General features: G+C 50.4%; 1 protein-coding gene across 1 annotated transcript; it reads right to left on the reverse strand.

Moving 5' to 3' along the window:
• Positions 1-22,181: 22,181 nt before the first annotated feature.
• Positions 22,182-54,458, reverse strand: LOC144120279 (solute carrier family 22 member 7-like). The gene is made up of 2 exons (XM_077652675.1): positions 54,105-54,458; positions 22,182-23,750 (listed from the first exon to the last, which is right to left on the reverse strand). Exons 1-2 carry the CDS (start codon positions 54,456-54,458, stop codon positions 22,182-22,184), a joined length of 1,923 nt encoding a protein of 640 aa, XP_077508801.1.
• Between the last annotated feature and the right edge of the window lie 17,631 nt (positions 54,459-72,089).

The following is a 72,089-nucleotide window of genomic DNA, read 5'->3' on the forward strand; positions in this document are numbered from 1 at the left end:
GGTATTCAGAAAGGGACCTACTTGATTACTTGAAACCACAAGGGGCTCTGCACGTGAAACGACTCATGCGTCGTGTGGAGTCTCGAGAACAAGAATCGGCTGCGAAAACTGCCAAATTTATAGTGCTGACATTCGCTCCCAACTCAGAGTACCCTTAAAAAATTGATCTGGGATTCACAAAACACGCCATTGCCGATGTCACTGAAGCTCCTCCACGGTGCTTTAGATGCCAACGGTTTGGGCATATGGCCAAAGTTTGTACAAAGGATCGGCGCTGTTAGCAGGGTGGTGGCGACCACGACATTAAAGCCTGCAAGGTCGATTTTGCTTGTGCCAATTCCGGTGGTGATCATCCAGCGAGTTTCGGAGGCTGCCCCTTCCGGGCGAGCGCTCTGCACCATCGAACATCCTTTATTGCTGGCCCCAAAACCCAACCGACTGAGACGCCTGTGCCAGGATTATACGAGTTCCCAGTGTTGGAGTCTGACATCTTTGCGTTACCCAACAATGTCACTTAGAGACCTGAGTTCAGCAAGACTCCAAGGTCCATTGCGTGCGAGTCGGTTCTTCGACCTCCAGCAAAAAAGTGTCCATGTTCGTGAGCGACCGGATCACAGGCAGATGCGACGGCAAAGGGCACACTAATATGCACAAGTGACAAGAAAACCCGCTACTTCGGCCAGGAGTGTGTACCCGTCGGCATCTTTTGTCGATGTTTTAAGTGAGTGCTCTGAGCAAAATAAAGAGCTCCAAAATCAAGGTGTGTCGGACCTTCTTCACCTTTTCTTCGTGGCCCTGCGTTCATATGTTCCAGCGATGCCGCCTGGTAACCTGAAGCTCACGTGCTGTCTGGTCTTTACCTGTGCCTAGGACCATAGTACTTTGAAAATGAGGTGAACACTTGCGAGAACTGCAGTGTTGAACTGAGCGCTCGTCCTCACTGTTCTGTAAATATAGTTGGTGTTCCCCGAGTCGATCGTTCAGGCATCTGCCTGTTTGGCCTACATAGGCTTTTCCGCAAGAATGCGGTATCTCGTATACCACTCCTGCTTGGCAACGCACGCATGGCGCGGCATGGTTTTTTCCGCAACCTTTTTTTGCGGGTTCCTTGCCGGGGATATGAGGGCACCGCTTAGAGAGTTTTTCCGGAGCGGAAAAAACGAGAGGCACCCCAAACCTGCCCGCCACATTCTTCAGGTTGTGCGAACTTTTATGCAGGTAAGGGACAACATCCAGACGCACGCTCTTTTCACCTTCCCTCGTCTTCAGGCTATTCGTGTGCTTCTTCACTTTTTTAAGGAGGGTCTCGGCAGCCGCCGTCACGACCGACTGAGGGTACCCGGACGCTACTAATCTTTCCAGTTCATGAAGGGCCTTTTGCTTTGGTAACTCGCAAGTGAATGTCAGTCCCTGCCCATGCATTTAAAATCGTGTAAAATGTTAATAACAGTAGCGCAGTAGCGTAAAGGGCTCTGCTTGTCCAAAATGATCAAAAACTCTTCTACGTATCGGTACACTTTCACGACTTCGTCCGGGCCAGAAACGGAAGATAAAATCTGGTCAATGATAGCTAAAGATATATCGGTTAAAATGAGCGCAACGTATAACGCAATGCAAATTCTTTTGGTCTGCAAGTAGTGCTTGTCATTAAAAACAATAAAAGAACTTTGGAGATAAAACTCTAAAAGCTTCGAAAAATTGTCAACAGACATGCCCGCTGAATTCTGAAAAGGGACAACACCACTCATGTCAATGCAGTGCTTCAGTGCTGTTAACAGCTCTTGGTGAGGTATTGAATAATACAGATCTTCTATATCCACAGAAAACGCGTAGCTGATGCTCGCTTTAGTATTTAGAAACGATTATTTCCTTAGAATTTTTAATAACGAAAGGGTCATCTATTGTCAATTCTTTTAGCGGTTTTTGAAGGTGCTGGTTCACCAGCAACAGCAAGTCCCCTTTTCACTGACTATGGTGTGGGAAGGAACTTCAGGCTTGTGCGTCTTGGCACTAAAAAACACTTTAAACGCACTGACTTTACAGTTGGATGTCTTGGTACTCAACAAATCTTTTCCGACATCCTTGCAGAAGTTGTCAACTTTTTTATTTGCGATAGAAGGGCGGCCTTTTTTAGCGGTGAAGTTCTTTTGCACTGCCTGATGTGCTTTCCTGTTAAACCTGCCCTTCGGAAGAACCAAAAATGCTCCTTCTTTGTCGGCCTTTACAAGTGATAAATAATTCTCTATAAAGTGTGCCACGACCTTCTGCAAAGACGTTGCACATTGCTTATTTTTATAGACAATAGAGCTTTCTTCAGACAATCCGCCCCTTCAAGCAGGCATCTCTCACGCGGTTCTGTCGGTGCTTTCTTTGCTATACGGCGATTCAGTGCAGCCAGGTCTTGAATAGGTACTGGTGGTGCTAGTCCGTACTTGGGTCCCTAGTTGAGCAGTCCGCTTATGTCCTGGGGCAGGTCAACACCTCCCAGTACTTTCAAGCTTCCGCTAGCTGGAATTTTTCTTGTCTTCTTCAGACCTTGGAGAGCTTGTCTTAAGTAATACGCCCACCACATCTCAGTTAGTTGACCCGTGAGACGTCTGATGTAGCGTAGCTTGGTTTCAGCCAGCCACTGCGGATACTGGGTGTAGCACATAACTGACAGCCAGTTCTGGTAAATGCGCACTTGATGCCATAGCTCGGATCGCAGAATTTTGCCAACGCACTTCACATGTCCCCACGAAGGGGAAATAGAACCAAAAATAGCGCACACTTCCTCGGGAATCCGGCCTTTCCTCAGACAGACAGCGCTGTACCTTCATCGGGAAATTGTGTAGGCAATGGTGACGATTAAAGCATTGACAGAAGGAAATTATTGGTTAACATAGACAGAAGGGCCCAGTGTAGAAGAAATATGCTTCAGTAAAACGAGCTCTTGGGCGAGTTAGTTCCTTGTATTAGCATAGTAGCAGCGCAAAAACACACAGACAAAAGAAGAACTAGACACCGAGAGACACGCACCGGAGAGACGGTAGCTTGGCGATGCATTTTCCAGCGGCTCTGCAAGAGATATGAGTCGAAGGTCTGCTTGGCATTTAATACTTAGTTCTTTAAGCCTTAATGTTCGAAGGCAAAGGAAACGGTCGAAACCTTTCTGGTCTTTTCCGACCCTCGACTGTAAAGTCACAATTCCGCATGTGCGCGCAAAGCGCAGCTCTCCTTTGGTAGCAGCGCGTTCGCTCGTACTTGAACATTTGGAAACAGAGTATGCCCGCCATATTCAAATTTTCACGGATGGTTCGGTGGACAAGGTCAAACAAGCTAGCGCAGCGGCTTTTTACATTCATTCTTTGGACTGTAAGTAGTCTGTACAATTTACTGCTGTCGTATCCAAAACAACGGCCGAAAGTTTTGCTATTGAGGCGGCTTTAGGGAAGTTAGGGTCTTGTCCGGCTCAACCTGTTGTCATCATGATTCAAAATCTGCTCTTAGAGGTTAGAGCGCGGATTCCCTACTGGTGCCTTGTCTATAAGCTCGCTACGCTTGGTGCGGAATGTGCACAGCCACAGCAGAGGGTTTACTCTATATTTCCAATGGGTGCCTTCTCACATAGGAGTCAGAGGCAATGAGGTGGCAGGCAGTCTCGCCCATATAAATCTGTCAAGGAATGCATCAAAAAAAGTACCTCAATATAGAAAAAGTCGTCAAAAAATGGTGCTGAATCATTTTAGTACCCTGTGGAGTGCACCCCACAAGCCATGTGTGACCAAGGGACTGAGAAGATCCCAGTCCACTCTACTACATCGAATTCCCACGGCCTCTGCTCGCACTCCTGCCTGGATGCATAACACTGGCATGGCATCGTCTACCCAAGTGGAAACCAGACATGCAGAAAGGAGGCTGCACGCCTTCCTTTAACATTTCTGCAGTACACTGATCTTGTTTCTAAATGGTGCCAGCAGGAATGGACTATGGTCTACTGTGATTGAATGTATGCGCCTATGGTGTCTTCTTCAATGGACTATGTTATACTGTGAGTGAATGTGTGTATGAATTGTGGCACTGCAATGGACTATGTTCTACTCCTACTGAATATGTGCATAGATGGTGACTTCAGGAGTGGACTGTGTTCTGCTGTGAGTTAATGTGTGCATAGATGGTGACTGCGGGAGTATTATATGTACTATTATAAGTGACTGTGCGCATAGCGGGGTAGATCCGACAGGCTCGGGGACATTATTAACATAGAAGTGACGCTACGGTGGATAAATTGCCGGCAAATAAGCAAGGCTAATTCCACCTGTAGCATTCAACACCTCAACTCATCTCAACTCCTCTGGCTATTTTCATTAAAGTGTAACGCAGCAATGTACGACCTGTAAGAAGTACCAATTTAGCAACAGCAGCGACAGTTGATCACGCCAGTCTGGCAACTGCTCGAGGCTTATAATTTTCACATTACCTGACAGCCATGACACCATAAGGCAATGCTGTGCACTTTGGTGGAAAATGAATGAGACAGGCATGAAATGTCGCCACATTGTAGGTTTGTGCGTTCCCCGACAGCTGCTTCATGTCCTTCAGGAGACTTGGACAAGTGAAAATTCCTGATATCTGGTCATGTGCATCTTTGCCTAAAATAATGACGTAGCCATACTGCATAATGCTATTCATCACTAATAGTGCAGCAGTAATATCTGGTCATTTAATTTTACATCTGCCATGCTCAAACACTTCCCCACATAACGCTGGTTGTCAACATCCTGTTACCTCTGCATGAATTGCTTAATTGCCTATGAACACAACTGACTAAATAAGTTGGTACAAGTTAAGGTGCACATTAGACAAAGCATTATGCACACAGGTGGTGATCAGTTTCGAAATACAGAATATTTTTGGTCATAATTCCTCGCATGTTTTCACTAACATTATATCCAACACTGTACTCCATTTCATACATCGGGTGCAACCCCGTCAAAGCTAGTACTCCCAGTTCGAAAAAGAAAAACAAGAAGGAAAGGCAGCGCGATAAAGACTTTTTCTGTGGGTACACTTATTTATGCGGCCTACATCGGCAATCAAAAAGTACTACGTTCCTTGTGGTGAGCGAAAAATAATAAATACTTTGCCTGCAGGCTTATTGCATGATACATTTGTCAAGAACTTGATTAAATGCGCTGTTATGGCTGACAGCACACGGTCACTTTCTCATGCTTCAAACCACTTCGCCTCAAAGCATGCACAGAATAATAGGAGTAGCAGTAAATGGTTTATTAAAATAAAAATAAAAATAATAATAATAATTGGTTTTGGGGAAAGGAAATGAAGCAGTATCTGTCTCATATATCTTTGGACACCTGAACCGCACCGTAAGGGAAGGGATAAAGGAGGGAGTGAAAGAAGAAAGAAGAATAAAAAGGAAGGAAACGTTTTTGCTAACCCCGGCACCTGCCATCGATACTGAAGCACCTGAGCTGGGGCAGCGGAAATAAAGGACAGCAGGCTGAATGGACAAATGAAATGCAAGAGGTGAGGGGAGAGGAAGAACAGATCGGAGAGAGGTAATATGCGTTCTTTATTTTTTCATGCGGGCTACTTCCTTGCCTTTCACAGTGTTGTACCTGATGTATGAAACAGTACAGTCACAAAATGCAAGCATAATCTCGAAAGGTAGACTATGAATTGTAAAATGACACAACCAGGTCATGCATTCTATAAAAAGACACATTTGAACTACAATGGAGTCTACAAGCACTTGTCCTAACCCTGTCATTACTCTGAAGACAATGAAACACTTTGTTTAGATTACCTGAAATAGCAGTTGCAGTACATGAAGTTGCTTACCTTTATTTATCCACTTCTTCCGCAGATGACTTGGCTGCTCACATGAGGAAAAAATGTCTGAGTGGCCTTTGTTGATGCAAACTATCAAGTTTGCATCATCGTGGCTAGACTGTGCATATTAGTATAAATGGGAAGCAATCGATTTCGCCCATAGTTCATTCACTCTGTAGTCCTTTCGTTTAGCTGCTGCCAGAAGCCTCTTTTTTATGCCTGCAAATTTACAATATTATAAAAACTGATTATTCGCCCTCTCATTTAGAAGCAAAATTAGATGCACAAAAAATTTTCTTTTTAAATTTCTGCAGAGGTTGAAATGCCTATGCATGACCAAGACTGGCCACTCTGATTAATATAATTTTAGCCTTGATTTGTGTCAACACAGGCATGACTCAGGCAGGCGCTAAGGATATCTCTATTCAATTACTACTCACAATAAAAATGAATTACCTGGCTCTTTATGGTCATGTTGACGTTAGCGCAACAACAAAAGACTCAGTTATAGCTTAGAAATTTGGATTTAAAAATTTCACCACCAGTCAATTCAAACTGACGACGCCCTTACCAAAAAGGAATGGTTGCGACCTTTTGAAGTAAATGGCAGTGTATCCTAACCTCTGGGATTTGTGCCTAAATATCGGTGTCGACATCTATATTGTTTATTTTTTCAAACTCATAAAATTTCATTTTTGGTTAGATTGGTCTCTTTGCGATTAGAATGCAGACGTGTATCGGTACAGGCTAGCTAATATTTGCCCTCGTGACTACTGCTAGGAATATGCATGCTCATCTCTTTCTCAGCTGTCGTGGCACATACCATCCAACCATCCAAATGGACATAATGTGATACCCAACCAACTTCTTGTGGAGCTCACTCCTTGCGCTTTTTAAGCATGACAATTTGTTTGCTGTTTTTCTTTCAGCCTCCGAACCTGTTATCAATGTTGACAGCTTTGCACATTTTCCTCGGAAATTACCCTCAGTTGACACAAAGCAGCTAACAGGTCACCAATTTTAAGCACTACATCTGCAAGTGGAAACAACGGCAGAAATAAATCATTACCTTTTACGATGTGCCAGACATCAAACCTATGTTTAATGTCACCATGTTTCGTGGCTGCGGTGACAGTTGTCTTCATAGTGACCCCGTGTGTTACGCGGTGCGCAGGCCTCTCATCCTCCCTTCGAGTTTCATATGCGCGCTGCCGCCAACCTCATTTGACTGGATCATGGAAAAGAGCAAAATGGAGCAAACTTATGTTAGCTGCTGAAAATGTTTATGGCATTATTGACAGCAGAAGAGCACATACACGCACAAGTGCATTAATTTCTAAATTCTATATGCAACAAAAAATAAGCCACTATGAGAAAATAGGAAAAAAAGTGTTCAAAATAATGTCACCTGCAGCTAGTCTCAATTGGCTGGTAGTTAGCACACACCGGCAAGCTAGGACATCACTGGCAGTTTAGCTTGTCTACTGGTTGGTTAATGCGGTTTAACGTCCTAAAGCGACTCAGGCTATGAGGGACGCCGTAGTGAAGGGCTACGGAAATTTCGACCACCTGGGGTTCTTTAATGGGCGCTGACAGTACACGAGCCTCTTGAATTTTGCTTCCATCGAAATTCGGCCGCCGCTGCCGGGATTGAACCAGCGTCTTTCAGGTCAGCAGCCGAGCGCCATAACCACTGAACCACCGCGGCGGCCGTTTAGCTTGTTTAATAGTCTGGTTGCCTGATTATGTATTTTTTGTAGTAGGGGATGCAAGGCTGCATGTCAGCAGAGGAGTAAGTCTTACCTGAACAAGCTCAAAATGCAGAATCTTGTTTCGAGCAATGTCAAACATGGCGTAAGAGCCATATTTTGCAGAAAACACAGGCGAGTCTGCCTGGCCATCCCCAGCAACACTGATAGGCTGCTCCGCTACATCTTTCAGCAGTTCTTTCTGGCTCTCGTTCCACACCCCGAAAAATAATAGTAAAGCTGAATCACATTACTCTGGCTGTGCACTCGGCATTTCTCAATACCAAGCGAATGTTTCATGACTGTCCAGAAATAACCTAAAAGTGGGAGAGAACAGCTTTGCCAAATGTGTACTGATATCAGTCCCAGTAAGATCAATGCTGCACAGAACCTGCCGCAGTGCTGCTGCTCTCCAGTAGTTGTGGTTGCTTATACAGTCACGTACCGGTGAGAATATAACGACTTCCAGCCATAAAGCATCTTTGTGGTAACAGTGTACTAAGAGATGAAAAGCTTGCATGATGTGAACTCTTTGTGAAACACTACAAAACTGGTAACGGGACCATTATTTAAATAGTACTTACTTTAATGACAGATGGCAGCAAGAAGTTGCTCTGATAGCGAAAATATGTCCTTTCGCAAATTGTAGCCACACTTATTCCTGAGAACATGCGAGGTCTCTTTGGTAGGCTGAGGCCTGTGAAGAGTAAGCTCGCAGCCAACACAATGTTGCCAGCTGAATGAGCTCCAATGGTCGGCTGGCTCTGCCAGCAAAAGGAGTGAGCATCGCTGAAGGTCGTTGTAATTACAAGAACCGAGCCAGAATCTCCGAATTTTGTTTTTGTCTTTCGGAGGCAAATAGAGCACCGCTGGAACAGCTCAATTAGTCTATCTTCGAAAACAATGAATTTTCTCGGGTCCTGTGTACTGGATAGGTCAACACTCGCGGAAGAAAGATGCATGTATACTCTAGCATCAGCTTCTAATAACAGGGAGTTTACCATAGGATTATTATTCTCTAAATAAACATAACTGCCAAGGCAAGATCACAGCTTCAGGGGACCTGTACATCCTATCAGTGCATTGTGGTTAACACAAGTGCTAATCAGAGCAACAAAAAAATCTGTCCTGTGCCACAACGCGTACCTTGCAATGAAAGAGTGTAAGGTGGCCAGAGGTGTCCAGAACACAGTGGAGAAGGAGATATGAAAGCAAATGAGTGCAGTCTGTGGTGTAAATGTGAGCAGTAGGGCTGCTCTCAAGAAGTTACGGCCTCTGCTGCAAATCAGCCAAAACATACAATTCGTCACGTGCTCTTATGTTGTACATGAGTAAGTTATGGACGGCTCATAGGTACGGTCCGCATCTTCAATGATGCACTCAACATCTGAAAAACTTTTGTTTTCTTTTGGCGTTGAGTGCCACACGAAGTTTTCATCCGTCTTCACCTTCAGTTTGGATGGAGCTGTTCCTCTTGTCACAAAATGTTCCAACTGTCTGGGTGCCTGAAATAAAAATGTTGAACGTTATTAACATCTACTTGGGCCACGACTTGATGCAAATATTTGCCTCTCATGCTGGCCCATTTTCCCAGAAACACAATTGGTCTGACAACTCACAATGACAGCAACACCTTGGCAGGTTCTCGTAAACATACAACATTCCTAAAGGCCTTGCTAATGCAACTATCACCAGAATAAATGCAGCATATACCCTCAAATATATTCATATTTCAAACTTCTCCCCTACATCATGTTTTTACTATAAGAAATTAATCCAATGATATCACTGTTAACAAATTAAATTCAGACGCCTCCTGAAATGAGAGGCTTTTTCATAAACTGATTCCATAACACTTGCTTAAGCTTACTGCTTTTGGTGCTGTCTGGGCATCAGTGCTGCGGCAGGATGCTCTCAATGGGACTTGAAAAAATTTAGTGCACTGCTGTACCGCTGACCTACCAGTGTCGCAGGACTCCGATACTGGCAAGCTGTGTTGCACATTACTGGAACACTCAGCCATGCCCGACTCCTCTGGAAGTGTTCCTGCACTGCTTTTGTCTGAAAATTCCACAATGCCACTTTCAGCTGGTTGTGAAGAGCTGCTAGATTCCTCTTCTTGAGCGTCAACTGTGCTGGAATCTCGCAGCAGAGCCACAGTAATTTGTGAAGGAAATGAACGTTGAAGTTTGAGCCTGTGAGCACAAGATTTATGTAGTCACAAATCACGCTCTCCCCAGATATGTAAATTATAACACAGGGCTTCCGTGCATTCATATAAACCCCTGTCATTGTTAATGCTAGCAAACGAGGCATATTGGCTTCAGCAACCTCGAAGTGATGCATATTGCGCACAGCAAGTAAATATGAAAACTTACAAGCCGCTGTTGCAAAACGTCTACATAATACTGACCTCGCTCTGGGCGCTCAAAAAGGCCAGGCTCTCCCGATCGTATCGTGACTATGTACTTGCTAGCGAGCGCTGGCTGCGCGGAAAATCCAACTGTCCCGACCCAGTCGCTGAGTGTATACTTTTTGTACCCCAGTTAGCTCTAAGATTCTACCAGAGCAGCAGCAACTAAAGAAAAATTATATACAAGCGACGGGCTGGCCATATATCGATACGATTTTTATCAGCTGCGGGACAAAAAAAACAGTTTCTCTCGCATAAGCAGCCTGCTCTCCTGTCGCCATCTAACTAAACCCGTTTCACGTTGACAAGGATAGAGCCAAACAAACACAATTACTTGATTCGTGCTGCACGAGTCTTCGATCGTCTTAAAAAGATCCGGCACGAATCACAAGAATGAGCGTGCGCTAAACCCTTTTGCGCGCGCGTCAAGAATCATGCCACCGTTCCCTCGATTTTCAGTTTTAAAAGACGAGGAAATCTTCCCAGAGCCATGTATAACCCGCACATAGCAGGCAAGAAAATGTACTGCACTTTCCTCTTTTCTCGGACGTTTCTAGAAGGCGTCGCGCCGTTTCACTTGAAGTATCGGCCGATGAGCAAACGCTGTTGGAGTCGCGTCTGCACGCAGTCGCCGCTTTTTCTGGATGCCAAACTGACTCATAAGGATTACTTCGGCATCATAACAGTCAGCCGTGAAGTGCTTCGAACACAACAGCGACCCGTTCGACGCAGCCCAGTCTTTCCGGCCCACACACTGTTCCCACGCTTTCCTTTTCAACGGCTCCCTCTGGAATCTGAAGAAGGACACAGCGCTGGCCGCACTTCTCTCGCTCCGGCATCCAAAAGCGATGCACGGTTGGTGTGGTGGCAATCTGCACGTCGCAGTGCTCGAAGGCTTCCTTTTATGCGTTGCATATTGCAATCACTCAGTTCAGCCCTTGGGTGCGGCCGGGCAGCCACCAAACCACGTGACGTGATGTCACGACAGCCGGAGGAAAAGCTGGGCCCTAACTCGCGCGGTCGCGCGCGGCCGCAGCCACCACCTGACTCCCGCTCCTCCCGCTAGGGGCGCTGCGCCAGCGCGTGACGTCACGGAGAAAAAGCTGGGCCCCAACTGGCGCGGTCGCGCGCGGCCACAGCCACCACCTGACTCCCGCTCCTCCCGTTAGGGGCGCTGCGCTATGACTGACGTCACGGCATATGTATAAAAGAGCTGCGCTCCTTCGCCGGGACAGTCTTATACCCCTGTCACACGGGCATTTCGAGGGCCCTCGAACCGATAGTCTATCGACTCAAAGGCGATCGAGCGCTGCTACATGGGCAGTTTCAATGGCGATCGAGTCAATAGCCTATCGAGTCAACGGAGCAGCACGGAACTCCATCGAGATATGGAACGCATTCTTGGCTTAACCAAGCTATGCCTGGCCATTTTTTATTCACTCGACAGAGAAACAGGCTTACTCCATGGAGCAACCGCGCACTCTGCCCTTGTGACGTCACGAGATCAGCGCTCACGGTGTTGCTCGAGCAAAAGCTGCTTGCTTTCCTATTTAAGCAATTTCATTTACTAAATATGTACTGCGTGAAATGCGCTCAGATTTTGTACAGCTGCTGCGGAATGCACAAGCAACAACATTCCATTAACAGTGTGGGCCTGAAAATTTGCTGTGGTGGCCTTTTTAACCATGCTTACGTGTGAGAAGGCATAAGCCTGCCCGCTCAGTTTGCCAACACAGTCGCCGCCATGCTCTGAGTCGTGATGTAACCCTCTGCCCCCGCAGCAGTCAATTATACCTCTGGACACGGCTCTATGTAGTGCCGTGGACGCAGGGGCTACTCGAAGCCGGCTTTTGTTGGGTAGCGTGTCCGAGCCTTCGGGCTGGGGAAAGATGGATCTTTGGGAATTTTGGGGAAAAGAAAACAAGCGGGTTTATTGGTGCTTTGAAGAAACCTATTTACATTATAAAGAAAAGCAAACAGTCAAAATTCAAGAGCTCATGCATTGAGCGACTGGATGAGGCTTGTCGCCAGGGCTCAGAGCGTCCTTTCTCACTCAGCACGCTCCTTAAATCCCCTAAGGTCCCGCCGCTTCATTAGGCGGTGGCCAATCCAACAAGAGGCACATTTCTCTAAGATGGGAAAAGTTGCACAGCACGTAGCAAGCGGAGTCACCCGTGGGAATGCGCGAGGGGAAAAATCCGCTGCTATTACCTACAGAGGTGCAACCGCTGGGCAAGTGATTCCCTGTCTCCGAAAAGCACAGGTGATGCATGCGGCCCCGCTGGCCTCAACTGCGGCGAGCTCTCTGTTATGAGGCCGGCTCCTGTCGGACACGGCTAATTACTTGAAGGCGCCGTTCCCCTATTCCCCCGTCGTCTGTTCATCGTCAGTCGCTGCCCCGGGTATCCCTCTTGCTGAGAACCAGTCAAAGGGAAGGCCATCTCCACCGAGCCAAGCGAGAGAAAAACTCCGCAGGTACTTTCCCATCCAGGCACCCTTTTTTGTGAGCTCATCGGATGGTCAAGCGTTGTATCGCCAGCAAGGTCATAACAGCTTCCTCCCCTGCCAGACGAGGCTCGGTAGGTAGCAGTCGCCGCTGCTGCATGAAGCGACGATTTAGTTTCTTGCAGAAGAACCAACACTTCTCCGTCACTCGTAACATTGTCTTCTTGGACGCTGACCAAATGTTCCTAGGCATCTCTGAAACTTCAACCGCATGCCCAAGCAAGCACTCAACTTCTCTCCAAGAATACAGTTCAAAAGAGGGATTCCTACAAAAACCACACTGAAAACTCTCAGGACCCACACGTGCTGAGAAGACCAAACATGCTACTACGAACTTTCACACATATAAACTCACGAAACAGAAAAACTTAAGTAGAAATTATGGGTACCTGAAGAGCACCCCGGACTGCTTAGAAAGAACGGCTAAGTGCGTCCGCGTTTCCATTCAATTTGCTGTTCTTGTACTTTATGTCAAAATGATACTACTGTAGAGTCAAGCTCAACCTCAGAAGGCGATTGCTCTTTGATGTCTTGGTTTGCAGCCAGGAAATGGAGAATGGTGCGTCTCTACGACAAATTTGCCCCCCCCCCCCCGAAATTGAATTCTAGTTTCCGGATCGCCCAAACAATGCAAGCGCACTCTTTTTCCGACGCGCAGTACGCAATCTCTCAAGAACTCATTTTTCGGCTCAGGCTGAGCACAGTATGTTCGTTACCGTCGCCATACCTCTTGCAGAGAACGGCACCTAGCTCTCGATCACTAGAATCACATTGGACCGTGAATTCTTGGTCGTAATCCGGAGCTCGCAAAACCGGACGGCTAATCAGTACCGCCTTCAGGTTTAAGAAGGCTTGCTTTTTCTCTCCCAGACAAGATTTGCAGGCCCTGTACTGCGGAAAGCATCGGTCAGGGGCTTCGGTCAAAGCTGAATAATTACGGATATAGTGATTGTGATATCCTTTGAGCCCTAAGAATGCCCGAATGTCCGTTTTTGTTCTATGCCGCGGGTAGTCTGCTACCGACGATATCTTAAACTCACTGAGTTTCCTGGAACCCTGGCCTACGTTGTGACCCAAATAGCCCAGCTTGACGCAAACGGCTTAGCACTGCTCTCAGATGCAATAAATGGTCCTTCCATGAATCTGAGAAGACAGCAATTTCGACCAAGTAGGGCACCGCAGTAGCTTCACAGCCCTGTTGAACTCATTAGACGGCCAAAACAAAAGGGAGCATTTTTGAGCCCGGAGATCATCATTGTTGGTTGATAGCTTCCCGCTGGAGTACGTATCTGCTTGCACACTCAGTTACCGGCACCTGCCATTGCCCTCGAGTAAAATATAGCGTAGTTACATAGCTTGTTCGACTGGCCTGTTCCACGCTCCCCTCGATATTGGGTATTGGGTACACTTTATCCTTGATGGCAGCACTAAACTTCCGGTAATATACTACAGGCCTTGGGTCTTTACCCCGAGCTTCCACCAAGATCATAGACGAAGCGTATTCACTGTCGGAGTGCTTGATTACTCCTAATTCCAGCATGCGTTTTACCTCCCTATCAAGGATATCTCTCGGCCTTGGAGAGAGTCGATAGCGCCTTCACCGCACTGGCTCCTCGGAAGTTAGCTCAATGTCATGATCGATCAAATCAGTTTTGCCCGGCCTGTCTCGAATCAGTCATCAAACTGCTATCAGTTCGCCGAGATCAGACAACTGAGATTTCTTTAGTTCTATCCGTTCTGTCGTCGTGAGGAGTTCCTGCGCACTGCTTTCCTCTCCGCTCAGACAGATAAGGTTATCTTCCATCTCCTCAGGAAGGCCAAGCGTTAGATTTACCGTGGCTTCTATCTGCCCGTAAGGCTTCATTATGTTGCAATGGTAAATGCGCGCTTCTTTACGCCTTCCCGGGGTGTTAGTGGTGTTAGAGAGCTTGGCAGTTACTTCAGCCAGCCCTTCCCACTTTACTCCGAGCCTGTTCAGCCTTGAAACTATCAGCAACATTACCTTGTCACCGATACGAAACATCCGTTGGCGGGCTGTCCGATCATAGTAGACCTTAGAACGAGCCTGGGCTGACTTCATGCTGGCCTCCACGTGTTCTTTAGTGTTATGTAGACGATCCATCGCTGTGAACACGAACTCTACTACCGTCGTGTTCTCTCCGCGCCCGTCCCAGGCTTCACGTACCATTCGCAGAGTTGAGCGCTGCGACCTTCCGTACACGAACTCGGCGGGGATAAATCCAGTGGATTCATGCGGCACTGACCGCAAAGCGAAAAGTGCCGCAGGTAGGCATGCGTCCCAGTCGCCCTTGCTTTCATAGCACAGTCCCCTAAGTACGCGCTTTAGAAGAGAATGTCACCTTCCTTTCTATGCTGTTGCTCTGCGAATGGTGGATAGTGCCGCACCGCTCTAGAAATCAGGTGGTGAGGGCACTAGTGAGCACACTACCTTGATCGCTTTGGATCTCGGAAGGGAATCCTTCTCGGGCAAAGACTGATAAAAGTGAATTCACAACACTCTTTGACGTCACCTAGCGCAGTGCGACATCCTCTGGAAACTTCGTGGCAGGGCATAACCTGGTGAGGATATAACGACACCGTGAATCTGTCACGGGAAGTGGCCCAACTACATCTATCATCAACCGGTGAAACAGCTCAGTAATGATCGGTATAAAAAACCATCGGTGCTTCCCACTTATCACGCGCCTTATCGGCCCGCTGCCATGTGTCGCACGACCTTACAAAACTCTCCATGTCCTTAAAACACTCAGGCCAATAGTACTCTTGCAAAAGCCTCTGCTTTGTTTTCCTGATTCTCAGGTGGCATGACCTTGAATTGCCATCGGAAAGTCGCAGTGAGTCTTGTCGTTATTTCTGGGGAACAACTAGCTGGTCTCGCTTCACTCCGCGTTTATCCTTGTATATGCGATAAAGCACACCGCCTCTCAAATGGAAAGCAATATCCTCTTTTTCTACCTAGCTCGTTTTGTGGAGCATTCTGATCTCCTGTATGATCGGGTCATGCGCTTGTTCCATAGCTAGCTCTTTTCGGTTCGCACTTAGCAGCGTCGTGAACTTGCTTGACACTGGCGGCAAAAAGCCACTCTCTGGGATTTAATCGTTCCTCGGTACGTCATGCTTACTCCCAGCCTGAGCTGTCTCGGGTGCCTCGCTAGCGCAATTTTCTGACCTAACCTTGTTCATCCATTTCTGCCCTAAGTTTAACTTGTTTCCTCTGCCGTGTACTTCTCAGGAGTAAGCTGTGTTGCACGTTCTCGCGCCTTCGAACGTGTTACGGCCTGCACAACTCGGTCTCCAAAAATGACCCCCTTCTCTTGTAATAACATATCCGATTTGTTCGAGAACAAATACAGAGAGCATTTAGGTAGCTTTCCTGAAAGTGCGGCTTTGGGTTTAAGTGTACCGAAAGGGCCCTCAATTACCACTGTCTCAATCACACGCTTTGTTTCTCCACTACCTGTCGGATCCATGCACATTGGCCTGTGTAATCGGATGTTGACACATACGAAAGATGGACAACATCCATCGTAGCGGCTGAGTCGCGCAGCATTTTGCATGATTTCCCGTTCACTACCAGGTCATGCATGTAATGTTCCAACAGCTTCATGTTTTCATCGCAGTGACTGACATACGAGAACGCAGCATTTTCTTTTTGGCAGTTCACTGCTACGTGACCCGTCTTATTGCATCTGTAGCAAGTGAGCGGCATCCTGGTCTCAAACGCGACTTTTTCTTTTTGCGCTTAAAGGAACCCAGAAAGGGGATCTCAATAAAGGTGCGATATGTCTGGGATGTCAAAAGACGACGGTTCATAATTATCCCCCAGCAAGAATTCTTTTAATGCATTTGTGTAAGCTGAGTTATATGCAGACAAAATTTGAACTTCCGCGTCTTCGCGCTTTTCCCTCTCCACTCGCACGACAAAACAGCGGCGTTCCTCTGCCGGCCCCACTCACTCCACCTCTCCCCTACATCTGCTGGTTGCGGAGCGCGCGGAGTGGCCGCGGCCGCGGTAGCGCGTGTCGTCTGAAAGAATTTGGCGCTGTGAACCAATGATTGCCCCCGGTTGCTGACGTCATTTGCAAGACGTGACGTCGTCTGCCAGGTTTTCGCGCAAAAGCCCGGCACCGCGAGTCGCCGCGAGATGCGAAAGCGGGAATATTTAAAATTTATTGTAAATTTCCCGCTCGCATTTGAGGTCTGGTGCGCGGCAGGAACGCTCGCTGGCCTATACTCTACATAGTGCAAACATTTTAAAGCCAAGCTCGAGCTCCCCTTTCTGCGGCCCCTTAATTTGGCCGCTTTTGCATCCTTTTCATTGTCATCCTTTCTTTTTGGTTTATTGGAAGAAACCTCTCTTCTTTCTCGACTGTAGAGCTCCCACAGTGCATCTCATGACGGTAATTCCCACTCCTACCGAAATTACGGGGACTATCAACTCTAGCATCGTTAAACCGCCTCCGCGAAGTGTACTCCTCAACGAGTTCAGCAGCTTTTGTCGCAGACGTTACGTTGTCCCGGTCCTGTAGCCAATTTCTTTCCTCTTCAGCGAGACAGTTGTAAAAATGCTCCAACAAAGAGAGAAAGGGAGAGGTGGTAGAGGAAAGGCCGGGAGGTTAACCAGTAAAATGTTCCAGTTGGCTACCCTGCAGTGGGGGAGAGGGATGAGGGGGGCGTAAGAGTATAACAAGTAGAGAAATGCGGTCCGTAGCAAGCACGACAGGCAATGACACAAGCACAGTAAGTCACAGGCCGCCGCACCTGTAGACTGCATACCTGGAGGGCTGCCGACTTCGGCGACCTGAGTGGAACAGATCGAGGGCCCTTCATCACAAGGCAGCGCAGCCGTTTCAGTGTCAGGAGAGGCTGCTTGCCGTTGAGGCTGATAATGTTGATGACAGCGTAAGCATCGGGCTTCTTCTCGGAAAGATGAGGCTGGAGGATGCGTTGTTCCAGCTATTGGACAGCTGCAAGCACTGGATTCAACAAATCCAGCATCTGCAGAGCATTCTGCGCAGCTGGCACGTGCATGCTGGAAAGCAGCACACGCATGACATTCACGATTGGGTTTAGCATTGCAATCACTTGCTCGTCTGCGACCTGGGCCGGTTTCTGACTACTACCCGACCAGCAGTAGGCTCAACAAACTGGGTGCGCATTGCTGAGGTGGGTGCTGGGTGCGTCGGGAGCGATGGCCAAGTCACTTGCCGATCCCGGTCTTGGACCGGAGTTGTGACTTCCGCTTGATTAGCAACGGGCTTGGGACTCTGAGTACGCAATACCTGCTTGGTCATTGCGCGTGTGTGTAGCTCAGGCTGGGATGGCCCAGGCCCGTCTGCGACAACCGTCTGTGCCTTGCCAGTCACATGGCTCCCGTTCCTTAAAGTGGTATGCGGAGGGGGAGGACAAGTTGCGGAAAGTCTTGAACGATCCTTTCCAATGCTCGCTACACTTTCAGAAGGTCTGTGACGGGGGCGACGACGTCGTCGCACCTTAGCGGCAGCTTCTCTGTGTGTGGAATTGTCTCTTGTCATTTGGTTGAATATCGCCCTCTCCCTTTTCAGGCGAGGACAATCTTTTGTGGCAGCGTCTTGAGGGCCGCGACAATCGGCACACGTAAGAGCTGTTGCCCGGCAAGAATCGCCGTTTTGTGGCTGAGTACACCGTATGCACACGATGGGGAAATTGCGCATACTCTTCACGTGTCCTATCTTCATGCATTTCCGGCACTGGAGAGGCTTCGGGACGAAAGGCCTAACTGCATGCCGAAAGTGCCCAACCTTCATATACGTTTGAATGCAGTCCCCTTGGAAGGTCAACTTGATGCACTTTGTCCTTCCAAGACGCTGAGCTTGCAGTATGGCTACACCGTCGGTAGCTGGTTGAATCAAAATGGGCAGATCAGAGTCACGGATGGCTTCGTCGACGTCGTAAATGACGCCTGCCATAGTGCCACTGCCTAGAAGGACATGGCAACGAGCAGCAAGGCGGAAATTTGGGCGAGTTGGTAAGTGTTCATTTTCGCTCTCAGCGCAACACGAACGGGACACAAGACAACAAGTGTTCAGCGCCTGTTTGTGCTAGTCCTTCGTCTTGTGTCAGCGCCTGTTTGTGCTAGTCCTTGTGTCAGCGCCTGTTTGTGCTAGTCTTTCGTCTTGTACAGCGCCTGTTTGTGCTAGTCCTTCGTCTTGTGTCCCGTTCGTGTTGCGCTGAGAGCGAAAATGGGAACGAGCGCTTATGCCGCCGAGCATTCTGATGTTGCTCGAACTCTCAAGCGCGTTCCGGTTTATGACATCAATGGCGACGACATCCCTAAAACGATTCACCCTCACATCTTTAATTGCTCCCGGGACGCGGGCCTCCAGTAACGCACACCTGGCTTGCCTATTGATGTGGTTGAGATTGTCGATGGGAGTCTCTGGCACAAATAAGACAGTATGCGCCGATGATCCTGGCTCCGTAATGATCGTGGACGTACTCGACGGCGACGAGTCCTCACCTTTGTGCAGTCTCCGCTTGGCCTTCTTGTTTACGACTCTGATGAAGCCGCCGTCAGCCGAAGTGTCATCACTGGTTTGCCGAGTACACCACGGTAGCCTGGCTGCTTGTGTCATTCGGGAGACCAAGATGTTTCCTCTGGGCGGCAGCGGCTGACCGACCGGACTGGAGTTCAACAGCGTCCACTTCCATCACCGTCACCAAAAACGAAACAGTGGTTTCATTATAATGTCGTAAATCATGAAAAAAACTGAAGAGGCGAAGGGACTGCGCTCTGGTGTAGAGCCACTTCATCGTCTGCCTGCTCCAGCATAATTCTCTCAACTGCAGCGTCCCAGTCACTGTAGGACTCGGTGCTCCTTAACCACTCGACCAAGTTAACTTTTAACTTGTACGAGAAATCGGGATAGCTCTCTTCCCTCGACTTAGCTCCAAAAATCTTTGCCTGAACGATTCGGCGGTAAGTCTGTACTTTCGTAGTAGGCAAGCCTTGACCTTCTCGTAGTTGTCCGCGTACTCCTGGCTGAGCCGCGTGACAACCTCCGCGGCCTCGCAGAGCAGAACCGTCAGTAGCCCATGAGACGAAGTGTCTCGGCTGAAAGACTGTTTCTCGCGTTAGTTCAAAATTTACAAGATACAGACCGATATCTCCTAATAACCACATATGGCAGAATGTACCTAGACATCTTGAGCTTTGCCTCCTTGTTGAGAAGAGGTACCACTTGCTGGGGGAAATTGACCGACCACTTGCTCATCTCCATTTCTAACTTACAGAGCTCTATCTCCCGCTCCAGTTTTCTTTTTGCTTCATTCTCACTTTCACGCTCACACCTCTTTTCCTCTTTTTCCCGCTCTTTCTGCTGTCTGAGCTGTTCTTCCTTTTTTGTTCTATGAGGCTCCATGCTTCACTGAAATCATCTGCCCTCAAATCAGTGATTGCCTGAATGATCAAGGGTTTTCGTGCCAAAACCGTTGTACCAGTCCCCAACAGGTCCGGCTTCTGCAGGCCCATAATAGTTCCGAGTCTAGGTTGTTCACAAACCAACTTTGCGGTAAATGCCAAACCTCGAGGATTTAAGCACAGACCTCGACTAATACAAAAATCTAAGCCCTCTTTTAGAATCTCCTCACATATGGTGGGCATTGCCAAGGTCTCCGCTAAGTTTAAAGAATTCCTGGATATGCGCTTCATGGAATCGCCCACGTATTCATGTCGGGTGAATTCCGCCATTTTTTTGCGATAGCGCAATCTAACGTGGCAGCCTTATTGAACATGCCCCTCGGTTACTCACGGCATTATTCACGCACGCCTTTCACTTACCTTTGCGTGAATGGAATCTCCGGCGGTCTATGAATTATTTTTGTGGTCATTTCCTTTCTGGAGGTAAATAGTAATAGAGCAGCATACGACAACCCTGTGATGAAACCTAGCGCTGCTCTCATCAGTCTACCAGTGTAAGGCCATTTAGATTCACGACGAGACAGATGAATATGCTCGCGTTGCATATTGGATAGGCCGTTACCTCAAAATGCGAGAATATTGAGCAATCAAACATAATTGTATGATGTCATCATAGATGCACTGTCAACGTGTCAGCGCTTCGTGTACCGGCAACTGATCATTAATAGCATTAGGTCAAAATCAAATATGCAACTTGCTGCAACTCAACAAAGATTTGATTAAGGTTAAAGATAATATCACATGTATACCCTTCACTTGCTTTTCAAAATTGCTCTACACACTTGGTGGTAAACAAATGCGCGAATTACTGCCAGGGCGAGGCGCAAACCCGGCAAAAACTCAGAGATGAGATGGGGAACGATGGCAACAACGTTACCGCGTTCTGCCCTCTTTAGAGCATTTAAAAAAGAAAGTATTTGATGCAACCTTGCCCACTCAAAACTCTCACGCACCCTTTTTGTTTTAGGAAGCCCGGCCAAAGATTTTTATATAATGTCGGTAGGAAGAAAAGAACTTTGCCTCACTGTGCCACCCATGTTCCGACTGCGCTCTTGACGGATCGTCGTAAAAACAAATCTTCAATCAATGACTTCGTTGCGTCGCCAGTCATGCCTCAAGAACACAATCACCTTCGGATGAATTATAGCTATCGTATTTTGTAATGGCAGGTGTCTTACATTTAGCGACCGATCGAGACTTCCTTGGCGCCGGAAAGTGCGTCAGATACTTCCTGTGGAAGCACCGCACTGGTGATTAGTTCCTCATGGTGGTTTATGTGGTACGCAGTTCCGGTGCCCTTATTCGCAACTTGGCGGATCCGAGTGTCAGTCGACCGCTACAACATTCCGCCCTTTTTTCCTCCCCGCGTTCCAATGTTACGACTTTCCCCTATACGACGTATCAAACAATATGTGAGTAAATACAGTAACTCTGAGCAAGTGCTTACAAGAAAATTGTGTGCAGCGCATAGTGATCTGGTCTCCAATCTACAGTTTTCGTATCCCATATAGATCATTCTACAACAGCTAGCCCGGACACATCAATGGCAGTGACACTATTGTGCTTAGCAGAGAGGCTACGGTAAAAGCAACCTGCTCTTGCAAGCAGGTTACAAAAGGATGCTCGAGCATGCGTCATCTCTGAGAACAGAGCAAACCTTTATTATTACAGCCACGCCACCACATCGGTAAGCGTAACCACCACTGACTGAGTGGAGTGTATTTTTAACTAAAATAATGTCGAGCAAAAGTGACATTTTAGTGACTGCTACTAGAAATGATTCATAATTACGGAACAATGTAAACTATTGAAGTGCTACATGAAAGGAATAAATTATTCACGGCTTGTGACAACAAGAGCAAGGGAAAATCTCATCTCTGGGAACATCGCCGTCAGTGCATCCAACGTCCATCATGGTAAGTGAAATCGCAGTAGCATGCGCACGGTATTGCAGAGCTTATGATGATAAATCATTACATATGACATTTTTGTAAAAACATTTCGCAAGAAGATGCAATTAAGTAAATGCAGCAGCGATGTCTAATTTTTCGCCAGCATAATGTCCGAGCTAATTATGGGTGGTCAAAAACGAAGCAGAATTCTAACAAAAAACTCGGTTTGCTTGAACATTTCGGGTTCCATTCAAAGAAAAAAACGGTAGCAAGTCCTGGGACAAGCTCGCGCCCCCTTTGCCGATTCTTGTTCACTTATGGCGCGGCAGGGAGGACCGCACGAGTGGAATACCACCTCCGCGCGAAGCCGGAGGTGTTCCAGGTGATGCCGGCGATGCTGGGGACGCTGGAGAAGCTAGAGACGCTGGTGATGAAGGCGATGCAAGCGTTGCACACGACTCAGTGCCAGCGCCGCTCCTTCTCTTAGAGCCTGCCTTCGCCTTGCGGTGGTGACGCGACTTGCGCTGGTTGCTCGCATTGGCTCCCACTTGACCCTGGCCCAGAGATGCCTTCAGGGCCTCTTTACGTTGCTCGTCACTCAAGACTCCTGGTTCCGCAGGCGCTTTCTTCTCAATGAAAACCTCCGGGAGCCACTGGATCGCGACTAGGCTAGTAAAAGCAAATACTGTCATTAAGACGTTGAGCATCAGTTTGTCCGCGTCGTATGAGCTGTCGAGAAAAGTGGCCAGCAACGCACCTGCGCGCCCCACCGAGTACGATATGCATAGCCCCAAGCTTCGCACCACGGTGGGATACACCTCCGCCGTATAGCCGAAGTTGAGGGCCATGGCTACCGCGGAAGTGCTGTCGACAACCATTCTCGACATCGGGGCTTCAGCGCTTAGACCCAATTGGAGGGTGGCTGTACGCAGTGCACTGCACAAACACAGCGCCGTCAGCACGCCCGAGAGAGCCGCTCGCTGGCCTCGCTTGTTGATACAGTAGTAGGCGGCAAAGAAGAGAAGCGCCTGCAGCAAGAATCCCAGCACGGCCCAGTGGGCAGGAAGCGTAGCCTGCCTAAGCCCCGTTCCGTAGAAGGCGAAGCTCACGCCGAACCAGGAAGCCAACGCGGACACGGCACGCCTTCGGAAGATGATAGCGTTGAGCTTGCTCTCTGTGCCACTGGAAGCAGCGCCTGTCGACGATGGCTCTCGCTTTTCTAGCATTTTTTTAAGCGCCCTAAAGGTTGCCCGCGCCTTGATCCCATCTCTGCCATTAATTGCAGCCGCCCGGAGAACGGTACTCTCTGCGAGCCGAACCCTCCACGTGTCAAGTAGCCACACGGGTGACTCGTTGAGGGAAAGGCACCAGATGGCTACGAGCGCGGTAGCAGCAGCGAAGAAAGCTTGTGCAAGAAACCAGCGTGGCTGCAGCGCCAGCAGGGCAAATAGCAGCAGCTGCGCCAACACGGAACCGACGCTGGCGGCCAGCAAACTATACAGAGGGCGGTTAGCGTTGCCGGTCAGCTCGTACAGCAGGATAAAGACCAGCAGGAATGTCGCGCTGGAGGTGGCAGAAATGACGAAGCGAGCGGCAAGGAACACCTGGAAGGACTGCGACGAGCCGGCGGCAAGGGTGGCCAGGAGCATGCCCAAGGCGCACGCCGAGATTGTGGGCCTGCGTCCTACGCGGTCCGCTGCGATACCAGCCAGCGGCACGAAGGTCAGCGAGCCCAGCATGTACACCGATGAGGAGATGGAGTAGAGCCACAGGCGGCCGCACACCAGGTCCCACGAGCTCACGATGCTGTCGTTCCGGTCCTCGCTGTCGTAGTCCCACCGATTGCAGGGAACTTCGCGGCGCTTTTCCTCATCTTCCTCCTGAAGAGAGAAAAACAGAATCGATGAAATATAGAAGCATTGCCGAGCGAGAGTGGCTGACTTATGGCGTGGGTTTTCAAGAAGCCATGAAGGCAGTTGGCATCAATCAACTGGTCACTAAACGCATGTTCGTATGACACGGTGATGCTAGAAATTGCTTACAAATGAAGAATGGGAAAATGGCCCCACTGGGCTCTGCATGTTTTAGGTTTATTGAAAACAACGAGATTAAGATGGAGTTAAAGCATCGAGTCTTAAAGGTACAACTTCATAGAGTTCATCGTGGCTGTAGTGATGTTAAAATTGGAACCGCTAGGGTCCCATTTCCATGAAAGTGAACTGCAACAATTTTCAAGTGGAGTGTATTGTCACTGCGGGTCAAAGGGCTCCAGGTAGTCGCATTGTTAAGGGAACCTAACATTGCGGTTACTTTTTCAGCCTCGTATAACCCCGTCTTCACCCCTTTTGTGAAGCTGTTGTGGCATTCACCTTTGGTTAGAAAGTAAACGGTATTTTTCATTTCTGACAACAGCCCAACCAACAAGAGTTCAGAAGCATTTTGCGATGCCCAAGGCAAGCAGAAGGCACTTCCACGTGCCCGGCATCACTAGGGCTGGCGGCGGCTGGCTTCTGGGTAAAATCCCTAGACATGTATTTACGGCAATTTCATCGGCCCGGTGTCCACCTCTCCTCGTTTTATCAGCTTATTAACCCTTTGAAGGGACAGTGCGGTTCTTGCGCTCTTTCTCGGTATGTTTCCTGCGGCAAAAAAAAAACTCGTGACTGAAAAATTTTGAATTGAGAGCTATTCCAGTCCGCTCGATTCCTCATTCCAGGACTCCAATGGCCATGGCTGTTTCTCTTGCCTGGGACACGAGGTTACGCTCGATCATCAGATTAAAGCTAGATAGAGCGGCCTCCCACTGCGCCTTCATGTAATGTGTTTGTAGGCAGTCTAGTTTGTTGCCCCTTCAGCCCCACGTGACGTGGTATACTGTGGGTCTCTCGTCGCACCACGGGCATGCGTCTTTGTAATTTTGAGGGAATATTATCCTGAATTTACATATATTTGGGAAGGTGTTGGTTTGGATTTGGCTAATGTACCTAGCCTCCTCTGCTTTCAGCCTCTTGTGTGCATATGTTGGGGGAGATAAAGTCGACGCACTGATCGAAAATATCCGAGCAACCTCGAGTGACCAATCATTCATTTAACTGCAACTGCCCTGGACTGGTAGGTTCTGCCACCGGTGGGACTTGTGCAATCCAGTTCTTCTTCCCTAACAACCTCACTCGACCAATCAATAATTTAATCGCCACCTGCCGGATTGCATGAGGTCGCAATATTTTATCGGTACCATCGAGTGTCCACACACACACACACACACACACACACACACACACACACACACACACACACACACACACACACACACACACACACACACACACACACACACACACACACACACACACACACACACACACACACACACACACACACACACACACACACACACACACACACACACACACACACACACACACACACACACACACACACACACACACACACACACACACACACACAGGTTTTCGCTCAATGGGGTAAGGCTTACGCCTTAAAATATTCGGCTCAGACACTTTGGACTGCTTGCGTGAAAGAAGGTGAAAGCACGCCAGCTCACTTCCTGCACGCAAGCGTTCGCGGTCCAAAGCTCACGATCACACATAATGGGCCGCTATGGCTACTTGCGGTGAACTGGCGAGGCAGAGGACACCGCATTGCCACGCAGCCCGCAATATCCTACCTCTACATGGCTGTTCGAAGGCGCCGGCGCCACTGCACCCCTTCTGCTTCGTGCGCTTCGGCATTATATAGCCCTATGCCACGCAGCTTCCAATTCTACCTCTAGGCTGTCGCCGCGACACCGCGCTAACTTCGTGACCGCAGACGCCGCCCTACCACAGCCCGCGCCCCCCTCCACCATCAGCTCCCGCATCAGTTTGCATTCGGGTGCGCCGACCGTCTGCAAGTAGACGCCTTCTTTTATGGGTATCATCGAATGTTATCATACAAACACACAGACCGGATTTCGCTCAATGGGACAAGTAAGGCTTACGCCTCTAAATATTCTGAAGACGGTTAACCTGCTTCGTTGTGCCCTGTCTAGCTTGTGCCACGCAGCAGTGATGCAGTAGACAAATTTTACAAGAATTTCGCTCTGACATTTATTTGTTATCGTGCTCACTTTGCTGGCTGAGTTCCGAGGTCACCTCAGCTTAGGCGCACACGAGTTTCGTTTTGCCATGAGCGGCCTCGAGAGGCGACACCTACTAGCTTTCTCACAAGCAATTCTTGTGAGGGCGGGAGCAATAAGCGTCACTCTGCACAGCGCTGCAGAGTGGCAAGAAAGGTTCTGGCAAGAAAGGTTCTTTCCCGTGCGCGTGCCAGCGACGCTTCTTTGGACGGAGGTTTCAAGTGTTAATATAATAAGAATTGTTTTGTGGGGAAAGAAAATGACGCAGTATCTGTCTCATATATTGTTGGATACCTGAACCGCGCCGTAAGGGAAGGAATAAAGGAGGGAGTGAAAGAAGGAAAAAGAGTTGCCGTAGTGGAGGGCTCCGGAATAATTTCGACCACCTGAGGATCTTTAACGCGCACTGACATCGCACAGCACACGGGCGCCTTAGCGTTTCTCCTCCATAAAAACGCAGCCGCCGCGGTCGGATTCGAACCCAGGAACTCCGGATCAGCAGCCGAGCGCTAACCACTGAGCCACCGCGGCGGGTGCCAAGTGTTCCATGAAGCGATTTTGAGCTGCTTGTGTGAGAGGAACTCTTGTCCGCTACACATTTTGACAACAGGGGGCCAAACTTAATCTTTGCGGCTTCTGTTGAAGTAATCTGTCCAAACAGGCAATAAATTAAAATATGCGGCGATGGTAGAGTGGTCTGCTATTCGACAGCCTGCTTAGACGGATTACAAGAACAGTTTATGGTTTATGGTTTCTGGGGGTGTAACGTCCAAAAGCAACTCAGGCTATGAGGGACAAGAACGTAGCAGGCCACAAACAGAATACGTTCTGCGCTCCATTCTCAACCAGGAGTGAAAAAGCGTTTCTCTCGGGTCGGAAACTCATAACTGTATCAAGGAACACAATTGCTCCATCAATCAAAGAACTTAATCACCAAAACATACCTTTTTGCGCACTTCACACAACTAAAGCACATTTTCTTTGATTTATTCACGCACAGACTCAGCATCCTCATGGCAGTTTCTTAGAACTATCCGGCTTTGCAAATACTGTGCAACAAAGGAAGAAGAAAACAGCGAATTCATAAACATACGGTTCAACGTCTAGGAATCGCAGCAGCAGGCTATCGCGCTGCATGATTAACTAGTGGTTTCTCGCGCATTGTATTCAATATTGTCATCATCATGCTTCAGGCGTTCGTATTGCGTTGTGAAACATTGCATTTGAGAAAAGCAAAGGCGCAGTACGTTACCGTCTCCTTCCTTCTTGGTCGACACATCAAACTCGCCATGAGAGAAAGGAGGAAGGTGGGAGTGAAAGAAGAAAGGGTGAAAGAAGTGCCGCAATTGAGGGTTCCGGAGTAGTTTCGATATGAAGTGACATCGCACAGAGGACGGGTGCCTTTTGCGTTTCACTGCCATCGAAACGCGACTACTTCGGCAGGATTCGAACCCGGGTACTCCGGCCCAGTAGCCGGCCATGAGCGAAGGAGGGAGTAAAAAATTGGCAGTAGCTTAGCTCGGCTAAGCCAGGATATAAGTAGCGAGATGTACGTTTCCCTGGCCGAGCTTGTTGTAGTCACTGTGTGTTTAGCAAAGAGAGGCATTGGGCTCTATCTCACCGGCTCTGCGCCGTCTATTACGCTCGGCAGTATGGCATCTCCGTTTGGCAAGCCGTTCCTCTTTATGTTCGGGCGTCTCCGCTAATCTCTTCGCCTTCTTACGCTCATTCTCTTTGTTGAGTAGCCAAGTGCCGGGCGACAACCTCAGGATCGGAAGGGTTAATCTTGTCTATACCGCCGTTTAGCAGCGGCTGGACTCTTCTTCTCTGCACAATTGTCAAACGTTGTGATACAGCCGCTCACTTCATCTCCGCCTCTCATACGCAATGCTGCGCATGCGACGCGCGGTTCGGGTGATAGAGCGGCGTGCGGCGAGGCGGCAACGAAGCGCGCGGCGCGCTTCGTTCTGATGGTTGCCATGGTAACGGCGCTTGAGCACAACTTTCCTCTCCAAGCCACCGCGAAATGCCCGACTGGTAGCCCCAATCGGAGTCTCTTGCTACAAAAAGAAGAGAAAGAGGAGTGGCAGCCGGAGGAATCGAGATAAATTTCCACCACCACAATCTCTTCAACGTGCACCGACATCCCGCAGCACACGGGCGTTTTGCCTTTCTGCTCCCCAAGTGATTGCGAAACCTATTGAAGGTTCGCGCCACAGTTATGGCATATTAAATTCCTAAAGGTACACCCTTTGTCAAAAGTAACCGAGCAGCAGGTTTTGCTTCTCAACCGTATAACGGAGCCGTTATGGTGCTTTTAAAGACCGAAAGGTGTGAAAACGCGAGGACAAGCGCTTTCTTACTTTGCACACATTCAGAGCTTAGGGGCTGCCGTAAGTGCTTCTCGACGCGCCTAAGAAACAAACCACCTGTGCCCGGTTACTCTTGACAAAGGCGGTACCTTACGGATGCACTGAGACGTGGAAGGCAATACCAACTACGAAAGAGAGCCGCCTGAACGCGGCGCGCCTATAACACCTGCAGCCCCCCCCCCCCGCCCCGTCCCAGCGCCGCCAACACAAAGAAGTAGAGATGGCGCCAGAACGCATTCTTCGCCCAAGGCAAAGGTTGCAGCGTAATGTGTACCGCGCGCTGGCGCCCCCTCCCCTTCTTCAGCAAGTAGACGGCTCTGGTCACGGGGGGCGCTACACTACTGGGAAGTCTGGGATATTCGTTACAGCCAGTGCGACAGTATGCGGCGTTGTCTGGCGAAAAATAGATTCAAATAAGACTTCCAGTCGATGGACTTACATAATCTTAGTATCCACGAGAACCTTATGTCCTCAGGGATAAAATGGGAACGCTGAAATTGAATCAACGTGGGAACAGTCTGTTCATATTAACGTTTACAGTCCACAACGAACGCGTCTCGTTGCCTTCGGGGCTCTCGTCCGCAGGGTTCAAGAGGCAGGCAATAAGCGGCTACTTAACATTCTGAGCGACATCAATGCGCATCAGGATGGCGGTACCATTATGACTACCCCATGGGACTGCCACTGTGGAATGCTTGGCTATCCCTGGGTCTCAGCCTGCTCACAGACCCGACCTACCCTACCCGCAGGTGAATTGGCGTAGCAAGAGATACCCCCCGGACCTTACTTTCACAAGCCCAAACGTACGGCCCACTTGGTGCAATACTCAGGAAACTTTTGGTAGCGACCACTATGTCGTAAAACAGCAGGTCAAGCATCCTCCCGGTAGCGTCTGCGCCCCGTAAGATCACGGATTAGGACCTTTTTCGCGCATATCTGTGCGAGTCAGTGGACTCCTCTCCATGACCAACAAAGCGGAGTGGTCTACTGCCCTATTACAACATGTGGCGGATGCCACAACAGACTTGGAAAATGAGCCACCAACCGCAATCTGTGGTGCTTATTACGCCCGTCTGGGGGACTGTAAACGCAAGCTAGAGGCTCGGCTTCAAGCCCTGCTATGGGACAGGGATCTCCGGCGCCGCCTCGGCCGGATTGACCAAAACGTTGAAAATTATGCCTTTGAGCTCACTCGAGAGAAAAGGGATACAATTTCTGCATAGATGGAATAAAACCGGAGGTCCCAAAACACATGGCATTACTTCGGCAACTGCATGATCCCGAAGGAGGCAAAGTCCAGACGCATGAACAGCTGGAGCGTATCTTTCATTGATTCCCTGGTCCATCAGAAGGATTACATCCGGAGCTTATCGACGCATACATCAGGCCCGGTCCCATTTGTGTCCTCTCTGATTATCGAGGACATGTTAACGACACCCTAGACGCACCCATTACGATTGCGGTAGTCAGGACTTAATCGCCTAAAGACAAACTCCGCACCGGGTAACAAACAAAATGTTACGAAACCTTGATGACGTATTTGGCTTTTATGGCACACTGCAGGACAACTGGTACCATTCCCGATGAGTGGAATAATTTCAAGCTATAGCTAATCCCCAAACCAAAAAAGCCCCCACCTTAACTAACCTGCGTCCCATCTCCCTCATCTCATGTGTGGGGGAGCTGATGGAGCATGTCATCCAAACGCGATTGCTATGATACCTGGAAGACCACCCCCATCAGACACCATGTGCGGGTTCAGGCCTCACCTGGCAGCCACTGACATAATGCTGCTGTTGAAACGCCACACCCCTGATAACTGCACAGGGGACACTAAAGTCATAGTGAGCTTTGATGCAGCCAAAACCTATGACAACATTCATCATGCCACCATCTTACAAAATGTCCTGTCCTAGCAGTGGGACCCAGGATGTATGCATATGGTGCCCCCTCCATACTGGCCCCAGCAGTAGTGGTACTCCACAGGGTTCCGTGCTTTCCCTGTTGCGCTTTTATGTAGCACTACTTCGTCTCCACAAACTGCTGCAGGCCATCCCCAACCTGGAGCACAGCCTTTACACCAATGACCTCCCCACGTGGATCACACAGGGCAGGGACAGCCAAATAAAGAGACGCTTCAGACGGCTGTTGATCAGGCGGGCCAATATATTTCTATCATTGGCCTCTCCTGCTCTGAAACGAAATCGGAATACATCATGCCATCTCAGGGACGGAAACCACCCAAGATTACGTTCCACCTCAAAGTGCTGGGCAACGCTGCTGGACAACGTGCTGGACAGTGCTGGTCCCCAAACAGGCCAGATTCGTATCATCGGTACGCATGTGCAAATTAATGAAACCAATTCCTCTGTTCTCAAACGCATACACCAGTGCACTGCACAAATCGACTAATAGTCGATTAAGTCGACTAATCCGGCGTGTTGCCAACAAACATGCCGGCATGTTGAAGGCTAACCTCCTACGCCTGGTGCAAGTTTTCATCTGCAGTCGCATTACTTACGTCACTCCATATCTTCGCCTCACACGCGGAGACCTGGATACGGTGGACACGTTCCCCCGCAAAGCATAGACAGCTATGAGGCTGCCCATCTCGACTTCCACGACCAAGTCCTTGGCACTCGGAGATTCCAACACACTTCAGGAACTTATGAACCCACCCTTACGTCCCAATGTCACCGCCGGTCGTGCAGTTCTGAACAGAGCGAAGATTCATCCCTCTTGCGCTCAATTTACTTACCAGGACCTTCGTTCTCATAAAGCGGGCCTTATGATCTCTCCCATTCCTAAACATATGCACCCAGAGTACCATTCTGGGTGCCGCACAGATCGAGCCCAGAAACTACAGCAGCGCCTTGGGACCCGTTTTAAAGTTAACTACACAGATGCAGCCAGTCGCCACAACCATCAAGTCATGGTTGCCGTAGTAGTGGCCCCTCACCGCCACATGCATGTTACCTGCTGTAACCAGAACACTACCGACCCCACCATCGCATAGCGCTTGCTTGCGACCACAGTCATTGTCAGTGACTCTGCACTGGCAGTTATGAACATTGACCTTGGACGTATCTCGATCAAGCCTGTCCTGTATTACACAATGTACAACCTCCGGCATCCCCACTGCTGCCGGGCTGATATCGAGCGCGATGTTTCCCCCCTGTCAGATGAACATTTCCCAACAAAGCAGAAACTCCTGCTAACCTATCACGACCGTTTGCAACATTACAGGCTAGGCTGACGTCTTTACCCTCCCACAGACATGAGCCTCCCTAGACGAGATGCAGTACTCTGGCAAAAACTACAGAATGGAAATTGCCCGCTGTTGTTGCTCAGTGGCTGGGGGGCTCGGCTACTGATCTGGAGTGCCCGGGCTCGAACCCCACCGCGGCAGCCGCGTTTCGCTAGCAAAGGTGTGCGTGTGGTGTGCGATGTCAGTGCACGTTAGATACCCAGGTGGTCCAAATTTTTCCGGAGCCACCACTACGGCGCCTCCCTATTTCCTTTCTTCTCTCAGTCTCTCATTTTATCCCTTCCCTTACGGCGCGGTAAATGTGTCCACCAATATGTGAGAAAGATACTACACCATTTCCTTCCCACAAAAACCATTTTTCAATTTTTCTTTACCAATTTTCAATTTTTCTTTCAATTTTTCTTTCCAATCCACCGCGGTGGCTCAGCGGTTAGGGCACTCGGCTACTGATCCGAAGTTTCCGGTTTAGAGGGTTGACAACCTGAGGCCGAGGAGTGCGGTTGTGATTCGCGTCGGCTCCGCAAATTATGTTTCTTTGTGCCGGAAACGTTAATCGGATGTTGGATTCAATGAAACCTTTGTGCGTGGGAACACGTCAGATCCATGTGGATATCAAATTTGTGACTATGAGTGCAACCGTTTGTCTGTGGTTATCGATTTTGTGCGGACCGCCTGGGACGTGCTAGGCGTCCGTTACGCCTAGCCTAACTTCGGCCGGAGACACCGGCCCGGAGGCCCCTTCGCCGCCGGTCAGCCGCCAATTCTGTGGACCCACCATGTCGATGGAGGTGACCGTCGAAGGTATGGACCTGAATCCGGAACATTATGACAGCAGCTGGGTTGAAGTGCTCTAACGAAATGTTGAAGCGAAACACCAGCGGAAGCTTCTCGAAGCTTCCAAGGAGAACGCCAAGATGGAGACGCGCCGTTTCGGACGCGGGGAAGCCGGAGACAAAATTGCAGGTAGGCCGTTTTAGGCCCTACAAAAGCGGCTCCAAGGAAAGTGGCTGAACGATCGGTCGCTATGAATCTTCCGAGATTCCCGGATGAATAGAGAGAGAAAGAAAGACAAACGGAAAGGCAGGGAGGTTAACTAGGCCGCGCCCGGTATGCTACCCTACACGTGGGAAGGGGAACGGAGGGAGAGATAGAAAGGACAGAAGAACAAGGGGAGATGATCACTTTTCCACATGTCCGGATGAAGGTATCAAGGTAATTATTAGGCCTCGTGAAGGCCTGGTCGTGATTAAACGCACGTCGAGCCCGCTGATCAGTCGGCCCTCGCCAAGGCTGCCGGACTCGGCTGGTCGGAGCAGGACTCATGGTGTGTGAACGGAAAGCAAGGTACGGTGCTCTTTCATTTCTGGTTCTTTAACCGAGGCGTGAAGGTAGCTGCAATCCGTTGCTTTAAACTCGACGACAAGGAGCACGAAGTTGTGGCCAATGTGATTGCACCGGAGGATTGCGGGCGAGGGGTAGTCCACGGGACCTCTAAGAGATTCACGGAAGTGTTGTTGAAAGTACTGAGAAGGGATCCGAAGAATCCAACCGTCGCTGGAGTGCGTCCGATGGGCAAGACTTCCACTATTATTATTCCCTTTCTGGAAGCTGACGTTCCAAGATTTGTCAGGATTGAAGGCATACTCATGCCCTGCCGGTTGTTCAAAAAGAGATATGAAGTCTGCTTCAGGTGTGGAGAACTTGGTCATCGCTCCGATGTGTGCGATAGTGAAAACCCAAAGTGCCGTGGCTGTGCGGTGGTGTCGCCGTCCGAAGATCATCAGTGCATTCCCAAGTGTCGCCTATGTGGAAAGGGCCATATGACGGGTGACAAGCACTGCAAGGAGCTCTTCCGTACGTTACACGTGATCAAGAAGAAACAGTTTGAAAGCAAAGTTAGCCGCTGAAATGGAGGCCAAGAAGCAGCACCAAGTCCGTTTCTGCCGTTTAATCTGGCGCAGTGGGTCCAACGAGCGACCCATGAGCCATCCGAGGCACCGTTCCGCTTTGTTTCCTCGCCTGCAGCCGCCTCCGTCCAAGACGATGGCGGAGGGCTCTCGATAAAAGCAGCAGCAGCCGCCGCAGCCACAGCAGCAGCAGCAGCAGAAGAAGCAGCAGGCGCCGTCAAACGTGGATTGTGTAAGTAGTGTCTCTCACGACTCGGATGAAGTGAAGGCTCTCAAATACCAGAACCGATTATTACAAGCGCCAGTAAAGGTGCTGTAGGAACAGGTTAGGGCGATAGGCAGGATTTCGCAGCCGATGAATGCTAAAACGCAGCCGGTGGCGTTGCCGCGGAAGGAACAGGCAGAGCTCCCTAGGGAAAGTCCTCCAGCAACAAAATGAAGACAGGTTCCGAGGAGGATCTTGAAACCCGAACGCAAAGATTACAAAGTCGACTGAATAAAAAGGAACAGGATGATCAGATTTTTCAACAGCAAGTCATGGCCGCTTTGGAGCACCTGAGGGCTGCTATGGAACACATAGGTGCCGATATGGCAAGCAGAGACAAGAGTATTCAGTAGGTATGTCAGGAAATTAATAACCTTCAAAATGGCTCTGCGTCACCGTAGGCATACCATTTGGCAGTGGAAATGTAGGGGCTTCGGTCGCAAACGCGCGGTACTCCAGACTTTTGATGAGCAGCGACATACCCGAAGTAATCGCGTTACAGGAGTGCGGTAAGCACGCCAAGCCGGCGAGTTACAAATCGTACATAGGACGAGGTGACAACACGCAAGTAGTCACTCTCGTCAAAAGGAATATAACGGTGTTGCAACACGATACCGGGACTACAAACCTATACCATATTTTGATTGAGGTAATCCCGCAAAAGGGAAAACTCAATAGTTTGTTCATTCTCAATGTATATAGTGCGCCACGCCAAAAAAGTCCTTACGGATTCGATGAGCTCTACGCGAAAGCGCGCGTGATCTCGAAGGGATGACCTCTTTAGATAGTCGGGGACTTTAACGCGCATCACCCAGCATGGGAGTATAAGTACACGCAATTAAAAGGACGCTAAATATGGACTAGTATCAGAAGAATGGCCTAGTGATTCTGACAGATCCCCTCAAACCTACCCGACAGGGCAACAGTGTTTCGACAGAAACATCTCGGAACGTAACTCCAACCGGAGGCCCCATCACCGCCACGCGGTGCTACACGGACGAAAACTTGGGTAGCGACCATAATATTGCCACACTGCTCACATTCTGCGAGCGCCGCCATGCGGCCGATCGGCATGGCTGGGCTCGTGTGGAAGCGAAGAAGACGACGTTCCCGCTCGGACGCGCGCTGCTGGTCTTCTTGGCCTTCGGATTGAAAGCCCCCTTTTTTGTCGCCCTATGTTTGTCGGCGACATTTTGGTGGAGGTGCGGGGATTCGTCCCATGAACGCTGACCCCGAGGACAATTCTGACGATCCTCAGCGCCGCTTGGACACAACACCCGTCCACAAAGCGAGCCGCCGCCTGTGAGGCCTGCAATATGAGTGTCAGCCACTGCCACTGACGAGGTCGGTGCGTACCATGACGTCTACTACTGGCAGTCAGACAGGTCAGCCTTCCGGCACTGTCCCACCGGTTGTAGTCCTCACACCTCGCTCGCCGCCAACCTTCCACGGCGATCGATGCGAGGATGTCGAGGACTGGTTGTCCGGCTTTGACCGTGTGGCCACTTTTAACCTGTGCGACGACGACCGAAAACTACGAAACGTGTATTTCGCGTTCGAAGACTCGGCGAAGACATTGTTCGCGAACCATGAGGCATCCATTACCAGCTGGGAAGCGTTCCGTCGTGACTTGCTCGCTACCTTCAGCACCAACGCACGCAAGGAAAACGCCGAAATCGCCCTTCGCTCCAGGTCACAGCAGTCGAACGAAAGAGTGACATGTTTATCGAAGCTATGGCGCGTCTCTTAAGTCGGGCTGACCCTGCCATGCCCGAGGCTACGAAGGTGCGCCACCTCATGCGTGGTGTGAATGAGCAGCTCTTCGCTGGTCTCATACGCGACCCTCCAAGAACCGTCGCTGACTTCGCCCATGAAGCCACGGCCATGGAACGTTCCTTGCAGGAACGCAGTGCGCAGTACGGTCGTCTGGGCAGTGCTGCGGCCACCAAATATTGCGCGTCACTGCCAGTCGCCGGAGACGAGGCGCTTCGAGAGCTTGTGCGGAGTGTGGTTCGAGAAGAACTGCGCAACCTCCGCTTAGATGCTCCACCTGCCAGTGTTGCAGCTGTAGCCGATGCCGTCCGTGACGGAATTCGGCGAGTGGTCCAGCCACCACCGCCGGATCCGTACATCATGAGCTACAACGAAGCCCTACGAACACCGCAGCCGGAGCCGTACATCATGAGCTACAGTGAAGCCCTGCGGAGACTTGCGCCAACGCCACAGGCATTCCGCCTTGCTGCCGAACCAACGCAGGATACCTTCCCCCTGTCGAGCTGAGTGACCCGTGCGCTGTTAGAAAAGCGGACGTGTGGCGTACATCCAACAACCGGCCACTGTGCTACCACTGCGGGGAGCCTGGTCATGTCCTCCGCAACTGCCTATACCGGCGGATGGGATTAAGAGGATTTCCACCGAGCGCACCTCGACCACGCTATGGTGAGAGACCGCGAGACATTGAGCAGTACCTGGCCGATCATGTGCTGCCCTCACCGCCTCCACGACGTCAGTCTAGGTCGCCGTCTACAAGACGGGTTCCCAGTCACACATCATCCGCTGACCAATTCAGACGCACGTCCCCCCGCCGGGAAAACTGAAGACGGCGGCCTCTGGGCGTAGGACCGCCGCTACCGCAGAGTAAACAGCCTCCATCCGACGGTTGTATGCGACGACCCGAACGCCGATGAGCCCAGCCGCCGACCTCAAAGACGATCTCACCGCCGACCGCGGCGACGATGCCACCACCGACCCCACCGGCGACCGCGTCGACGACCACACCGATGACCTCACCGACGAGTTGTCAAAGAGTTGTTTCCGCCGCCAAATTCTTTTTGCCGCCGATGGCTATGCCGTGTCAGCACTCGTGGATACCGGAGCCGACTTTTCGGTCATGAGCAGCCACCTAGCCACGACGCTCAGAAAGGTTCTAACACCTTGGCATGGGCCGCAGATACGCGCAGCTGGTTGCCATGTGGTGACGCCGGTTGGCGTCTGCACCTGCCGTATAACGATCCGAGGTGCAATTTTCATTGGCTTCTTCGACATGCTACGAGAGTGTTCCAAAGAACTGATTCTCGGCATGGACTTCCTTAAAGAGTATGGCGCGGTCGTCAACCTGCATGAGCAATTGGTATCGTTTTCGATACAGCAAGCCGTTGCTACAGACCCCGAGCCGCACAGAGCAGCACTACGCATCTCTCACGATCACACAACGATACCGCTGAGAGCAAGCAAGTTTGTCAGTCAAGTGTGATACCAGCTTCTGTACTCGGGGCATTGCCGAAGCGAACATGTCGCTGCTACTGTCTCGGCAAGTTTGCGTTGCTCGCGCCCTTGTCGACCTTGTTCATGCGCGTACCCAGCTCTTAGTGACCAACTTTAGTAGCGAACCCCAACATTTGACAAAAAACACAGTGATTGCCCATTTTGAAGAACTTGGCGAGCATGCCGTCCAATGTGCCTTATCCACAACGGGCCCCGGAACAGCGGAACAGGACACGGCACCAGCCATTACGATCGATGTGAACCCTGACCTTCTGTTTATTCAGAAACGCCGCGTGGAAAGCCTCATTGACTCTTTCCGCGTCTGTTTTGCGTCAACCTCTAAGGTTCATCAGACGCCAATAACTAAACACCGCATTTTCGTTGATAGTGACCAGAGACCACTATGTCAGCGTCCTTATCGTGTTTCGTCGAAGGAACGTGATGCCATCCGCCGCCAAGTTGCCGAAATGCTCCGCGACGACGTCATACAACCATCGATGAGTCCCTGGGCATCACCTGTTGTTCTCGTCGCAAAAAAAGATGGCAGCCTACGGTTCTGCGTGGATTATCGACGTCTCAACGTTACCAAAAAGGATGTATATCCACTGCCACGCATTGATGACTCATTAGATCGCCTCCGCCATGCTACCTGCTTTTCGTCACTCGACCTGTGTAGCGGTTATTGGCAAATCGAGGTCGATGAACGTGACCGAGAAAAGACCGCCTTCGTTACTCCTGACGGATTGTACGAATTTAAGGTGTTTCCTTTAGGCTTGTGTTCAGCCCCTGCAACGTTCCAACGTATGATGGACACCTTACTAACTGACCTGAAGTGGCAGTCCCGCCTTGCGTATCTCGACGACGTCGTGATTTTCTCCGACACGTTCGAGGAGCACATGAAACGTTTGCGTGCAGTTTTGGACGCCATTCGTTCCGCAGGTCTGTCTCTGAAGCCTGAAAAGTGCCACTTCGCATTTAGGGAGCTCAAGTTTCTTGGCCATATTGTGAGCACTCAGGATGTTAGCCCTGACCCAGAAAAGATGGCCGCCGTTGCTACATTTCCCCAGCCAACAGATAAACGAAGCTTGCGGCGTTTACTGGGGCTTTGCGCCAATTATCGGAGGTTCACTTCTCCAAGTTCGCAGAGCCACTGACTCGCCTGACAAAAGACTCCGAACCGTTCTTCTGGGGCCAGGATCAGGAAACAGCTTTCACAGAACATAAGGCCCGCCTCCATTCTACGCCTATCCTTGGCCCCTTCGACGAGAAAGCCGCAACGGAACTGCAGACAGATGCCAGCAATGTTGGCCTCGGTGCGGTGCTTGTTCAGTGGCAAGACGGTGTGGAACGCGTACTCGCATACGCAAGTCGCACTTTGTCCCGTGCCGAAATGAATTATTCCACCACGGAAAAGGAGTGTCTCGGTGTTGCGTGGGCAATCGCCAAATTTCGCCCCTATACCTGTACGGCCGAATTTTTCAAGTCGTGAGCGATCATCACTCCTTGTGTTGGCTTGCTAACCTTAAAGATCCATCGGGGCGCCTTGCACGGTGGAGCCTTCGGTTGCAAGAGTTCGACGTCACTGTCGTGTATAAGTCGGGTCGGCAACATAGCGATGCAGACTGTCTCTCCCGAGCTCCTCTTCCGTGCCCACCAGATGAGCCCGACGACGATTCTGCTTTCCTCGGCGCTGTCACCACGTCCGACCTTGCCCGCCACCAGAGGGCCGACTGCGAACTGCTGCCTCTAATCGAGTACCTCGAAGGAATCGCTCCATCTCCGCCCAGACTCTTCTCTCGCGGACTTTCGTCGTTTTGCTTAATAGATGGATTCGTCTGCAAGAAAAACTACGGCCCGATCGAAACTGCGTATCTCCTCGTTGTTCCAACCGCGCTTCGTCAGGAAGTTCTCGCTGCATACCACGACGACCTTTCTTCTGGCCACCTTGGTTTTTCCAGAACATTGGGACGCCTCCGTCACAGGTACTACTGGCCTCGGCTTGCTGCGGTCGTCCAACGCTACGTTAGAACCTGTCGTGAGTGTCAACGACGGAAGATACCACCGACAAAACCGGCCGGCCTTCTGAAGCCAATTGATCCACCGCAAATCCCATTTCAGCAAGTCGGCATGGACTTACTGGGCCCATTCCCAATATCCTCCATGGGTAACCGGTATATTGTTGCCATGGACTACCTCAGCCGCTACTGTGAAACCAAGGCTCTCCCCGTGGCACCGCGGCTGAAATTGCACAGTTCTTTGTTTGCCACATTATGCTTCACCACGGCGCCCCCGCGGTTGTGTTAACTGACCGGGGAACCGCGTTTACCTCGGCTCTTACACATGAGGTCCTGCGTCTCAGTGACACCAGTCATAGAAAATCGACTCCTTACCATCCTCAAACGAATGGTCTGACTAAGAGGATGAACAAGACCATTGCAGATATGTCTGTGTATGTCGACGCTGACCATCGCAACTGGGACGAAATACTTTCTTACGTCACGTTTGCGTACAACACCGCCCTCCAAGAAACGACGCGCTTCACTCCCTTCCGTTTGGTGTACAGCCGGGACGCCCTGACCATGCAGGACGCCGTGCTGCTCCCAGATTGTGCCCCTTCGTCGGTCACCGGCGCTGACCAATTCATTCGTGAAGCAGAAGCCGCTCGCCACCTTGCTAGACAACGGATTTGACAACAGCAGAAAACTGACGCCCAGCGTTACAACCTCCGCCACAGGGAGGTGATTTACCAACCCGGCGAGCACGTCTGGGTATGGAGCCCTATACGTTTGCGCGGGCGCTCTGAAAAGCTTCTGCGCCGCTACTTCGGCCCCTACGAAATGCTACGTCAACTCAGCGAGGTGAACTATGAGGTGTTCCCTCAAGGAGTCGTCCGCTCTTCTCGACTGCCCAAGTCTGAAGTCGTCCACGTGGCCCGCATGAAACCGCATTACTCCCGTTATCCATTATCGGAGTTCACATTCAGTGCCGCCGCCACACGCACCTTCGCACTTTCTGTGCCTCAGTTCTGTTTTCCTCTTGCCGGAGGCATCGAGGCGATGCCTCTTGAAAGGAGGGGGGGGGGGGGCAATGCCACACTGCTCATATTCTGCGAGCGCCGCCATGCGACCGAACGGCATGGCTGGGCTCGCGTGGAAGCGAAGACGACGTTCCCGCTCGGACGCGCGCTGCTGGTCTTCTTGGCCTTCGGATTAAAAGCCCCCTTTTGTGTCGCCCTACGTTTGTCGGCGACAAAATTATCGAAATTGCAGTCTACAACAAGCAATTTTCATTTAATTTTTGCCTTTCCCTTAACAATGGCTCTGCAGCAGACTATATCCGACCTTAGTCACCCCAAGGTGCAAGAACTGTCATCAGACTGCCACACTATTTCACATGATGTGGTCAATCCACAGTTATACAGACGTCTCACAAACACTTGACACGTGGGAGTCCCTCCAGCGAGCCATCGATCCAGCTCAACAGCGCTGGATTACCCAGCTCGCATTGGAGGCAGCAGCTTCCCGAGGGATCCCAGCCGACGTTCTCTCAAGCTGTGCAACCGACCTTCGGTTGGTTCTCCTATTTGGGAGTAACAAAGTTGGCAGACGCGGTTGTTCTGATGCGCGACTGTTCTTTCAATCTTTCCTCTCACATCTTTCAACTCTCCTCTGTCTGCACCCGGAAACGATTGTGGCTCATCTCGAGCCAGTGGGCCGACCCGTACACTTCCCTTTTCATATTTCCTTCAGTCGCAACAACAACGCTACACAACAAAAAATTGCGATGCAAGCCCAGCGCGCTGTCCAACTAATAAAAACAGTTGAAACGGCTACACCTTTCCTGCAACCCCTTTGATGCCTAGATCTGCTCTCGACAGTGAAACAGATTGGGTTTTTGAAGCGAAAGCTTTACTACGCCAGCCAGCGATCCATTTCGGCTCGCCACGCACTTCAGCCGTATGCCATATGCTGTGTTCCGTGGCCGACGAACGACCTTAAGCCGCCGTTGCCTAGGAACGCCGCAGCCGCGCTCCAATAAGTGGCGCCGCCGTCGACGCCGCTGCCATAGCTGCTCGCTCCACCAGATGTGCTCCGCTGGGGTAGAGGCAGAGGAGGTGGCCTCGCGGGGGGTATATATATATATATATATATATATATATATATATATATATATATATATATATATATATATATATATATATATATATATATATATATATATATATATATATATATATATATACAGTATTGTGCGTTTTTATCGCTGACACTTTCAAAAATTTCCCCGCCTCAACCGCTGGCTCGTTTGCGGTGAAACTGCACACAGAGCTTGCGTTATTATGGTAACTTTTGTATCGTAGCAAGTTTGACAATGTTACTTAGTTCAGGCGCACATGATGCGAAAACGTAAGCGTCTACGAGAGATCGGCGAGCCAAAACCCGCAGACGACGCTTTTTCGCTGAGAACCGGCAGTGGCGCCATCTGTTTTCGGCAGCGGAAAGCGTCACGACTAGGCCGCCGAGGCGAGCGTTGCAAGGAGCGCGGGCCCTTTGAATATGCCGTTCGGCATTTGCGTCGTCTCGGCGACAATCAAAACGAAATCCTCTGAAACGGCAGAAGAGGCGGCTATAGCCCTCGCCCTAGCACATACCCAAGGGAGCATCATCCTCAGCGATTCCAAAATGGGTATCAATAATTTCGCTAAAGGGCGAATTACAAACACCTCCCTTAGAATCCTTAACGCAACCAAATTCTCACCAAATTCTTCCGAATTGATATGGGTCCCAGCCCATTCGGGGAATCCGGGGAACGAGGCAGCCCACAATAAAGCCCGAGGTTTCGTCGACCGGGCAGTGGATGAGTCTGGCTCCCTGAATTTCACGAAGGACTCAATGATCACATATCATGATCTCACCAATCATTTTAAGCTAGAGAGGAGAATTTTCCCCCCTCCAGACAAAAGACTTACTAAAGAACAAGAGGTTACGTGGCGTCGTCTACAGACGAGATCGATACGCACCCCATCACTCCTCGCGCACATTTATCCAGATCTTTACAACCCAAACTGCAAACACTGTGGCCAACGTGCTACCTACGATCACATCCTGTGGGACTGCAAAATAAAGCCACCTCCGGGTGATCTAGTTACAGCTCCTTCTCTCGAGCGGTGGGAGACCGTGCTGGCTAGCTCTGACCCCAGAACGCAAGTTTTGGCGGTGGAGTGGGCTGACAAAGTCGTCGAGGGCTATGTACTCTCGACCACTTAACGCGACCTCTTGCCAAGCTCTTCCCGGCGAATAAAATGTTTTACAATCAAATCTGCTTCAACTGAAGCGCTTACAACATTTTCGGCTAATTGAGCGGAAGAATATCAAAACAACTGATAAGAATATTGTTTGATCTCTTCTTCTGCCGAGTGGCTTATCCAATTCAACTCATTTCGTCTGCTTTCGGGACTCTCTGAAAGCATCGAAGGGTGACACCACGAAGTCCTGAGCTGCTGTTCTCGTTTAATTTCGTTGTGTGGTGCGAACTTTTTATTCTTCCCTGCTGTTCAGACGTCTTCGTTGCACTGTGTTGTGTGTTGAGCTGCGGTATGCCAACTTACAGGGCGAAAGAGAAAGCTGCGGCAGTGGTGTGGCTAATTGAGAGAAACTCAATGCACTACGTCCGCAAACAATTTATGGTGCGGTTTCGTCGGCGGCCACCGTCTCACACAGCCGTTTCGGAATGGCGCCATAAGTTTGAAGACCTTGGATCTGTGAATAGGCAAGCAAGAAAAGATAAAGAAAAGGGACACCGTGGAATAGGTGATGAGGTTGAGGGGGTCTTTGAAACCAACCCTCGTATGACATGCACCCGTGCTGGGCTTCTTTTCGGCGTAGCCCCATCGACGGTGAGCCGAGCACTTCAGATTAAAGGATGGCGTCCGTACAGGGTGCGCGTACACCAGCACTTAAGCCCAGCAGACAAGGCCCAGCGGGTCTCATTCTGTCGCTCAGAGCAGCAGAGACTGGCAGCAGATCCTGGACGCCTCGATTTTTTGATGTTCAGCGACGAGGCTGTTTTTCACCTGGACGGCCAAGTAAACCGGCAGTGCACACGTTTCTGGTCGAAAAACAACCCGCATTTCACTCACACCAGGGCCGTGAACTCGCCACGGACTGTTGTCTGGTGCGCAATTTGGCGAGAGGGAGTGGTCGGCCCGTTCTTCTTTGAGGACACTGTGACTGCTGACTCTTATCTGCGCCTGTTGAAGGAACGATTTCTGCCGAAGCTGGTGGAGTACCACATGCAGCAGCAGCTATGCATCTTCCAGCAAGATGGCGCCCCTGCTCACTACGCAAGTAAAGTTAGACAATGGCTCAATGAAGAATTTCCGGGCCGGTGGATGGCGCGTGGGTCGCCCAATATGTCTTGGCCACCGCGATCGCCAGACTTGACGCCGTGCGATTTTTTCGTGTGGGGATACATAAAATCGCGCGTCTACAGGGCTGGAAGCCTTCACAGTGTTGAGCGTCTTCAGGAGCATATAAAAAAATAATTCGACACGATAAGCGACGACATGAGAGCTGCAGTGTTCAGCGAATACGTTCACAGGTTGCAGCGATGCATAGACGCTGCAGGAGGCCACTTTGAGGATTGATTGCTTTGCAGCCTGAACGTCGATCTTTTACTTGCCAGCTTTCCAACCAATGCAGCTGCAAGGGTGAGTCGGTGGCAGATCATTCTTAAAACAGTTCAGAAAGATACGGACACATGCACGGAACGTACACACGAGCGTACGGCGTGTACTGCCAATAAATTAGTATTGTTTCTTTCAACATCCCACCATTCCCTTCCGACGACGGAGCGTCCTGCGAGAAAAAGAGCCGTTCTTCCGGCCTAATGTGTGTATATCGTTTTAATAGGGCAAATGATGACATACGCCTGGAATTCGTTTGTTTTTCAGTGCTATAATTTGAAAATACTTAAGATGAAGCAAATGCCGAATGGCATATTCAAAGGGCCCGCGCTCCTTGCAACGCTCGCCTAGGCGGCCTAGTCGTGACGCTTTCCGCTGCCAAAAACAGACGGCGCCACTGCCGGTTCTCAGCGAAAAAGCGTCGTCTGCGGGTTTTCGCTCGCCAATCTCTCGTAGACGCTTACGTTTTCGCATCATGTGCGCCTGAACTAAGTAAGCACCATTGTCAAACTTGCTACGATACAAAAGTTACCATAATACGCAAGCTCTGTGTGCAGTTTCACCGCAAACGAGCCAGCGGTTGAGGCGGGGAAATTTTTGGATGTGTCAGCGATAAAAACGCACAATACTGTATATGCGCCTGGCCTCGGTGTATATATTGTAACCGCTATGGAGAGCGCGCAAAAGACGCAACAATGACAGAACGAAGCGCGGAAAAGACAACGCGCTCAAGAGGCGCCAGAGAGAGAGAGAGAAAAACTTTATTGGCGCCAAAAATTGGTCGATTCAGCGGGATCCGGGTGTCTTCATGTTGAAGTTCCGAGTCTTGCAGGGGTGGTGCCCTTATTCCAGGGCCCCACTGAGTCTTGCTACCTCATACGCATGCTGGACCAGTCCTTTTTGGACCACCAGCACGCTGCTAGTGAGCAGGCTCTCCCACTGTTCCGCTTTGGGCTCTTTTAGTTTAAGGAATGAATAATTGTTTTTACACTCCCATGTAATATGGTATAAAGTGGAGGTGGCTCCACACAACTTGTATGTGTCCGCTACTGGTTCGGAAACATTTTGTGAAGTATGTGTAAGTTATGAAAGCTTCCTGTTTGCAGTCTACGCCAACCGACTGCCTCATATTGCGTTAATAGCTGGTGTGGTGGAGGATACACTATCCTCTGTCCTCTGTAGTGATTTAGGATTTCCGCGTACGATGGTTCCACCGTTGTGGTGGGCTCAGGGTCACATGATGTATCTGCTCGGTTGGTAAGCTCGCGAGCTAGATCGTCGGCCCTCTGATTCCCAGTCACCCCGATGTGCCCCGGCACCCAAAAAATTTTGTGCTGAATTTCTTTGTTCGGGGGTCCCGCCTGGAGGATGATGCGTAGCGCTCCCTTGCTGATCCTACCATTAGTGTAGTGCCTGCATGCTTCTTTGGAGTCAGTGATTATTGTGAGCGATTTATTTCTGCGGTATCCTTCAGCTACTGCTAGCGCAACAGCAGCTTCTTCCCCCTCGGATACTCTGCAGCCGCTCTGTGATATACTAGTGACTAGGCCCCTTTGATGGTTCACCACCACCGATACTACTCTGTGTTCCTTCGTGTTTCTGTTCCATCGATGCAAAGCCGCATCTGTGTATACTACATTTGTTTTTTCAGCTAAGTGCTTTTCTACATACATAGTGCTTTTCGCAGCCCTTTTCCCTGCGTGCAGATTAGGGTCCATGTTGCGAGGGATTGGGCACACCCTGAGTGTTTGGCGAATGTTATCAGGTATGCCCGCAACCCTATTTTCCACTTCTTCACTTAAGTAGCCCAGCCTTCGGAGGAGCGCTCGGCAGGTGGTTGACTGCTGGAGCCTGTACATTAGGGCCCCAATTTGAGCTTCCTTTAGCTTGTCAAATGTATTGTGGACTCCCAGCTTGAGGAGCTTTTCGTTTGACGTATTTCTTGGTAGATTTAGGGCCGTCTTGAAAACCTTCCTGATTAAATTGTCTGCTTGTTCTTTTTCGTGCTGTGTCATCTTGTGGTAGGGGAGTGAGTATGTTATGCGGCTGACCACCAGGCTCTTGACTAACTTGATCGTGTCACTCTCCTTCACGCCAAATCTTCTCTGTGATACTCTGGTGATCATTCTGCTGACCTGTTGCATTGATTGTTGGAGAAGGCTTAGGGTGTGGCTGCACTTCTCCCTTCTTTGGACCCACATTCCCAACACTCTGATCATGTTGCGTTCCGGGAGGACCTCCCCTTCAATTTTTATGTTGTATATTTCTTTGGATGATCTCTTGCCTACTCGTAGAATTTCCGACTTCTCGGTGGAGCATGCCAGGCCTCTCTCTCTGGCGTAGTTCTCCACGCATGTGGCTGTCTGCTGCAGGAGATCTTGTTTTTGCCCTGGGGGCCCTGGCTGATCCAGATCGTTATATCATCGGCGTACATAGCGTGCTGTATTCCCTCTATCTGGCTCAGCTGTCTGCCTAGCCCAATCATGGCTATGTTGAAGAGGACCGGCGAGATCACTGAGCCTTGCGGGGTGCCTTTGTTTGGTGTTTCGAAGACCTTGCTGCGTAGGTCCCCCAGTACAACCGTAGCTGTGCGGTTTGACAGGAAGGCCCTTACGTAGTCGTGTACTCTTCTTCCGCAGTTGGTGGTGGTTAGCCCTTCACGGTGGCGTCATGGCTGGCGTTATCGAACGCGCTTTTGATATCCAGTGCCATGATGATGTTCTCCCCTGTTTTTGGGGCGGCTTCTGCGACTTCCTCCTTGATCTCTAAGAGGATGTCCTGCGTAGATAGATTTGTTATGAAGCCGAACATACTGTGCGGGTGCAGATCTTCATCTTCCAGGCATTGTATTCTTGTGATGACTCTCTCAAAAAGCTTTCCTAGGCACGACGTGAGCGAGATAGGGCCCAAATTGATTATCTCCAACTTCGTGCCTGGCTTGGGAAGAATCATCACAACTTCTGCATGCTTCCATTCCCATGGCAGTGTGCCTGCTGTCCACAGTGTATTGAGGTAGTCTGTGAGTTGTATCACCGCTTCATCGCTGAGGTTGCGAATTAGCGAGTTTCTGATTTTATCGGCTCCTGCTGCTGTTGTTTCTGGTAACCGCTTGATGGCCGCATAGACCTCTTCCTTGGTTATCGGCCTGTCGAGGTGCGGGTTCTCCTCCCCTTGATATTCTCCTTGGTATCCTTGCGGCTTGTCTGTGCCATAGAACTCCTTCTTGACCGCCTCCAGGATCTCTTCATCTCACTCTTTGCTGTTGTGGACCAGCCTCTGGATTGCTTTCCCACTTTCTGCTTTGGTCTTTGTTGAATCCATGAGGGCTTTGAGTATCCTCCACGTTCTGGCCGTGCTAAGGGTGCCGTTCAGAGAGCTCCTAAACTGCTCCCAACCCCTGTCTGGCCAGGTGTGCCGCATACTCCTCTGACTTCTTGGTGACCTCTGCGATCTTGAGTCGTAGATTCCTGTTAAGCTTCTGTCTTTTCCATCTCTTTGTGAGCCCTCGCCTTGCTTCCCATAGCCTAAGCAGCCTCGGATCCACTTCCGGTGTGACTTCCGTTCTGTCTATCTCTTGCGTGTTTTGTTCCTGAAACTCTTTCAGCTGCTTGCTCCATTCCTCTAAGGAGGTGATTTCGCCTTGCATCTGCCCACAATCGCCCCGGAAAGCGTCCCAGTCTGTTATGTGGGAGGTTCCAATTTTTCTTTTAGTATTCTCTGCTTCAATAGTGGCCTTGATTACATAGTGGTCCCTTCCCAGGTTCTCCAGCAAGTTCTCCCACTCGACCTGCCGCGCTCCTCTGACAAAAGTCAGGTCTGGGCACGTGTCTGGGCTAACACTGTTCCCTAGTCGCGTTGGTTGGTTCTCATCTGTTAGTAGGGTGCAGTTTGCATTTTTCGCTGCTATACAGATTAGTTGTCCTTTTTTCTCTCCTTTCTGGTAGCCCCAGCTGGGGTCTCTCGCGTTGAAGTCTCCCGCGATAAACAGAGTGTTAGATTTAGCTAGTCTTCCCACCTCCATGAAAAGCTTATTGAAATTGCATCTCTTCTGTCTGGGTGGGCTATATAGGTTTACTATGAAAGTGCTTTTGGCCTTATGCTTCTTTTTTGGAATAACCTCCGTTATAACGTGCTCTATCCCCGTGTCCTCAATTTCGTCATGCGCTATGGTGACTAGGTGGTTGTTAATTAGAGTTGCCGTGGGTCCATTTTCCTGGCACTGGCATCCTTTTAAAACCGGAGTTATATTAGTTGCTTGTAAGAGAATTAAAGAAGGCGGGGGAGCCCTGCGTGTATATGAATCGCTGCAGTAGTCCTTGTTGGCGCCGGTAACACCAACAGTTCCATTGCCATATATTTAGTTCGCTGTTGCCTGCCATGTCGTTGTCTTATTGTTGCTAGTTTTGTTTTCGTTCCCAAATCTTCTTTCGTTGAAAAGCCTATCCCGGGCTTCGCTTGTAATTTTTTTAACAGTGTGGTTTTTGGTATAGCTACGTAAATACTGGTTTTCCAGCTGTTGCTGCTGCATTTGCGACTGCGTTTGTGATATTTGATTTTGTATGCTGCGTAGAAGGCTTTCCATGCCGTTCTCCGCATTACCTTTCATTACGACTGGTGGGGGAGTTGGACTCCGTGGTGGCGTTGGCACGCGCACCGGGCTGCCTGTTTTAAGAGCCTGCTGCTCACTGATGTATTCCCTCAGTCTTTCTTTGAGCTGCTTGTTTTCCTCTCTAAGGACCTTTAGTTCTTTCTTATCTTTTTGATTTCCTCTTTCTCATGATTATTGTTTTGCGCATTTTGCGGAAAAAGTGATTTGGGAGGGCCTACTCCCCAGCTCACCTTAACGCCGCTCTTGGTCTGCTTCTGCTGTTGTTGTTTAGGTGGCGTCCCATGTTTCTGGCCTAGGGGCGGGAAGGACTCGTCCCTGGGTCCTCCGCTGCTGCTGCTGCGACCCCGGCTCCGGCTCTGGCTGCGCTGACGGAAGGCTCCCTCGTCCTGGTTGCGAGGATGACTGCCACTCCTGTCCCGCTCCGAGCTGAACCATCTCGGCCGGCGTCTTTTGCTGCGGCTACGACTCCTTCTCTGCTGCTGCGCCCCTTGGGGCGGGCGCCCTCTCAGTTCTGCCGCTGACAGTCTTTGTTTGCATTCCCTTGCGCCGGTCAGGTGCTCTCCTCCACAGACCATGCACTTGACTTGACATTTATGTTCTTCCTTCGGGTTGCTTGCTCCTCAGCGCCTGCAGGTTTTTGCGCTCGGTGTCGGGCATACATGCGAGCGATGTCCTTGCATGCCGCATACGAAGCAGCACTGCCTCGTGGGCCTGTAGGGGTAAGTTTGGTACTCTCCCGAACAAAAGAGGACCCATTTAGGAATGTTGGGTTTCTCAAAGGAGAGTAATGCCGTCTCCGAATTACCTAGCATTCGTGCCTGCTACAATCCTGTTGTCCTGCGTTCTCAATCTGAGCTGCGATTGGAGTTCTTCCGTCATGCCTGACGGCAATCCGTGTATGACTGCCCGTGCGATATCGCTGGGTAGGGCGATGTAGGCTTGTACTTGATATGTTGTGCCTTCATACGGTATGCTCTCGATGTTTCTTATTATCTTCGCTGTGTTGTCGTCTGAAGTACTTGCTATGATGATATTCGCTCTTGGCCTGAGTCTGACTATGAAGTCTTCTGCCTTGATAATTCTATTGCTCGCTTCTACGATAGCTCTTGTAGCTTGATAGGGCTTCATTCCTTGCACTTTAAGTCCGCCTCGTGGCCTGATTATGAGCTTCATATCGTCCCTGGGTAGCGGGGGCAGCTTCTGCCTTGTCCCCCTCCTCGTCTCCCCCTTTTGTATGTCTTCCTTGCCGCTCTCAGGTTGCGTCACACCGTCTGCGGCCCCGTTGGCTGGCGCCATTTTGCTGTTGTTGTTGGTGATTCCCAGCAGGGGTTGGGCACTGTCTTTTCCCATCTGCTTTGCCCTCTTTGTTTCCTGGATTGGTATATTGTCCATCCTGGTTCTGTTTCCACGGCCCGCCTGCTAAAGCTCATCGTGTTGTCTTGCTGCATGGCCTCTGCTTCTTTAGCTTCCCGTGGAAGCTAAAGAAGCAGAGACGCCAGAAGAACGCGCCGCACGACTCGAGAAGCGTCGTAAAGAAGCTGCGGCTAGAAGAAGTCGTGCCACGTCCCGGAGTGATTCTTCAAGTGCGGAAGAGATTAATTGGAGTTCTCGAGAGCGTCGGAATGAGACGCTGCGTAGACGACGTGCCGAGTAAACGAGGCTTTCGCAATTCAACTACGGTTAACAAGAGCTAAACCACAGCCAATTTTTGTTTTCGCTAATGACGTGGCATGGATATAATATTTTATTTATTCTTTGTGTTATTTCCCGACGAGGTGCCTACTGCGGTGAAAACAAGACGCAGGCGGTGCAGGGTGCGGACGCAGGAAGGCAGAGTTCGCGCAGCACGCGTTCTGAGAGACGATTCTGTCTGCTCCTTATGCTTCTCAGGGCTGGTCTTGGTACTCCTGTTCTTGCGGCTCTTAGGCTTCCTGGAAGTTATAGGGTAATGCTATAGAGGGTTACTAAGTATTCTCAATCTATTTCTAGAAGTGTTGCTTATACAGCCTGAGAGGGCACCCAAGCAGGCTTTGAAAATATGAAACGTGCAAAATTAGAACTTAAGCGCAGAGTAAAAACTTAAGACAGATGTTTTCCATATGTCTCTGTTTACAACAAAAAATAAAAATGAAATGAATCCCAGTATAATAGCTAAGAAAAAGATGTTAAGGAAGCCAACAATCTCAAAAACCAAAGAAAGCACAGTAGAATGCTTTAGAGCGCACCTCTTATGCGCCCGTTCCTGCGTTGAGCGGTGCGGCTCGGCGCTGACCTCGGCGTAACCGAGCGAACGAGCGCATCGCATCGCAGGATAAAACTTCCTGAAGGCCACCAGCCTCTCCGGCCGACTATAGGCCACAGGGGACAGCACATGTCAACTGACTATCACTGCGGCTGCGCGCCTACCCTCTCATCTTTCAATCTTTTTCCCCTCCCCTCCTCCTCCTATGACACGCCGGCAGTGGGCGTGGAGGCTAGCCCTCCAGTAGACAAGCCCGTGTCTTCCCACTTTCATCCTTCCCTACAACCACAGAGGAATAAGAAGGATAAAAGAGAGTGAAAAAAGAGTGCCGAGGAGGACAAAAGTCTTCGATAGCGAAGAGAAAGCGAAGGTGAAAGCGGTGCCCTGAAGGCAGGTCACAGCGAACAGCGGCAAAAAAAAAAAAAAGTTGGTGTTTTAGCTCTGGTTAAACCTGGAGTGACGTGATAGATAGCTACAGCTGGCCCTTGCTGAGTTGAACTGCAAAGTCGGTCTTGCGTCGCTCCGTTTCGCTGGGGGTTCCTTTTTCATCTTCGTCCCAGTTGACATGGCGCATATGCACAGCTGTTGCAGCTCGGTTTCGTCGGCGCCTGCTCCGCGCCATGTGGCTGGTCACGTGACCGCCACGCCGCGGCTGCACCGCCATGGTCACGTGCCACCGCCACGCTGAAGGCTCGAAATGCTACCGTAGTGTAGCTCTCGCTACAAAAATAGAACAGATTGTTCTGGAGGACGCACTCCCCTTAGCGCGTCTCAGTTCACGCCCCCGGTCCTCCTCTCCCCGCGGCCTTGACGAAGCGGCGAGTGTGGACTTGCAGTTCGATGAGAAGTCAGGGGTGGGTGACGCAGCCTGACGCGAGCTGCGGCGCCTAGGCACGTTCTCGGTGCCGCTACCCGCTTCCAGAAATTTCGTTCTTGGTTTTTGGACAGCGCTATATGCACCATACACACGCGTCCACGGCTTTATAAATCTGCTACCGCCTTCGGCGTGCGGAGAGCGTCTCTTCTCTCTTACCCCCAACCAGCGTCAATGAACTCCTTATCGAAAGTATAATGTTGAAGGGTAGCTGTGCGGGCAATGAGACGTGCGATTTGGGCGCACCGTTTTGATTAGCATGTGCGGGATCTTCCTTCGCCCGTTTATGAGATTTTTTGGTCAGAGGTGCAAAGTTTTGTGTTAAAATGTGTGGCAAGAGCAAATAGTGTCTAATATGGTGTGTTGTACATGATCAGCTGCGTGCGCGAATGATGGTCACTCCCTCGAAATGTAAGCAATCTGGAGTAGCGTAGGGCAGACGGCAAATAAGGCACTGAACTGTGCTACGAACCTCTGAATTCCAAAAAAACTACAATATCCCCGTGTCGGAAGGCGAATTCAATGTCATTTCCGACTAATCGCATCAGCCTGCGCTGACACGTTTGCTTGCGTTTGCTTGCAACTGTTTCCAGTGAGGGTATCCCAAGGAGAGGCTCAGCTATAAGCTCGGCGGCTGCGGATCGCTGTGCATGCTGCAGAAGCCCAAACCCATGCCCGCCTCCGTTCCGCACTACATGTTCCGCCTGGGGTCGCCTATGATTGAAATACTACAGCAGCTGTGCTCAAAATCGCACTGCTCAGAAGCGTATTCGTCGGTCAATTTTTCTTCATTTGATTTGTTTTATGACAATTTAACGTCCCAAAGTGACTCAGAATATGAGGGATGCGGTAGTGGAGGGTTCCGGATAATTTAGGCCAGCTGGGATTCTTTAACATGCACTGATATCGCACAATACATGGGCCTCACTCAAGCTTTTCGCATGGATCGAAATGTGACTGTTACGGCCGGATCGAACCAGCATCTTTCGCGATAGCAGCCCATAACCATAACTATTGAGCCACCGCGGAGTGTTTTTATTTGTAATTTCGACCACAAATAAAAAAGGAAGACATTCCCATCATAGTGTACATTACCCCCTACCCCTATCATTTCTTACTATCGCTCCCCCTTTCTTTCCATCTCCCTGTCCTGCTGGTCGCAGCTCAGGAGCTTCAGGATTCGATGGCAGATGCCGCGGCTAGCAACATCTTCTTCCTTCAATTATTATTTATTAATAAATAGCCGCTAACAACAACAATATTCTCCTGTGGTTTTCTTGGTTTTCATGACTATTGGCTTCCTTAATATGAATGGCATAACGTGGCCCTTAACTCCTTACCCTTGTCTGCATACTATTGAAAATGGCGGCGGCACATTCCCTAGAACAACTGCTTTAACCAGTGCTGATGGTATGCGGCGTTTAACATCCCAAAACTGCATATGGGTTACGAGACACGCCACAGCGGAAGGCTCCCGATTTATTTAGGCCATCTGAGGTTCTTTTCCGCGCATTGACATCTCGAATAGCACGCCGGCGTTTTTAGATTTCGTCTGCATCGAAATGCGGCTGCCGCCGCCGCGATTCAATCCCGCCACCTTGGGCTTGAATCCGCTTTTTGCACAAGATTTGACGCCCTCTGGTGAGTGACGAAAATTCGTCTGCTATTAGTTGAAAACAAACGCACGTAGGAGACGCACGCGCGGTTTGGCTACACGAGGAGCCAGCTGCGCCTGCGAAGGGGCAAGCGTGTGTGTGTTTGTGTGTCCTTGAAAGCTGCCGCCATCTATTGCACGCGCCTGTCACTAACTTGGACTGCGCATGCGCAGTAGGAGCCGGTGGTTTTATTTTCAACCAATGGAGCTGGAGGAGAAGAGGCGCGCATGCGCACAGAGGCCCTGTCAAAAAGGTGGATAACACGTGAATAGCTCCAAGTAGTTCACTCACAGTTATAAAGTTGAAGATCTAAATTGGGTTTTGAAAGAAACAGCAATCGCCAGTTGTATTCTGATTTGAGCCCGCACGGTCTCGGGCATAAACGAAGTCGCTTAGAGAAGGTTCTTCATGAGAGTACGACAAGTGCCCCCATCCCTTGTAGTGGCATGAAGACTTCATCAGGTTAAGCAAGGTTTCGGCACCGCTTGCAACGTAAATGTCGATGCAACCACTGACGCGGCTGAAAAGGAAATCCTTGGCGACGGGGACAGGTGCAAGATGCTTAACGCCGAAAGGTCAGGCGGAGTGGCATAGACACTGCTGAAAGCACCGCGAAGATCCACCATCACTACAACTATAACACCCTGATAAGTAAGAATGAGGTCCTCGAGCAGTTTGTTGTAGAGGTTACTGAGGAAGCATGAATGCCCTTGTGACGTATCGGAAACTCGTAACGGCACTGAGGGGGTGTATAAAATGACAGGTCTACTAATTTTACTGAAAAAATGGCTTTTTTTTTCCTTTACACTCTCTCTGGTTTTTTTGTAGGAGAAAAGTTTCTTTCTGACTTGCAGCTTAAGTTTAGGCCCTATTAATTACGAAACAGCAGCGTCCAACAAGCCACTGCATCTCTGCATGCTCACCTAGGGCTAAGAAGAAGTGAACGAGTGCTCACCGGAAGTGGGGGGTCGTAGACGGTACACTTGCTGAAGCTGCCGTCCGCCAGGATGGGGATCGCCATGTTTCTCCACTCCTGCACGTCCATGTGGCGCAGTGCCTCGGGTGGCTGGCACCAGTGGTCCAAGGGGCGGCCGACGATACGGTAGGCGAACGCGTGCATCAGGAGCACAGTCAGGGAGACGAAGGTGCAAAGGAGGACCCATCGCTGGAACCAGCCATGGCCCAGGATGACGTATACGTTCTCCTGGATGACTGCGCGTGAGTCCGCAGACACGAAGCCGTCCAGTAGACTCGGCACCGACCGCGGGCTCTTGCATTGGTCTTGGCCGCTGTCCGCTGCCGTCTGCATGGTTCAAGGTCCTGCTGCAGGTTGCGTTCCCCCGCGAACTTTTATCTCGGAAGGACCGCAGAACTTGGGACCGCGTAACACAGGCTTGCCAGGCTTAAGCCTTGTAGGCCACGGTGGCTATCGACGCTGGCGGCGCTGCAGAAGCCGGCGATGGCGTTGTGCAGAAGTGTGGCGGCGCAGTGGCGGTCGACTGAACGGGAGGGGCAGCGCTTCTGTTCTTCAGTGCCGTAAGCGATGCAGCAGAATACAGGGAAGCCTCGAAACGCGGTGCGTGCCTCCTTCTTCTTCTTCTTCTCCTCAAGTAATATGCGTGCCTCAAGCCAGTCGCTTCTTCTTCGTTTGTTTCGCGCGCTCACGGGGAACAGGTACGCGCCCATGACAATGCGTCTTTTTCTTTATTTGATTAAGTGATCGAAAGAGAAAACGGCTTTGACGAACCACTAAGTCCGAAGTGATGACTCCATGACATACCGGACGTGCGTAAAGAGAGAGCTCCCTTGTATGGGCTGTGGCCGCGGCGTGCGCCAGCAGGCCAACGAAATGGAACACTTTCGAGCGACGCTTTGCGCCGGGGACAGGGACAGAAAACATTTATGTAAACAACCGATGTCCGGGCTCTTTTGTAAAACTTTATAAAAGTACAAAAATGTAAAAAAAATACATGTGAGAAACAGCCCGCACCAAACTAGAAGGTATCGCAGGCAAAGCCAATAGAAAATAAAAGAAAAGAGGCCAGCGCCCAACAGGAAATTTAAGAAAAACCAATTATGGAAAAACAAGGCACAAATGACGGACGAGAAAAGGTTATTACCGGCTGCGGAGTCCCAGTGGTTAGCGCAGTCGGCTACTGATCCGGAGTACCCGGGTTCGAACCCAACTGCCGCGTCCGCGTTTTGATGGAGGCGAAACACAAAGGCACCCGTGTGCTGTGTGATGTCAGTGCACGTTAAAGATCCCTAGGTGGTCGAAATTATTCCGGAGCCATCTTCCACTACGGCGCCTTTTTTTCCTTTCTTCTTTCAGTCCATCTTTTATCCCTTCCCTTACGGCGCGGTTCAGGTGTCCGCTGAGATGCGAGGCAGTACTGTGCCATTTCCTTTTCCCAAAAACCAATTTTCAACTGCGTTTTTATGGAGGAAAAACGCTAAGGCGCCCGTGTGCTGTGCGATGTCAGTGCACGTTAAAGATCCCCAGGTGGTCGAAATTATTCCGGAGCCCTCCACTACGGCACCTATTCTTCCTTTCTTCTTTCAGTCCCTCCTTTATCCCTTCCCTTACGGCGCGGTTCAGGTGTCCAAAGATATATGAGACAGATACTGCGCCATTTTCTTTCCTTAAAAACCAATTATTATTATTATTAATTTCTCTCACACCCGGGTTCGAACCCGACCGCGACGGCTGCGTTTTTATGGAGGAAAAACGCTAAGGCGCCCGTGTGCTGTGCGATGTCAGTGCACGTTAAAGATCCCCAGGTGGTCGAAACTATTCCGGAGCCCTCCACTATGGCACCTCTTCTTCCTTTCTTCTTCCACTCCCTCCTTTACCCCTTCCCTTACGGCGCGGTTCAGGTGTCCAGCGATATATGAGACAGATACTGCGCCATTTTCTTTCCCCCCCAAAAAACCAATTATTATTCTCTCACACCCACCGCGGTGGCTCAGTGATAAGGGCGCTCGGCTACTGATCCGGAATTCCCGGGTTCGAACCCGACCGCGGTGGCTGCGTTTTTATGGAGGCAAAACGCTAAGGCGCCCGTGTGCTGTGCGATGTCAGTGCACGTTAAAGATCCCCAGATGGTCGAAATTATTTCGAAGCCCTCCACTACGCCACCTCTTTCTTCCTTCCTTCTTTCACTATCTTCTTTACCCCTTCCCTTAAGACGCAGTTCAGGTGTCCAACTATATATGAGACACATACTGCGCCATATCCTTCCGCAAAAACCAATTATTGGTATTATTATTAGTTTCTCTCGCCTCATCATGTCTTCTCTTCCTCACCCTCCCCTCATCATATCTTTCCTCCCTCACCTTGTCCTAATTAATTTCATATGCGCCCATCCTCGCTCACCTTACGGAGTAAAACCCTCATGAGGTCAGCTTGAGGGCGCCTTCGAGAGGGCTCGCCCTCGTGAAGATGCCCCCTCTGTTCTGCAATGAAGGTCGATTGACCAAAATATTTACCACGTGACCACAGTATATCACATAACCCATATATGTCTCACATAGAATGGAGACAGATACTGCGCCATTTCCTTTCCCCAACAGCCAATTCTTCCATTTTTTCCCATTACGGCCGAACCGTTTGTCGCAGGGGGTTCCGGATGGTGTCAAACGATTCGTCGTATTGTGATCCATACGTTTATAAAATTTATGAACTGATATAGCGAGGAGCTATACCGGATATAGCGAAGGTGGCTGTAAATCTCAATATTAGTGCAAACTCCATGACGTAGATGGCAATGATTGTGCCTTAGAAGGGTGGTGGTGGTGAAAAGCATTTATTTGGCTATATTTCCAAATAGGTGCTCGGGGAAACGCCCCTAGTGGATCTAGCCTCTTACAATACAAGGCGGAGTCCCTCATTCCGGGATCCCGCCGGTCCTGACCGCTGCGAAGGTCCTTCGAACCAGGGCCTGTTGGGCCGATAGTTCCGGGCAGCTGAGCAGGGCCGCCTCCCAGTCCTCTGGGGTAGGGAAAGGGGGGATGGGTAGGAGAGAATGATTTTTCCTGCATGCCCAAACCATGTGAAAGGTGTCGGTCACATCTCGACAGAATGAGCAGCGGCCGTCAAAAAGAAGAATCAAAGTGCTTCAGAACCACCGGGCACAGCAGGGTATTTGTAAAGAGCCTAAAAAGAGTTCGTTCGCCAACTTTACCCAGTCCCTTCATATGAACCGGATAGCGCGGGTGTTCGGCGCGATAGTGCTCAGTAATATCTTTAAAAGAAAGAAGAGGGCTGTGATCTGGGTCAAGGTCCTCCCAAGGAAAGCCTGGTGCCCGGTAAGTGAGTGCGCGGGCTGCCTTATTGGTGGCTTCGCTACCTGGCATGCATGCCTTGATGGCCGGGGACCCATATTTTTGAGCGGTGAGTTGGATCGCAGTCTCGAGTACTGTGGCGAAGTGTTTGGTGAGCAAGTGGAGTGATCCAACCGAACTCAAAGTTACGACAGGCTTCGCGAGAATCTGTGATGATGAAGTTAGAGTCGGGGTGGGAGGCTGCGAGCGCGATCGCTACCTCCTCCGCATGCGTTGAGCTGGGCACTCTGAACGAGAGGCCGTCCGCCTGTGTTCCCTCGTGTATGACAGCAGCCGTGTACCATTCCCCCTTGGAGTGGTAGGGGCCTGCAATGTCGACGTAGAAGACGTGCTTTGAGCCATAGTGGTGGTGCAGGGCATCCGCCAGCGCCTAGCGCCGGCCATTATGATCCTCCTTGTTCATCGTAGTCGGAAGGGGTCGAACGTAGATGGTGCGTATCCACAGTTCGAGCACTCGAACCCGTTCCATCGTATGGTGGTCATGTTTGATATGTAACCGGTCCAAGTGGCGGCGACCGCGCATGTCTGAGCGAGACGCGTGTACTGGTTAGCGAGATCCTCCTCACAAGTTCCCGATAGGTGTTCACCACCCCCCAACGCGAGGAGTCGCGCGTTGGAAGTGGAGATCGGGAAGTCGAGGGCGCTCTTGAAAATTTTGCGGAGTACAACCTCCAAGCAATCTTCGTCATGTTTCCGTAAGCGGAGGTAAGGAGTCTAGTACAGTACTCGACTAGTTACGAAGGCATGGGCGAGCCACATCGCATCCTTACTTCGCAATCATCCACTTTTGTTGGAGACGCGGCGAACCATTCGGCCCACCCGGTCTCCGAGTTTGCGGAGTTTAGCAAGGGTTATGTCTGTCTTGCGATGCTGATTAATTAAGAGACCGAGTATTCGAAGCTCCTGCGCCTCAAGTATGGGGCCGCTGGCGAGAGAAAGCTGAACGGAGATTTTTCTTTCGGAGAATGTCGAATATTCACAAATTCAGACTTGTACGGAGAGCACTGGCGGTCGCAGTACGTAGCCTAGTGATGTACTATACTCGCCGCTCATTGCAGGCATTCCTCCATCTCTCCTAAATTTCTCGTAGTGGTCCAGATGGGGATGTCGTCGCCGACACCGCCGACACCCGTCAGCTGAGCCGGGAGGTGCGTCATGGCAATATAAAAAGAAGCGGGGACCACACAGCGCATTGCGCTGTGGCCCGTGTTCCCATCTCAAACGGGCCGTACTCGGTCTCTTGTATTCTTATATGGGCCAAGCGGTCTCTTAAGAAATGTTTGATGTAGGTGAATGTACGAGGACCGCAGTTGGTCTCACTAAGATGCTTTAATTAGTATGACGCCGTGTATAACATTGTCAAACGCACCCTTGAGATCGAGTGCTAGGACTATCTTGTCATTGTGTGGGTGTTCTTTGGGTTCGGGAACCTTATGAGGTCTTATGACTATGCGGAGGTCTTATGCGGACTTATGAGGTCGCAAGCCAAGCATGGTGTCGGCGAAGGTGTTCTTGCTCTCGAGATATTCCGAGAGGTGGTCACAGACCATTGTTTCCATCAGTTTCCCTACGCATGAAGTGAGGGAAATGGGCCGGAAGTTGTCAGTGCCTGCCGGTTTCCCTGCCTTCGGGATACAGGTTACCAATGATGTTTTCCAATCGGGCGGCAATGAGTGTCCCCGGTGCAATTGGCCTTGATATATTCAAGTAGGGTTCCGTATGCCCGATCGAAAAGGTTTGCCAACAGTTTGACTGCGACCTTATCTCTCCCGGGAGCCGCCCCCCTGCGCATTTTGGCAGGAGCCACGCGAAGGCCGTGAAGCTGGAAAAGCTGATTCCCTTCCGGATCATCTCTGCCTGCGTACGAATAATCCTGTCCGCGCGGGTCTTGATCTCGCTGTGAGCGAAAGTTCGCTAGCTGCTCTGTGTTTCCTTGAAGTTGTGTATCGCGCGAGTGAGGTGTTTCTGGGTTTCCGAGCGTGTTTGTGTAGGGTCTATGAGACTCCTAAAGAGCCGCAAAGTGTTGCGGCTCGAGATCTCAGTTGCTGCGCTGTTGCATCCGTCTTCCCAGTTGTCAGCGAGCTGGGCAGCATACTCGACAGCTTGCTGGGTGAGGTAAGAGATGCGAGCGCGGAGCTTACGATTGTGTTTTTGCCGCCGCCATCGTTTAGTGAGGCTGCGGCGAGCTTCCCAGAGGTGTATCAGGTGGTTATCCACGTCCGACGCACGCTCCGTAAGCTGGATCTGATTTTCGTATGAACGGAGTGGTTGCATGAGTCCGTGTGCCCAAGTATAGTAGTCTTGCACCAAGAGAAGGAAGGAAGGAAGGAAAACGTTTATTGAGCTCTAGAGAGTAGTTGAGCAATTTGGCGGAGTCAGATGGCGTCTTCCGTCTTCTCAGCAATGGTCGTCTGCCCCTAGTCCAGGGCTCGACTGGATGCCGCTGCCAGCTGTGCTCGCCAGATTAGCCCAAGTTGGACGTCCTGACGGTCGCTGGAGAGCATTCCTTCCCATTGCTCCACACTCGGGTTTGGTATTTTTGGTGCCACCTCTATTTTCTGGCAGGCCCACGTTATGTGATACAATGTAGGTGTTTCATGGCACCATGGGCATTTGTCTGTGTATTGTGTGGGTTGTATTTTGTTGAGTATCTAGATTAGGGTATGAGCCCGTCTGTAGCAGCCTCCAGGCGACGGCGTCTTCCCTGGAGAGAGATTTATGTGGTGGGAGTACCGTTTCCTGCAGCCCTTGTAGTGGTTTAAGATTGCCGAGTAATCTCTAGGGACAGGTTCCGCTTCCTCGAGGTCGCTTGTGGGGAGCTCGGTAAAAAGTGTACCCTCGAGCTACCCTGTCGACCACTTGGTTGCCTTCCACTCCCGCGTGTCTCGGCGTCCATACTGTCGTATGTTTTATTGGTTCTTCTTCTGTGCTTTGTTTGGGTCGGTCCCCTGAGCGGAGTATGCGGAGCGCTCTGTGACCTATTCTGCCGAACATGAAGTTTCGGCAAGCCGTTTGAGAGTCGATTAGTACTGTTAATGATCGCTTAGTCCGGTAGCCCTCCGCTGCCGCTAGAGCGACGGCCACTTCTTCAGCCTCGACTACCGTGCAGTCACGTAGCGACGCGCTGATGATTTCCCGCATTCCAAGTTTATCACAGCCGCTACCGCGTTGGGGTTGTTTTGTACCGTCCTTCTGGGGTATGTGGGTGCGTCCACATACACCGTTGTTGTCTGGCGGGCTAGTGATTTTATAGGTGTACTTGGCTCTCTCCTTTCTGCGTTCTTCGTGTAGGTTGGGGTCCATTTTTTGGGGGATGGGGGTCACTCTGATTGTGCCCCGTATGCCGTCCGGGATAGTCGCGGTTCGCTGGATTTCTTGTATTTGTTCGTTGCATCCCAACTTCTGCAGAAGCTCCCTGCCAGACGGAGTCTGCTGTAGTCTCTGCAACTGGGCGACGTGTTGTGCCTCTCTCAGTTCTTCAAAGTTGTTATCAAGTCCTAGTGCTAAAAGCTTCTCAGTGGATGTGCATTGCGGTAGATGGAGTGCGGTTTTGTATGCTTTGCGTATAATCGCATCAATCTGTTGGATTTCGCTTTTGATTGGGTTGTAGTATGGAGAAACTACTGGGAGGGCCTGTCGGAAAGCATTGCAGTCGGGAATTTTGGCTTGTGCAAGGGGGTGATGTAGGTTCGAGTGTAAATGACAGTGCTCAGTATGCGGTGGTCACTACCGAGGGTGTCCTTGGTGTTGATACACTCAGCGTGTAGGATGTGTTTCGCGAGGGTAAGGTCGGGGCCGGTGTCCCGAGTGACGGAATTCCCTACACGCGTCGGGTGAGCAGGGTCGGTTAGAAGAGTGATGCCCAGCGTAGATATAAGTTCCGCCAACTTAATACCACACGGCTCTTACTTGCGATAGCCCCGCATTGGACAGGGGGTGTTAAAATCGCCAACTATTATGAGGGGGTCGCGACCCGCGATCCTTAGCGCTGTGCTAAAGAAGCTAAACTGATATTTTTGAGTTTCGGGGGGCAGTAGATATTAAGGATGTGTGCGGGACTATCTGTTCGCCGTAGAGGGAGGACAGAGACCATCACGTACGAATATTCCAGATTTAGGTCGAGATTAACCTTCTGCGCTGTGTAGGCGTTATGGACTAGGAGACAGGTGAACGGGTCTCGTTGGAAAGTAATATAGCTCGAGAGCTTGACCGCATCCCCGGTTTCTTGCAATGCAAGGACTGCGGCGGGGTGTTCGAGGCTGTCAAAGCGCATTTGGTCCTGTCTTTGAAACTCCCACAGTTCACTTTACACAGGAAAGAGTTGCTCTCTTTTGCCGCGGGCGGCGCCCTCAGGAGGTTCGTTGGGAGGGGACGCAGCCATGCTGATTTGAAGGGAGATTGCCTTGGAGAGCCGGCACTTGTTCCGTCACCTGCTGTGGGAGCGGTTCCGGCTCCTCCGAGAGTTTGGTCAGATCAATGGGCCGGTTGAATATTGATGAGCGGTTGGCGTCTTTCAGGGGTCCCATTCGCCGGAAATGAAATGAAAATTGGTATTCAGGGAAAGTAAATGGCGCAGTATCTGTCTCGCATCTCGGCGTACACCTGAACCGCGCCGTAAGAGAAGGAAGAAAGGAGGGAGAGAAGAAAGGAAGAAAGAGCTGCCGTAATTGAGGGCTCCGGAATAATTTCTATCATCTGGGTATCTTTAACGTGCTCTCACGTAGCCCAGCACACGGGCGGCTTTGCGTTTCGCCTCCATCGAAACGCGTCCGTTCGGCGGAGAAGCTGAGGGTTTGACTCTAGCCACGTCTTAATGTTAGTTGGCTATCACGGCGGCCGTAACTGCGGCCGTGACCGCCTTGAGCAGTTTGTTTCGGATTTGGTCAAAATTGGACATCTGGGTCGTTAATTGAGCAAGGGAATTTTCGAGGGCGGTGAAACGCACGTCAGAGCTAGAGGATGTCGGGTCCGCCGGCACTTATTGCATCGGTTCCGGAGCAACCTGGGCAGTGGGCGAGGAGGACCGTGCCAGAAAAACAACACAGGAAATACATCAGCGTGGCCCCGATACCGAAACATAAGGAGACACCAAATTTTTGGTTGGCGTGTTCTTTGTTTCAAACGTTGTGTATTGTCCCAGGACGCGTGATACACGCTGCGCAATTCATATATGTGCGGTAAATAATTTATTATTGCATTAAGTATACTGAGCAATTTCGGTTTCCGTTTCTGAGCGCCGGGCTGTGCTGCCACGTCACTATCATGGAAGAGCAGCATTTTGAGCAGCAACCCTGGTCACGTGGGCCCCAAAAGTTGTGACGCAGGAATGGCTGCGTCGTCTGCTCTCGTACACATGCTGTGCATAGCAGTGCCTTTCGAAATCATGTGCCCGAAAACTTGGTAGGTACTGAGATATGCTGAGAAAAGCCAAGCGAGCGAGGGACGACACCGCGTCCCGAAACCAAGCGGCTCGCTTCGGCCGATCTCAATCGCCATACGGCGTATGGCAACGCGGCTTCTAGGTTATATTTCGCTTTGCCACACCGACGCCGATGCTCGGCGTACGTCTGTGTCGGTGGCCCGTACCTGACCATGGACACACTTCAGCGGCACTACGCCTCACTGTACGTGCCGACCAATAACCGCCTCTGTCTTTACTTCGCTCCGCCCGCGCAGCCACGCTGCCAGACTGCTCAGGGTCCCGTGGCTGCTGATTACGATATGTGCTGCTTGTTTAGCACAGTCCATGTATTCGCTAAATAAATGCTTCGATACAGTTGTACAGGATTCAGCATCTACCGCACGAGTACGTAACTCTCCCAGGAATGCGCATATTATGACGACTGCATCTCGGCGCTATTTTTGTTTACATATCTGTATCTGTATACAGGCAGCAATTGCGCGTTAGTTCGGCATGTATTGCAAGTTTTGTTCTGTTTACGTTAAACGATTTCTTCTTCTGTGGACCGGTTGTGCGTTTACTTGTTAGCGCAGTGCGATAACTTTGCAAGAATCGCCGAAGAATGCGAGCGCCAGCCTGGAGAATACTTCGTAGTCAGGTTGTTGAGAACGCGTAGGACCGGTGTTTCTGACTCGATCGTTGTAACTGCCTTTTTGCTTTTTCCGATGAGTGCAATACTTGAATTTAAATTGAATTATCTAGAGGTATGATCGGTGCCCATTTGCGACAAATAAAATGACTTAATTTGTTGCCCTCCAGTGACGCCGACGACTACTAGATGCCGCCGCGGGCGCCTACAGCATTGGCCGACAGACTGGGTCACACCGCCTATCAGCGGCGCTTTCCGCTTGATGTATTTGCTTCCTAAGTTGTCAAAACTACGCTCAATGACCATTTGTATTCGCTAAAACTTGTGAACTCGCTCTCCACAGTCGCCAGGTGAACATATGAAATGTAAGCGCTCGTTTCGCTTATTCATATTACGGAGCAGGTGTAAACAAAAACAACTATAGTCATCGTCTCATCGACATGAAAGTTTCGCTCGACCGCCGATATAAGGTGCCGGCTGGTGCGTCAGCAACGGAATATCTGCCGATCAGTACACCGGCCGCTGAGTCGCCAAAGCAGCGCCTCGCCGATGTCTCGCGTCGCCGTTCATAGTACATCACGTTACTGTGCTGTGATGTCACTACTATTCACTGATATGGTTCCGCAGTTCTGCGACACCAACTATATAGGGCTAGCGATATGGGACGCCATCGTGAGAAACAGAATTTAGGGACTCTCTGGATCTGAATTAAAACTTGTTGTAAGCGTTTGTTGCATCGAATACTTCGCCGTGCGGCACCTTACATACAGAGGAAGCCCATAAGAAGCTTATTATGGCCTCAAAATTTGATGTCTCAACCCCTTTAAAGCCGTTGACACAGGTAGACGACAAGCGCGAGTATCCTACTAACGCTGACGCCTAGCCAGTTCCCCAAACGTGGTTTATGTTGACGCCGCAGCATACCCGGACCATGAGAAGCACGCAGTGGCGTCAGTGGACCACCGCTTCTGCACTCTATTCACTGCTTCTGTAAGAGCCGAAACACCAGCTGCCGCGGAGACCACCGCCGTGGTCATTGCCATTTGGCATTACGAGTCCCAAGGCAAAAACGCTCATGTGATCACAGACTCGCAACACGCGTGTCGAAACTTCCTGAGAGGCCGAGTTCCCAAGCACGTCAGTCGGTTCATGAGCACAACACCCCTCATCAAGCACCACCAAATCACCTGGACCCCAGCCCACGAGGGACTGTAGGGAAATGAGAGGGCACACGCTCTAGCTCGAGGCATCACCAACCGAGCGGGGCCACAAACCGTGCCCCCTTTTACCCATCTACATTCTAGGTATAATGAACGCCTCTAGTTGCATGCAGTGTCTTCAAAGGAGACACTTCCCTCCACCTCATAGGAAATTATACCCCTGTCACACGGGCACCTCAAAGGCCTTTGAGAATCAGGTCCTTATATCTAAAGGCGTAAAGAGTGCAGCAACACAGCACAAATGTTGCCCCTTTGCCTCTAAGAGCCTTGAAGGCGAAGGCGCCCGTCAGAGACCTTTGGAGCCCAAAGACGCGACCTTCGAGAACCTGCGATGGCAGTGCCATCCAACGTCAAAAAGTAAAAGCAATAAAAAAAATAGATGTACTGCAACCAACAATGTTTTAAAACATCTTTTAAACTTACGGAAGGTGTGGCTGGCCTTGCTTTTTGTACGGGTGCTTATATTGTATTCCCAGATTTCAAGACAGTAAAAAGTGTCGCAGCAACACCGAGTGCCCCTGGTGGCCAAGGCAATGCACAATAACTGCTGCTGCTGATGAGAGTAGCTGTTGTAGTTCTTTTAAGGAAGCAATCAGAATTAAAAAAAATGTCTGAGCTCAACGAATGAACAGAATTGCCCACTTTAATTTCAAAACACTCACTACAGCCGGTTCGAGCAGAGCAGCGGGTGCTAAGCCTCAACGAATGTTTCACCTTTGGGCTGCACCATGGAGCTGCGTCGCTGCTTTCACTCCTTTGGTGAAAAAAGGTGCCTTTGTTGGAAAGGGCTTCGAGGAATGCCGTGTGACAGGAGTATTAGACACCCAAGATGCCGTCTCTTGGCGGCAGATACAGACGAACACATTTCCAAACCTCCATAAACTACATCGCGTACACCCAACATTATATTTCGACACCTGTCCCTGGTGACAGGACAGCATACACTCTTCCACATTTGGTGGGTATGTGGGGCCAACGAAAACACTCTACAGACAGAAAACACGTCTTTTGAGTGGTGGGAGGCGCTGGTGACCAGCGATGACCTGGAGGATCAACGGGCCCTCGTACAACAGGTCCTGAGGGCAGCTAAAGCCAGTGGAGCCCTGGAATGAGGGCCCCACTCATAAGCTCCCCAAGTCCCCTTCACTTTAATAAAGTTCTTCCTTCCTTTTTTCCTTCTAGCGCGTGAATTATGGCGTGGAGTTGACCATTTCGTGCTCGGAGTGTCTCGAGCTCGCAGCGCAGTTCCGCGACGTCAGAGTTAAGGGGGGAACAGGAGGAAGGTTTGATGGGGGAGAAGGTAGGGAAGTGCGGGGAGGCGGAGGAGGCCCGTCTCGGCTGCCTGCCTTCGGCTGTGAGCCTGTGACATCTTTGGCGCGCCAGCCTGAGGGCCCCCGAGAGCCGGAAAATCCCCGTTTTCGAATGCCGGGCGCCTGGATCACGTGACACCTTCTGGTTAGTTGATCGAGGAGGCTTGGAGGGATGCCTTGGCAGGGCGCCCGCCGGTTGCGCTGGTCCGATTGTGCCTTGCACTATCCTGTTGCTAGGCGAGGGGACTTTTGGAGCGGTGCCAAGATCCGGGGCCACTTCACTCTATGGTTTTTTTCTTTGGCTGGTCGTGTTGCCCGGTTGCTGCAGCCGTCGGAATTTGGCTTTGCAGTCTTGCGAGCCCGTAAGATGGCCGCCACCGCAGACGATGCAGGAAGAAGTGCACTCAGAAGGGAGTTTTCCGGAAGGGAAACATTCGAGGATGTTCGGATCTGGTCTTCCCCACTTTCGCTTAGCGCACCGATGTAAATACTTGAAGCTCCATAGCTAACGCACTGAAGTCGAGCCCCGATGCAGTGTTGGCGGTTAATTTTGTAGCGAAAGCTACACTACGCTAGCCGGAGCGACTTCGCCCGTCTTGACCATCTGCTCCTACTACGCGAGCGCGAGTTTCGCCTCAGGTGCGCCGAGCATGACGTCACAGCTGTGCCGCCGCCGCCGCAACCTCGGCCGACAGGGTAGCTCGAGAGCATACGAAAAGCCGAGCTTCCCGCGTAGGCGGCCCCGAGGTTTTCGTACCTATCCCTCGGGAATATACGGCGATTTTAGATTATTTTAAGGGGCTCAGAAGACGCTACCCTCCACCACACAAATCACTTAGCAGGGAAGAGGTTGTAGCTTGGAGACAGCTGCAAACGGGTACCTACCGTAACCTGCATATACTAAGCAAAATTCACCCACGCAATATAAAGATACATGTACATGGTGTAACGAAACGCCCACGCTATATCATATTTCGTGGGAATGCCCGAGAATACCCGTGGTCCCAGCCATACCAAACCCGAGTGCGGAGCAGTGCGGAGTGCGGAGCCCTGGAATAGGGGCAGACGACCATGTGCAAGAGAAGATGACCCAAGTCATCTGACACCGCAGACGAACAAAACTAGAGCAAAATAAATTTATTCTCTCTCTCTCGGCCGACTTGGCCGCCTCACCCCCTCCCCCGCTGCTCTTTGACGCCACGGCGAACATTTTTAGATAAGGAGAGTTGGAAAACATGCTCCGGGGATGCGGCCCTAGTCCCATGCCGCCTTAATCTCGAAGAGGCGTGAACGTCATCGTTATGATTGTGTCAGTACATAATTTCTACTATGGCCTCCGAGATAACTACCCGCACTCGAGCGGGTGATCTCAGAGGCCATGTTTTTACCACGCCCGTTGGCTGCGCTTGGTCACGTGGACAGTTTATATATATATATATATATATATATATATATATATATATATATATATATATATATATATATATATATATATATATATATATATATATATATATATATATATATATATATATATATAATTGGTTTTGGGGGAAAGGAAATGGCGCAGTATCTGTCTCATATATCGTTGGACACCTGAACCGCGCCGTAAGGGAAGGGTTAAAGGAGGGAGTAAAAGAGGAAAGGAAGAAGAGGTGCTGTAGTGGAGGGCTCCGGAATAATTTCGACCACCTGGGGATCTTTAACGTGCTCTGACATCGCACAGCACACGGGCGCCTTAGCATTTTGCTTCCATAAAAACGCAGCCGCCGCGGTCTGGTTCGAACCTGTGAGCTCCGGATCAGTAGCCGAGCGCCCTAACCACTGAACAACCGAGGCGGGCCACATAGGCAACCTCATGTTCCGAAATTTTGCCGAATCTAATTTCTAAAGCCTCGGCTAGTTTTTGCCTCCTGTGTTTGTTATATTCCGGGTGCGTGTTTTTTGGCCGGGGGTGGGGGGGGGGGGGGTCATCAGATTCCGGTTTTATTCCAACTTTGGTCAGAACCGCTCTTCCTGTCCTCGTGGTGCTAAATCTATCAATTAGAGAGGTTCGCACCGCCTCCGCCAATTCTGCCCATGTGTTGTGTACCCCTAAGCCATTAGACTCTCTGTGGATGTGCACATGGGCAGACCCAGCGCTCTATTTACGCATTTTCTTTTGAGTAATGGAAAATGGCGCAGTATCTGTCTCATATATCGATGGACAGCTGAACCGCGCCGTAAGGGGAAGGGGTAAAGGAGGGAGTGAAAGAAGAAAGGAAGAAAGGTGTCGTAGTGAAGGGCTGCGGAATAATTTCGATCACCTGGGGATCTTTAACGTGCACTGACATCGCACAGCACACGGGCGCCTTAGCGTTTTGCCTCCATAAAAGCGCCACCGCCGCGGTCGGGTTCGAGCCCAGGAACACCGGATCAGTAGCCGAGCGCCCTAACCACTGAGCCACCATGGTGGGGTCGTTTAATGCATAACCCACTTTCATGGCCATCGCATGCGAGGCCGGCAGACGCTTTCCTGCTTGACCGAAGTTCAAGGTCACGTTCAAAAGTAAGAGGTCGAGATCAAAGCACAAGTAAAAGTCGAGATGGTGTAACAGCCGCTGGTGTGGCTGCTGTAGCTGACGTCATGCGTCGAACCTGACTACCACCAGTTATGCCGATAGTTTGACCTCTAGCTACATTCAAGGTGCAACTTGCGGCCCCGTTTACCTCTAGCTACATTCAAGGTCAAACTTGCGGCCCCGCTGACGGCTCGCAAAGCTGGCGTAATGAAGACTTTCGCTTCAAAAATTAAAAAATGCTTTACCTTCGTCTTTTAGGAGCAGGAAGCCATCGTCCGTTCGGCGCGACGCCTTGCCCGTTCGACAATTTCTGGAAAGGAAATGACACCTTCTTTCACTCCCTCCTTCACCCTTCCCTTACGGCGCGGTTCAGGTGTCCAACGATATATGAGACAGATACTGCGTCATTTCCTTTCCCCCCCAAATGACACCTGTCGCACATATCTTGGTGGACACCCGAACCGCGCTGTAAGCCTAGGAAAATGAAACGAAAATTGGTTTTAAGGAAAGGAAATAACGCCTGTTTCACATATCTTGGTGGACACCTAAACCGTCCTGTTGTGAAATTATTATTTCCGAAGCGCGGTGCCGACAATTACAACTGCGCGTTATTGAAACATTACGTTTGCAGCTGCTTCGAAAGGGGCTGACGTCATTCGAAGCCGTCGTATGAGTGCAAACCTCACAAAAAAATTTATGTGGATTAGCTCAGCTAATCCAGCATATACAAAGTGAAAGATGCTGGCGTTGACAATGTTCTAGACGGCGATGGCAGTGAGTAAAGGAAGGGCGCATAACTGGCTCCCTGGATATGCGGACGCCTCATGCGTGCTTTGATACATGTCGCGGTGGTAAGAGAGAGATGTGGCCTGAATGCATTAGCGCTCACAGCGTTGTGGCTGACATGTGGCACTGTAGCAATGGCTAGGCCGCAGTGTTCATTTGGTGATCAATCTCTCGCGATCAACCGTTAACTGCATGCCACCTCCCAGGGTGGCAGGGAGGGCGCTCTGCCTATCCAGTGTGCGGAACGCAATCAAAGCAGGCTTTTGCACTTGGACACCAACGCCACGCCACGTACACGAAAGCGAGATTGAGGTCCCTACTCACCCTCGGAGCTGTGTGTGCACCTTTCCTTTCGTGAAAATGAACGGTCTTTGCAATGTTGTCATCGCCAATGAACTCTATGAACGCCGTCGGCTCACTTCTTTTGTTGGGTTTTTGAGGAAAGGAAATGGCACAGTAGCCGTCTCAGATATCTCGCTGGACACCCGAACCGCGCCGTAAAAGAAGGGATAAAGGAGGGAGAGAAAGAAGAATGAAAACTGAAAATTGAGAGTTGCATTTTGAAGAAAGGCGCGGTGCTGCGCGGCGGCGGAACACCTGTGGCTCGGTGCTACTGGTGGCGCATGAGCAGTAGTGACTAGGGAGCGAGAGAGAGAGAGAGAAAGACGGAGTCGGCGGCGGTCACCTGCGCCGTGCGTGACGTTACTCGTGCTCCGACGTATGCCGGCTCGCGCGAAGCGCGGTGTTGACAGCGTAGTCAAGCTTTTCGCTTCATTGATAACGGAGCCGGCGAACAATGGGAAGCACGTTCCTTCTTCCCGCGTGTTTTTCCTGGGAAAGATTAATAATAATATTATTTGATTTGGGGGGAAAGAAAATGGCCCAGTATCTGTCTCATATATCGTTGGACACCTGAACCGCGCCGTAAGGGAAGGGATAAAGAGGGAGTGAAAGAAGAAAGGAAGAAAGAGGTGCCGTAGCGGAGGGTTCCGGATTAATTTCGACCACCTGGGGATCTTTAACGTGCGCTGACATCGCACAGCACACGGGCGCCTTAGCGATTTTCCTCCATAAAAACGCAGCCGCCGCGGTCGGGTTCGGTTGCGTTTTCTTGTCGTTTTCATTAACAAAAAACCAGCAATTGAAAGCAAACAGAATAGCTTCGTTGTTAACCACATTCACAGCGTAGATTGCAGCCACAATTTTTGTTCCGAAAGCAAGACTACGCCAGCCAGCCAGACATTTCAGCTCGTCGCGTGGTCGCATTTCAGCCATATGCCGTGGCGTTGCCTAGCAACACCGCAGCCGCGCTCCAACAGATGGCGCCGCCGTCGGCGGCGCTGTCGTCGCCGCTCGCTCCACCAGATGTGCTCCGCTGGGGTAGAGGGAGAGGAGGTGTTGCGTCGCGGGGCTATATATATATAACAACAACACTAGCTCATAGCATACACTGTAACTTCAAACACTCCATCCGTGAAAACTTGAATAGTGACAGTAGTAACGTAGTATACAAGCTTGAGTATGGCGATTGTCAGATGCAATACATTGGCCAAACCGAGAATCCCTTCCGAATTAGAATCAACAACCATCGCACGCACACCAGATCTCTTCCTCTCCTCCCCCTGTCGAAACACCTTTCCCAGGAAGGTCACGAGTTTCACGAACTAAAAGTTACGCTGCTACAGAGCGGCTTCCAAAATACCCGTGAGCGTGAGCAACATGAATCATACTTTATATATAAGTTTAATACTGTGCAGGCCGTTATGAATGAGAACCCCGGTACTCTCTCCACATTTCAGAGGTCAGAATACTAGCCCTGCTGAAGTTCACAGCATCCTGACTGCATCGCCTGAGGTCATGCCAATTTGCGTGCTTGCTTGCACATGGCGCCCTTCTCCTCTCCCTGCCATTCTTTCTTGCTCATGACCAGAGAAAATAGTTGTGACAGCAATGCATATTGCCTATTCCCCCCTCAACTTTTTATATTTATTATATATTTTATTTTTCTTTATCTTTTTTCCTGCTTTGCAGATAGTAGAGCGTGATGCTCCATATGGACCTCCTGCATGTTTGTAAACAAACGAGGTGGCGCTGCAGTCGCTAGCGAGCTCGTGGTAGGCAAAAGGTCGGGGAGTGGCGTCGCGGATAGGTGTTGAGCGCGGGTTTTCAAGGCTTGTAGGCCCGTTTCCAGTTTCTGCGAATCATAGCAATGGTCGATGCTTCCAACTTAGTAATTTGTCGAAGTACACGAGCTCGAGTTGGTCACGTGCGGCCTATAAAGAGAAATAGTTTGCTACTGTGTATTGTATATATGGTTAGTAGTAAATATGTAGAGAGCGTTCCTGCCGTTTATTTATGCGCTAGGCATTGAATAAAACACGTTTTGACACTCTGCACTAGCCGGAATGATTTTACTTCGGGACAGTAGTGAGGGGAAGTGCTGGCGTTGTTTCGTCGGAGCAGACATGCGCTCATCGTCTGCTGACATACGTACGTGTTGCGCTGCGCGAAAAGTGGGGACAGCGTCGTGTCCCCGATCTCCTGTCTCGCTTAGCGCTGTTTTTAGCCGCATGACCACGCACCAGCCAGTCCGACTTGTCCTTTTGTTAAGCTGGTCGATTTGGTGAAAATTTTTGATTTCTAGAATTATTTTCTTTCCTAGCCCTGAA

The sequence above is a fragment of the Amblyomma americanum genome, chromosome 2, assembly GCF_052857255.1.
Source record: "Amblyomma americanum isolate KBUSLIRL-KWMA chromosome 2, ASM5285725v1, whole genome shotgun sequence".
In the NCBI taxonomy this organism is placed as follows: domain Eukaryota; kingdom Metazoa; phylum Arthropoda; class Arachnida; order Ixodida; family Ixodidae; genus Amblyomma; species Amblyomma americanum.

What these genes read in the sequence shown, in the direction of transcription:
- LOC144120279 (XM_077652675.1), bottom strand. Translation starts at nt 54,458, where the DNA reads ATGCAGACGGCAGCGGACAGCGGCCAAGACCAATGCAAGAGCCCGCGG. An exon ending in TCTACGACCCCCCACTTCCG is followed by an intron (nt 23,751 to 54,104) that starts GTGAGCACTCGT and finishes TTCTCTCTTCAG; the next exon opens with GAGGAAGATGAGGAAAAGCG.